Raw genomic sequence first — 72,089 nt, forward strand, 5'->3', positions numbered from 1 at the left:
ACTTTTGTAGTTAGATTTTTAATTCGTTTGACCTGCACTAAGACGTTTCATGTTAGAAAGGGAACTCGAGAGTCTTCATTTTGACCCATATTTGTGGCTAACGGTTATGGCTGAAAGCCGACCGCTTTTTCTCACCACAATCATCAAATCCACAAAAGTCACAACTTTCTTGCATTGTAATAGCCTTTCCATCTTCTGCATTTTCATCTCGTTCTTTTCGTTTTGCATTTGCACAACCACAACAACTTCATCTATGGCGGGAGCTATGGTTGGTGGTGCTTTTCTTTCTGCTTTTCTTCAGGTGGCTTTCGATCGGCTGGCTTCTCGGGATTTTCTAGATTTTTTCAAAAAGCAAAAATTGAATCAGACATTGCTCAGTAACTTGAAGATCGTGCTATTATCCATCGATGCTGTGGTTGATGATGCAGAGCAAAAGCAGATCACTAATCCCAAGGTGAAGGACTGGATTGATTTGGTCAAAGATGCTGTGTTCGATGCCGAGGATATCTTGGATGCGATTGATTATGAAATGTGCAAGGGCAAGCTGGAAGCTGAACAAAAGAGTCAAACCGGTGCTATTGGCAAGGTACGAAGCTTCTTTAGTGCTTCTGTTAGTTCATTTGAGAAGAAAATTGAATCCAGGATGAAAACTGTCCTTGAAAATCTAGAATATCTTGCATCTCAGAGGGACATATTAAGATTGAATGAACGTGATAGCGGTGCTGGATTGAGAAGTGCTATATCAAATAGATTGCCAACTGCATCTTTAGTGGATGAAAATGCAACATACGGCAGGGATGATGACAAAGAAACCATCATTGAATGGCTTCTGTCAGAAAAGTATAACAACCAACCATCTATGATTTCTATAGTGGGTATGGGTGGTCTGGGTAAAACTACTCTTGCCCAGCTCGTCTTTAATGATAGTAGGGTGATGGATGGGTTCAACCTCAAAGTTTGGGTGTGTGTCTCTGATGAATTCGATGTATTGAGGGTAACAAGAACAATTTATGAGGCAATCACTGGATATATGTATGACACCAATGATTTAAATACGCTTCAAATTAAATTGAAACAACAATTAACTCAAAAGAGATTTCTCCTTGTTTTAGACGACGTGTGGAATGAAAATTATATGCTATGGGAGGCCTTGCAATCACCATTTAATAATGGGGCTCTGGGAAGCAAAATTCTTCTAACTACTCGCAGCAAAAAAGTTGCTTCAACCATGCGTTCTGCTGATATACTTCAATTGAAGCCGTTATCGAAAGGAGATAGTTGGTCATTATTTAGTAGATATGCATTCCATGGTGGAAATGTTCTTTGTGCAAACACCGACCTTGAAGAAATTGGTAGAAAAATCAGTAAAAAATGCAAAGGGCTGCCTTTGGCTTTGAAAGCCATTGGGAGTCTCTTATACACAGAATCATCTCATGAGAATTGGAATGGCATTTTGAAATGCGAGATATGGGAGGAAAAAAGCGATAGCGAGATTCTTCCTGCTTTGAGATTGAGTTACTGCTACCTCCCCTCTCATCTCAAAAGATGCTTTGCTTATTGTTCAATATTTCCTAAAGATTATGCTTTTGATAAGGAGCAGTTAATTCAACTATGGATGGCAGAAAATTTTCTGACATGTGCTCATCAAAGCAAAGATGGGAGAGAACTAGGAGAACAATTCTTTAATGACCTATTGTTGAGGTCACTTTTTCAACGATCACCAGTAGATGACACTCGTTTCATCATGCATGATCTTACTAATGATATGGCAAAAGTTGAATATGGAAAGTTTTGCCATAGGTTGGAGTTAGATGATGTAAATAAATTGACAGAAATGACCCGACATATTTCATTTTTGAGAAATTATGTTAATACATCCAAACGATTTGAGGTTATATACAAGGCTAATAAATTGCGCACTTTCTTGCCTTTGCCGATGCAAGGTCATAGAAGTACAAGCTATAACTCCATTCTTCACTTTATATCTGGCAAGTTCACTCACAATTTGCCGTCCAAGTTCACTTGCATGCGAGTTTTATCTCTATCTGATCATTTCATCACACAGTTACCTGATTCAATAGGAAACCTCAAACATCTCGGTTATTTAGACTTATCAGGAACTAAAATAAGGAAACTGCCTGATTCAATATGTCAACTGCATCATTTGCAAACTCTAAAGTTGTGGCGTTGTTGTCTTTTGGAAAAGTTACCAATGGATTTTCATAAACTCATGAATCTACGTCACCTTGATTTTCGCGAAACTCAGGTGAGAGAGATGCCAGAGAAATTTGATAAGTTGAAAAACCTTCAAGTGTTGTCATCATTTATTATAGACAAATTTGGAGAGACTAACATCAAATATTTAGAAGGACTTAATCTTCATGGATCATTTTCCATCTCAGGACTACAGAATGTGGCTTCTCCCTCGGCTGCTTTAGGGGTCAATTTGAGAAGCAAGATACACCTAAAGGAGTTAACATTAGAATGGTGCACAGAGAACAAAAAATCACCACATGACAAGGATGTGCTGGACAACTTCCAACCGCATAAAAATTTAAAAAAGCTATCAATTGGCAACTATGGTGGTATCGAGTTTCCAAATTGGCTTGCAAATCATTCGTTGTCCAATTTAATGTCCCTAGAGCTAAGGCATTGCAAATACTGTATATCCTTGCCATCAATTGGCCTCTTTCCATCTCTCAAGTCATTGTCAATTATAGGGTTTGATAATATAGTAGTTATTGGTCCAGAATTTTGCGGAAGTAGCTCTAATGCTTCATCCCTAGAAATCTTGAGGTTTGGAGATATGAAGAGCTGGGAGGAATGGAAGTGTGAAATTTTGCCATTAACTTTCCCTCATCTTCAAGAGTTGAGTATAGAAAATTGTCCCAAATTGAAAGGGCAACTTCCTCAACAACTTCCTTCTCTAAGGATGCTAGTAATTTCCAATTGTGAGAAGCTTTTGTCTTCCATTCCACGGGATCCATCTCTGGATAAATTGGTTCTAAGAAATTGTGGAAATGAGCAGTTAGAAAGTCTTCCATCATCTCTAAAAGTCCTTGACATTTCTGGAGGCTTCAAAAATTTATTATCAGTTGACAAAATTAAGAGTGTCATTGCTAATTGTAAGCTTGAAGAGTTGAAGTTTTCTGATTGTCCCCACCTTGATTTGCCACCGTGCTATTTTCATAACTTCATTCTTGAGATGGAGATAAGGGGGAGTTGCGACTCTCTCAAGTCTTTTCCTCTGGATTTATTCCCGAAGCTTCAATCATTGAAGTTGATTGACTGTAATAATCTTGAAATGATATCTATTTCAGAGGGGAACCATTTTTCTCTAGTAGACTTGTACATACGAAAGTGTCCTAGATTTGTACGTTTTCCTAAAGGAGGGTTTTTAGCCCCCAAACTAATGTTGTGCTGCATTGAAGAATTGAAGAATTTGAAATCACTGCCAGAGAAGATGTGCATTTTCTTTCCCTCTCTCTTATATCTGGTAATAAGATGTTGCCCACAAGTGGAATCATTTTTAGAGGAAGGTCTCCCATCAAAACTCCAATATCTTGATGTCTTGGAATGCCCGAAACTTATAGCCTCTCGAAGGGGGTGGCATTTGAATAGCCTTACTTCATTGTATCACTTAGGGATTGGAGATGCAGATGACGAGTCTCTTCCTGATATTGGACTACTTCCGCCTACTATTACTAGTCTTTCATTCCATAACTGCCCAAATCTTAGATCATTGGAACACAAAGGTCTTTGCCACTTATCCTCTTTGGAAGGACTGGGATTTCGTGGCTGCCCTAAACTCCAACACTTTCCAAAGGAGGATTTGCTCAATTCCCTTTGTATGCTACGGGTTATTGGCTGTCCCTTACTCAAAAAGAAGATCCAAAAACAAAATGGAAAATATCGGGCAATTATTTCTCACATCCCTTTTAGTAGCACTGAAGATGATGTAGTAGGATTGATAGGCGAGCTCCTCACTCATGAAGGCGTCAGTTTTGCCACTATCCATTCTGCATACGCTCGTTAGGTATATATTCACTCCTTTTTTAAGGTTTCAAGTTGTGAATATAATTTTCTTTCTTTTGCCTATGTGCTTAAGATTGAACGATTTGCTAGATTAACTGAATTTCAGATCATAAAAACTCAGCTTTATTTGTTTGCTGAGCGAGTGCTGCACATCATGGTGGTTCCCAGCTTTCAATAGTCATGCTTATTTTGTTGGAATTTTAGGTTGTAAATATATATATCCTTATGTTTGCACTGCTTTATTCTTAGATTTGCTTGTTTATATGAAATTTTTATTTTTGTAGATATTAATGATAGCAAAGCTGCATAAAATGAACATAATTTCTTTCGGCAAGTAGCTCCTTTACGCTTCAAATTCTAATTAGGAATCATGAGTATTATTTTGTTGTTTATTGTTGTTTTTACTTCAAATTGTTAAACATGGCCAATGCTATATGTATTCTTATTAGGTGTCTATTCTGTTTCTCTTTTTATTTTTTGTTTTTTTTTTATTTTGGATGTTGAGTGATGGAAGAAGATCTCAACTTGCTTTTAACAAGTGAGAATTATCAAAGGATATAACTGTCAATATAAAATGCTTGTTTCTATTTTCAGTATGAAAACTTGTTAGAAATCGAGGAGGAAAAAAGTGATTGCAACGCGTTATTACTTTTATCATTTGTCTTATAAAATAGGGTAAGGAGTATTTCCACATCCCTTTCCCTTTATTTCGATCCACTTCTCCTCTCAATTGTAAGATTAAAATTTCAATAGTTTGATTTCATATTTATATAATTATAAATAATCTGTTAAATTTTCAATAAATAAATAAAATAAAATACAACTAATAAATCTTAGCCATAATAATTCAAAAAATACTAAAAATTATTTTCTAAAAAATAAAATCTGAACTATTAAACTTTCAATCTTAATAGTTGAGATGGAAATGGAGAGGAAGGAAAGTGGAGAGACTTTTTACCCAACATTTTTGCGATGAATTAAAGATTCCTTTACGTTAACTAAGAGTGATATCTGATTAATTTGGTACTCTATGGTTTAGTAGATGAACCAATATGGAATTGATGAGCTGGACAAATGGACTACGTATTGACTATTTTTATATTCAAATCTGCCCCAGGGGCGTCGATGTAATTAGCTTGGTCACGTGTGTGTGTGTTCATATTCTGAAAGGTGAAAACTTAGCATCTAAATTGTGGGTACTTTATGTCAGATGATACTTACTGTGGCGTTTCTATGGTCAATAGCGGCAGATTGACTTTTGCGATGAATGCAGATATGAATTTGATGCCAGAGTTGTCAGCAAAGTTGGGTGATCTTCCTATTAGGCCATGTTCTGCTGTAATGCTGGCATTTGCAGAGCCTGTAATCCCAGTATGATAGTAGCTATACACCTTTGAAGTTGTCATTAATAGTGAATGAAATCTGTATGGCTTCTTTGATTTCCTTATTCACTGCATGATTGGTTTTGGCTTGGCCATTTTCTATTTCCTTTTGTATACATGGCTTGCTATCGAAACTGAAAATTGAACTTGGTAGAGGAGACAGGAGGTGTCTGTCTAATTATTATAGTTAATCATAATAAAATAAAATAACAGCTTGATTTAGTCTTTTGAATGTATACTTAAAAATCTTCTGCGAAATAAATTCCATCTGGGGTTCAAATTTTTCAGATAGCCTTCAAAGGCTTCTTTATTAGGAATTCTAGCATCTTAAGGTGGGCTCATTGTGAGAGCAGCAAGCCAGGCCGTTCAACTCATAGGTATTTGTTTAATCTTCTGTCATTTTCCATTAATCTATAACTTATTGATTGCCAGTGGCATGTTTACTTTACTGTGAAAGATGGGTTCTTCATTCAACAGAAGAATATGCAGAGAACATAATTGCTCAAATTGGACCCAAGAAGCCATCAGACACAACGCTAAAAAAGGGGCTAATGAGCTTTTCCAAGAATTTCAAAGGACAGGACTCAACATATCTCAACCCCCCTTTTAAGAAAGCCCACAGATGGTCGGTATGTAAATAGGAGCCCTGCGTATACTAATAATTCTTACAACTTGGACATATACGTCACATGTCCAATATTTGGTAGGCTTGGGCTGGGGTGTCTTGAGAAAAGAATCATGAAAAGGGCATGTTTGGATTGAGGAGAATGGGAGAGAAAATTTGATTTAAATATTTTCCCAACTTCAAATCTAACTCAAATCTTTCTTTCATCTTCATTCTTCTTGACTCAAGCATACCATTAAGTTGATATTTGTACAAGTTCAAATCAACATAACATTTTTCTTACAAAATCCAGATCTGAAGCGCATCCTTGTGGGAATTTGTGTAGTTCTTGAGTATACGTGTTGGAAAAATAGAGGATGGTAATAATTTATTTTCGAAGACCATGGATTGGAAGCATGCAAAATGTGAGAAATTTTAATAACTTAAAGTTCACTTGTTAGTTATAAAAACATTATATAAAGAATCCATGGAATGAACTTACTGCATTTTAAATTCCTTGCATTGGGAAATCCCTATGAAAAAGTCCTGAGAGCATTATGTAAACAGATACTGATTCGCTTTTCTCTTTGACAGGCTCTTAATATCGTGTCCACTGAACAAGAGACTCTTCTCCTCATATTGTCCAATTGCTAAGGAAGGCCACCACTTTTTCCCTTTTACTCTTAACATCAGAAGCAAGATAGCACATCCAATTGCTCAATATTCATTCATAAGTACAACTCCCATGGAATTGATTGCCCAAAAGGTAGTGTGCTTTCAGTGCTGCTCAAAACCTATCTTCGTCATATTCTGAGATTTTGTTTGTCTTTTAAAAGTTGAGTTTTTCAGTAGATATTATAAGACAATAACTTCCCTTCTTTCTTGAGTAAAATTCTAGCTGTTTGGGATTGCACTAGGATATTTTGGCATCATTGTTGTAGATAGTTTACCAGTGTCATGGTTACAAATTATAAAAACTTGATTCCCTTCTTCATTAAACTATGGTTACTTGCCATGGATAGAGATTCTCTTGTTTTATACTTGAGAAATGAATACAAGACTTTGAAATTTGTGTCCAAATTTTTACATGGTGAGTGATTTTCTTACCTCATTAATAAGGCATTGCAAATACTGTGTATCCTTGCCATCAATTGGCCTCTTTCCATCTCTCAAGTCACTGTCAATTATAAGGTTTCATAATATAGTAGTTATTGGTCCAGAATTTTGCGGAAGTAGCTCTAATGCTTCATCCCTAGAAATCTTGAGGTTTGGAGATATGAAGAGCTGAGAGGAATGGAAGTGTAAAATTTTGTCACTAACTTTCCCTCATCTTCAATAGTTGAGTATAGAAAATTGTCCCAAATTGAAAGGGCAACTTCCTCAACAACTTCCTTCTCTAAGGATGCTAGTAATTTCCAATTGTGAGAAGCTTTTGTCTTCCATTCCTCGGGATCTATCTCTAGATAAATTGGTTCTAAGAAATTGCAGAAATGAGTAGTTGGAGAGTCTTCCATCAAGCACTACAAAAAAATAGTTGATTAGCGACGGAATTTGTGACGGAAACAAATTCCATCCCTAATTTCTGACGGAATTGCGACAGAAATTTCGTTGCTGAATTTTTCAACGGACTTGCGACGAAACTTAGTGAAGGAAATATTCCGTCATAAATTCTATCGGTAAATGACAAATACTGACAGAATTTGCAACGGAATATTTTTATTGCTAAATTCCAGTGTAAGTCCATCACAATTTTGTTAGAAAATTTAGCGACAGAATTTTGGTCGCAATTACGTTGGAAATTTGTCACAAAGCTGTCATAAATCCATGGGTAATTTGGAGAAAAGGTGAGGTTAACCTATTCCAATTTTACGACGAAATTTCTAACATAAAAAATTTCCGTGGCTAAATTCTGTCGGAAATCCGTCGTTAATTTTGTCACTAATGCAAAATTTATGAAAAAATTTTTTCTAGCAAAATTTATGAAAATTTTTTTTTTTTGCTAGAAGACTTAGTGATGGACTTAATTCCATCACTAATTCTATCGCTAATACATTTGCGACGAAATTTTGTTGCTAATTTCCGCCGCAAAGCCTTTTAGCAATGGAATTTCCATCACTAAATTCCATCAGTAATTGTCTATTTTTTTGTAGTGATCTCTAAAAGTCCTTGACATTTCTAGAGGCTTTAAAAATTTATTATTAGTTGACAAAATTGAGAATGTCATTGCTAATTGTAACGAAGAGTTGAAGTGTTCTGGTTCTCCCCACTTAGAATTCCTATTGTGCTATTTTCATAAGTTCATTCTTGAAATGGAGATAAGAGGGAGCTATGACTCTTTCAAGTCTTTTCCTCTGGATTTGTTCTCGATGCTTCAATCATTGAAGTTGGTTGACTGTAATAATCTTGAAATGATGTCTAGAGGAGAACCATTTTTCTCTTGCAAACTTATACATTTAAAAGTGTCCTAGATTTGTACGTTTTCCTGAAGGAGGGTTTTCGGACCCCAAACTAGTATTGTGTTGCATCAAAGAATTGAAGAATTTGAAATTAGTGCCAGAGAAGATGCATATTTTCTTTCCCTCCCTCATATATCTGGTAATAATATGTTGCCCACAAGTGGAATCATTTTCAGAAGAAGGTTTCCCATTAAGTCTCCAACATCTTGATGTCTTGGAATGCCCGAAACTTGTAGCCTCTCGAGTAGGGTGGCATCTGAGTAGACTTACTTTGCTGCATCACTTAGGGATTGGAGATGCACGAGTCTCTTCCTGATATTGGACTACTTCCGCCTACTATTACTTATCTTTCGTTCCATAACTGCCCAGATCTTAGATCATTGGGACACAAAGGTCTTTGCCACGTATCCTCTTTGGAAGCATTAGGATTTCGTGGCTGCCCTAAACTCCAGCACTTTCCAAAGGACGGTTTGCCCAATTCCCTTTGCATGCTATTGACTATGAGCTGTCCCTTGCTCAAAAAGAAGATCCAAAGACAAAATGGAAAATATTAGGCAATTATTTCTCACATCCCTTTTTGGAGCATTGATGATGATGGAGTAGCATTTTTAAGCGACCTTCTCACTCATGAAGGCATCAGTTTTCCCACTAATGCTATCCATTCCGCATTCACTCGTTAGGTATATATTCACTTCTTTTTTAAAGTTTCAAGTCATGAACATAATTTTCTTTCTTTTGCCTATGCGTTTAAGATTGAAAGATTTGCTAGATTATCTAAATTTCAAATCATAAAAACTCAGCTTTATTTGTTTGTTGCGCAAGTGCTGCACATGATGGTGGTTCCCAGCTTTATTTTGTTGGAATTCTAAATCATAAAATATATATATATATATATATATATCTCCTTATGTTTGCACTGACTCATTTATAGATTTGCTTGTTTATATGAAATTTTATTTTTGTAGATGTTAGATAGCAAAGCTACATAAAATGAACATAATTTCTTTAACCAAGAACCTTCGTTACACTTCAAATTCTAATTAGGAATCATGAGTATTGTTTTGCTGTTGGCTGTTTTTTTCACTTCACGTTGTTAAACATGGCCAATGCTTCGGGTACTTTTATTAGGTATCTTTTTTTTTTTCATGTTTCTTTTTTAAAATTTTGAACGTTGAATAATGGAAGAAGATCTCAACTTGCTCTCGAAAGGTTCTTAAAAACTGAGAATTTTCAAAGGAAATAACTATCAATATAAAATGCTTGTTTCTATTTTTAGTATGAAGTTTTATGAGAAATTGAAGAGGAGAAAAGTGATTGCAACACTTTATTGCTTTTATCATTTGTCTTATAAAATAGGGTAAGGGGTGTCTCCACTTCCCTTCCCCTCCACTTCTCATCTCGATCATAAGATTGAAATTTTGATGGTTTAGGTTTCATATTTATAAAATTATAAATAAAATGTTAAATTTTAAAAAGAAAGTAAAATAAAACTACTAAAGTTTAGCCAAAATAATTCAAAAAATACTAAAAATTATTTTCTAAAACATGAAATCTAAACAGTTAAACTTTCAATCTTAATAGTTGCGATGAGAAGTAGATGGAAATAGATAGGAAGGGAAGTGAAGAGACCCTTTAACCACATGTGATGAATTAAAGATTCCTTTATGTTAACTAATAATGATATCAGATTAATTTGATAGTTTATGGTGTAGTAGATGAACCAACATGAAATTGATGAGCTGGACAAATGGACTACGTTTTGACTATTTTATATTCAAATCTTCCCTAGGGGCATCGATGTAATTAGCTTGGTCATGTGTGTGTGTTTGTATTCTGAAAGGTGAAAACTTAGCATCTAAAATGTGGGTGTTTATGTAAAATGATACTTACTATGGCATTTCTATGGTCAATGGTGGCAGATTGACTTTTGCGATGAATGCAGATATGAATTTGATGCCGAAGTTGTCAGCAAAGTTGCGTGATCTTCCTGTTAGGCCATGTTTTGGTGTAATGCTGGCCTTTGTAGAGCCTCTAATCTCAGTATGATAGCAGCTATACACCTCTGAAGTTGTCATTAATAGTGAATGAAATTTGTATGGCTTGTTTGATTTCCTTATTCACTGCATGATTGGTTTTGGCTTGGCCATTTTCTATTTACTTTTGTATACGTGGCTTGCTATCGAAACTGAAAATTGAACTTGGTAGGGAAGACGGGACGTGTCTGTGTAATTATTGTAGTTAATGATACTAAAACAAAATAATGGCTTGACTGGGTCTTTTATATGTATACTAAAACATAGTCTTCTGTGAAACAAATTCAATTGATGGTTCAAATTTTTCAGATACCCTTCAAAGGCTTCTTCATTGAGAATTCTAGCACTTTAAGGTGGGCTCATTGCGAGAGCAGCAAGCCAGGCCGTTCTACTCATAGGTATTTGTTTAATCTTCCATCATTTTCCATTAATCTATAACTTATTGATTGCTAGTGGCATGTTTACTTTACAGTGAAAGGTGGGTTCTTCATTCAATAGAAGAATATGCAGAGAACATAATTGCTGAAACTGGACTCAAGAAGCAATCAGACACAACACTGAAAAAAAGTGGCTAATGAGCTTTTACAAGAATCTCAAAGCACATGACTCGACATATCTCAATCCCCCTTTAAGAAAGTCCATAGATGGTGAGTATGTAAATAGGAGTCCTGAGTGTACTGCTAATTCTTACATCTTGGACATATGCATCACATATCTAATATTTGGTAGGCTTGGACTGGAGTGTCTTAAGAAAAGAATCGTGAAAAGGGCATAATTGGATTGAGGAGAATGGGAGAGAAAATTTGATTTAAATATTTTCCCAACTTCAAATCTAACTCAAATATGACTTTCTCCTTCATTCGTCTTGATTCAAGCATACCATTAAGTCGATACTTGTACAAGTTCAAATCAACATAGCATTTTTCTTACGAAATCCAGATCTAAAGCATATCCCTGTGGGAATTTGTACAGTTCTTGAGTATGTGATATAGCCGCTGGTTTTAAACAGACCTATAAAAGGAAAGTCAAGGGGATAACCAGGTCAGATAAATGAAACATTAGAATGGCGGTGGACTTAGTCTAACTTCAGGGCTACTTTTGTCCTTTTATTAATGCTGCCTATATTTTGACTCGGCTGTGTTTTTTTTTTTTGGGGGGGGGGATTGTAATTTTGGAGAGTTTTGACTTTAGAAGGGGACTGGTCTCTCGAACACTAGTGAGGACCTTGCTGTAGCTTGGTTGTTTATTTTATATTTTGATTTGTAAGCTGATTAGGGGATTAGGATTTTGAGCGGAACCAGCATTCGATTCTTATTTTGTAATCTGGTTCATATTTTAGTACTGTATTAATAAAAATCTCAGGATTTCCCCTCACTTGCTTCGTTCGATTGTTATATTCTCTTGATTTATCAGCTTTTGTAGAATGGGCCCTATCAGTACATGTGTTGGAAAGATAGAGAATGGTAATAATTCATTTTTGAAGCCCATGGATTGGAAGCATGTAAAATGTGAAAAATTTTGATAACTTAAAGCTCACTTGTTAGTTATAAAAACATTATATAAAGAATCCATGGAATGAACTTACTGCATTTTAAATTCTTTGCATTGTGAAATCCCTATGAAAAAGTCCTGAGGGCATTATGCAAATAGAGACTGATTCGCTTTTCTTTTCTTTGACAGGCTCTTATATCGTGTCCACTGAACATGAGAGACTCTTCTCCTCATGTTGTCCAATTGCTAAGGAAGGCCACCACTTTTTCCCTTTTAACATCAGAAGCAAGGCAGCACATCTAACTGCTCAATGTTCATTCATAAGTACAACTCCCATGAAATTGATTGCCAAGAAGGTGGTGTGCTTTTAGTGATGCTCAAAACCTATCTTCCTCACATTCTGAGATTCTGTTAGTCTTTTAAAAGTTGAGTTTTTTAGCAGATATTGTAAGACAATAATTTCCCTTCTTTCTTTAGTAAAATTCTAGCTGTTTGGGGTTGCACTAGGATGTAATGGCAGCACTGCTGTAGATAGTTTGCTGGTGTCATGGTTACGGATTGTAAAAACTTGATTCCCTTCTTCATTAAACGGTGGTTACTTACCGTGGATAGAGATTCTCTTGTTTTATACTTGAGAAATGAATATAAGACTTTGAAATTTGTGTCCAAATTTTTTTATGGTGAGTGATTTTCTTACCTCATTAAGCAGTTTTCTTGTTTAAATCCTTTGTCAGAAGAACTTTATTTGGAAAACAATATTTAATCGATTTCAACTTCGCTGAGAAACTCTGATAGAAGTGCGATATTCACAGCATTCAACTTTGTATATAGACATGCGATTCTAGCAGAATTCTTGAAGACTATGGTATGAATAAACCAAGTGATTTATTCAAAGTAGAGTAAGTAGTTGTTTTAAACCATTTAGCTTTAAGAAACTTCACCCACCATCCGCCTAAATTCTCATTCAACTAAGTCAACCGATGGGTAAAAATCTATACTAGCATTTACTGATTCTGGTTTACAGCCATGACTGTGAGAATAATATTGTATTGTATTTGGGTATGCATTCCTCCTTGTTAGGAGCATTATCATACGTTCTTGGGAACAAGATGGGGGAGTTGTTAAACTTTGAAAAGTTTAAAAGGAAATAACAGTTTTGACAATGTGTAAGATGGAGACTTCAACTTATTTTATTTTCTGTGAAGTGATAAAATTCCAGCATAAGCCCCCAAAAAAAAAAAAATCAGATTTTGATTATTAGGAGTTTTCTGTTCTATTGTCCTTTTCCCATCTCATGATAGTCCTAGTGGATTTTAAAAAATTTTTTGTTATAATTAGGAATTTACTTGGGACCACAATGGCCTCCTTTTTTGAAAGTAATAATTAGGCGCTCTTTATTGTTTGCTTTTGGTTCGCAGTTTAAGATATCCAAATAAGAACAAGCCTTATTGGACCTGAATGGCTTGTCTAACTACCCTTCATTGAAATCTTTTTTCTTTTTTCCCCCCACAATGACTTTTTTTGCTTTGAAAATGAATTACAATTGCACTACTTCTTAACCACAATATCTTCATATTTGACGTTTATTTAATATAAGAAATATCAAATATTCATTTCATTAATATAAAATAAAACATTTTTTGCCAACCAAATAAAAAAATTTAATAACACATTTCAGTAAAATTTTCACTTAAAATTTTCAAATCACACATTTTAAATTAAAGACTAGTATGACACTATTTAACTGCAGAGTCATAATTTCAATTTGTTGATTAAATTTATTGAGTCAACATTTTTTAAACAAAACTAATCTTGTTAATATTAAGGAATTGAAAAATTATTTTTTAAAAAAATTTAAGAAATTAAAGTGAAACTTGATACAAATATAGATAACCAAACTTATATGTTCGCACGAAAATATATAATTTTAGCTTATAAGATGTTATGAATCTCCATTGAGTTGTCCATCACAATGCATGGTGGTTTAGGCGTTGAGCACAATAATAATTAATAAATAGTCTAAACACATAATGTCAACGAAATTAAAAAAATGAAATGAATAAATTTGGTAATTGGATGTTCCTTTTTTTTTTTTTTTGGCTGCAAGAAGTGAGATGTTGGAACTGGAACTTAAAAGTCTTCATTTTGATCGATAGTTTGCCGCAGTCTAAACGCAGTCTTCATTTTGATCGATTTTTTTCCACATAATAAAGTCTTCGTTTTGACCTTGAGCACAAAAATAATTAGTACACAGTCTAAATGCACAAAGTCATGAATTTGATTAACCAACTAATCACTGTATAGTCCTGCGGTGCTTAATGTGAATCCTAATTAACTAATTACAGTAGATTAGGGTTGTTAATTAAATTAATTAATATGATTTTTTTTCAAAATACTTTAAGAATGTTCCTTAATTTCTCCTTCCTTTCCTACTTGATTATTATTGGGAAGACATTAACAAGATTAATTTAGTAAAAAGATTGATAAACTTGTGAAGTAAGTCTTACATATAAGATCAGCATCAACTCTTCAATTTGTATCTACATTAAAGACCGGAGGAGTAATATTTATTCGAAATGACATTATACATAAGTTTAAAATATTATAATTTATTTTTCAAGCAAGAGGGATCTGTGTAACTCTTTTTTTCCCAAAAAATAAATATTTACGAATAATTCACGGAAAGATATATCAAATTGAATCATAATGTTTTTATGCATAAATTCATATATAAAAATAATGAGTAAAACTCCTATAAGCAGTTAGGGGAGCACATGAACAGGCCACGACCTTGGTTGATATCTACATCGAAAGATGAGTTGCAACCCTGTTCCCTGACCTAGTCCACGACAATGTCGCAAGTCTTTGAAATTAAACTCACCTAGAATTTTTAAAGTGAAAAATAACACTTTTATAAAAAAAAATTTATTTTCAGAACTACAATATCTCATATTTAACATTTATTTATATAAGAAGTAGAGTATCAACCACTCATTTCATCAATAAAAAGAAAATAAAGGTTAATATTCTTTTTAATCTTCAATGAAGTCAAAGTTCAAGATTAAAAGCTGTATTAGTTTTTGTTTACATAAATGTTTATAATAAAAATATATAATTTCAGCGCATGAAAGACGCGGAATCTCCATTGAATCGTAAAGCACAAGGCACGGTCGCTTTGAAGTCTGTGCTGTCATGGATATTTTCTTGCGTGGTTGACGGGATGAAGATGATAATGGAATGACTAATACGTAGTCCAAAACACTTCGTAATGTCAAAGAAATACAGTAATGGAATGAACTGGGAACTCGAAAGTCTTCATTTTGATCGATGTTTTCTAGCGTGGTTGATGGGATGATAAAAACTGAATGCATTTTGCCATTTTCTAGCCACTCACAAAACCTACAAAGTCACACACTCCTTGCACTGCAATAACCTTTCCCACTTTCGCATTTTGATCACGTTCTTTTTTGTTTTGCATTTGCACAAGCACAACATCCTCATCTTGGCGGGGGCTTTGGTTGGCGGTGCTTTTCTTTCTGCTTTTCTTCAGGTGGCTTTTGATAGGCTGGCTTCTCGTGATGTTCTCTGGACTTCTTCAACAAATGAAAACTGAACAGAAATTGCTCAATAAGTAGACTACAAACGAAGTCTTGTAATTAAGACTGGATATAGTAGTTCATAGTATAAACGCACAATGTCATGAATTTGATTAACCAACTAATCACTCTGTAGTCCTCTGATTCTTAATATAAGATCTAATTAATTAATTTAAGTAGATTAAGAATGTTAGTTAAATTAGTTAATATAATATATTTTTCTAAAATACCCTAAGCATCTCCTTTAATTTCCCTCCTTCTTTTCCTACTTGATTATTATTGGGAGAAAATTAATAGAATTAATTTAATAAAAAATTGAGAAACTTGTGAAATAAGTCTTACATATAAGACTAGCATCAACTCTCTAATTAGGATTGAGGAAAATGGGAGAGAAAATTTGATTTAAATATTTTTCCCAACTTCAAATCTAACTCAAATCTTTCTTTCTTCTTGACTCAAGCATACCATTAAGTCGATATTTGTACAAGCTTAAATCAACATAACATTTTTCTTACAAAATCCAGATCTGAAGCATATCCCTATGGGAATTTGTGCAGTTCTTGAGTATGTGTGTTGGAAAGATAGAGGATGGTAATAATTTATTTTTGAAGACTGTATTCACTTGTTAGTTATAAAAACATTATATAAAGAATCCATGGAATGAACTTGCTGCATTTTAAATTCCTTGCATTGTGAAATCCCTATGAAAAAGTCCTGAGGGCATTATGCAAACTCAGACTGATTCGCTTTTCTCTTTGACAGGCTCTTATATTATGTCCACTGAACATGAGAGACTCGTCTCCTCATATTGTCCAGCTGCTAAGGAAGGTCACCACTTTTTCCCTTTTACTCATAACATCCGGAGCGAGATAGCACATCCAACTGCTTAATGTTCATTCGTAAGTACAACTCTGATGAAATTGATTGCCAAGAAAGAGGTGTGCTTTCAGTGCTTCTTAAAGCCTATCTTCTTCTTTATTCCAAAAAAAAATAGCCTATATTCTTCACATCCTGAGTTTCTGTCTGTCTTTTAAAAGTTGAGTTTTTTAGTAGATATTGTGAGACAATAACTTCGCTTCTTTCTTGAGTGAAATTCTAGCTGTTTGGAGTTGCAGTAGGATGTAATGGCATCGCTGCTGTAGATAGTTTATTGGTGTCATGGTTACAGATTGTAAAAACTTGATTCCCTTCTTCATTAAACTGTGGTTACTTACCATGGATAGATATTCTCTTATTTTATGCTTGAGAAGTGAATATAAGAATCTGAAATTTGTGTCCAAATTTTTACGTGGTGGGTGATTTTCTTACCTCATTAAGCAGTTTTCTTCTTTAATTCTTTGACAGAAGAACTTTATTTCGAAAACAATATCTTATTGATTTCAACTTCGCAGAGAAACTCTGATAGAAATGAGATATTCACAGCATTCAACTATGTATATAGACATACGATTCTAGCTGAATTCTTCAAGCCTATGGTATTAATAAACGAAGTGATTCACTCAAAGTAGAGTAAGTAGTTGTTTTAAACGACTTACCTTTGGGAAACTTCAACCAGAATTTACCTAAATTCTCATTCAACTAAGTCAACCGATGGGTACGTGTCTATACTAGCATTTACTGATTCTGGTTTGTGGCCATGACTGTGAGAATTTCATTGCATTATATTTGGGTATGAATTCCTCCTTATTAGGAGCATTGTCAGGCTTCCTTGGAAACAAGAAGGGGGAGTTGTTAAACTTTGAAAAGGGTAAAATGAAATAGCAGTTTTGACAATGCGTGAGATGGAGACTTCAACTTATTTTATTTTCTGTGAAATGATAAAATTCTAATATAAGCCCTGAAAAGAAAAAAACAGAGATTTTGATTATTAAGTTTTCTGTTCTATTGCCTTGTCCCATCTCATGAAAGTCCTAGTGGATTTCAACAAAATGTTTGTCATAACTAGGAATTTATTTGAGACCACAATGGCCTCCTCATTTGAAAGTAATAATTAGGCGCTCTTCATTGTTTGCTCTTGGTTCATAGTTTAAGATATCCAAATAGGAACAAGCCTCATTGGACCTGAATGACTTGTCTGACTACCCTTCATTGAAATCTTTTTCTTTTTCCCCCCACAATGACTTGTCTTGCTTGGAAAATGAATTACAATTGCACTACTTCTTCACCACAATATCTTCATATTTGACATTTATTTAATATAAGAAATATCAAATATTCATTTCATTAGTATAAAATAAAACATTTTTGCCAACCAAAAAAAAATTTAATAACATATTTCAGTAAAATTTTAACTTAAAATTTTCAAATCACACATTTTAAATTAAAGATTAGTATGACAGTATTTAATTGCAAAGTCATAATTTCAATTTGTTGATTAAATTTATTGAGTCAACATTTTTTTTTAACAAAACTAATCATGTTAATATTAAGGAATTGAAAAAATATTTGTAAAAAAATTTTAAGAAATTAAACGGAAACTTGATACAAATACAGATAACCAAACTTACATTTTCCCATGAAAATACATAATTTTAGCTTATAAGATGTTATGAATCTCCATTGTGTTGTCCATCACAATGCACGGTGGTTTAGGCCTTGAGCACATTAATAATTAATACCCAGTCTAAACACATAATGTTGAAAAATTAAACAATGAAATGAATAAAATTGGTAATCAGATGTTCCCTTTTTCTTTTGCTACCAGAAGGACGATGTTAGAATTGAAACTTAAAAGTCTTCATTTTGATTGATATTTCGTCGCAGTCTAAATATAGTCTTTATTTTGATCCATTTTTTCCTCCATAAAGTCTTCGTTTTGACCTTCAGCACAAAAATAATTAGTACACAGTATAAACGGACAATGTCATGAATTTGATTAACCAACTAATCACTCTATAGTCCTCTGATTCTTAATATAAGATCTAATTAACTAATTTGAGTAGATTAAGATGTTAGTTAAATTAGTTAATATAACATGTTTTTCTAAAATATCCTAAGCATCTCCCTTAATTTCCTCCCTTTCTTTCCTACTTAATTATTGTTTGGGGGACATTAATAGGATTAGTTTAATAAAAAGTTGATAAACTTATGAAATAAGTCTTACATATAAGACCAGCATCAACTCTTCAATTATGTCTTACATTAAGGACTGGAAGAATAATATTTATTCAAAGTGACATTATACATACGTTAAAAATATTAAATTTATTTTGAAGCAAGCGAGATCACATACCTGTGTAACTCTTCTTCTTCTTTTTTTAAATAAATATTTATGAATAATTTATGGAAAGATATATCAAATTGAATCATAATGTTTTTATACATAAATCCATAGATAAAAGTAACATGTAACACTCTTATGGACAGTTAGGGTTGTACATGGATAAGCCAGGGCTTTGTCCAATACCTAACTTGGAGGATAAGTTGCAGCCCTCTTTCCCTAACCTTGCCCATAACAACGTAGTGAATTTTCATAATTCAACTTACCTCGAAATTTTTTTGAGTGAAAAATTACACTCTTATGAAAAATACATATTTTCTATTTTAACTATTTATAATCCTTTTTTTATTTGTGAAAAAAAACAAAAGACTCACACACTAATATCTCTTGCTATAAAAAATGAATCACAATTCCACTATTTCTTAACCACATTTCCACGATGCACAGTTGCCTTGACCTTGAGAACAATAATAATTAATACACAGTCTAAACACACTTCAAAATGTCAAGGAAATAAAATAATGGAACGACTTTTGTAGTTAGATTTTTAATCCTCTTGACCTGAAGTTAGATGTTAGAACTGGGAACTTGAAAGTCTTCATTTTGATCCATATTTTCTAGCGTGGCTGACAGTTATGGCTGAAAGCCGACTGCATTTTCCCGCCACACTCACCAAACCCACAAAGTCACAAATTCCTTGCATTGCAATAGCCTTTCCAACTACTGCATTTTCATCTTGTTCTTTTCGTTTTGCATTTGCACAAGCTCAACATCTTCATCTATGGCGGGAACTTTGGTTGGCAGTACTTTTCTTTCTGCTTTTCTTCAGGTGGCTTTCGATCGGCTGGCTTCTCGGGAATTTCTGGACTTCTTCAAAAAACAAAAATTGAACCAGACGTTGCTCAATAGGTTGAAGATCGTACTGTTATCCATCAATGCTGTGGTTGACGATGCAGAGCAAAAGCAGATCACTAATCTGAAGGTGAAGGACTGGATTGATTTGGTCAAAGATGCCGTGTTCGATGCTGAGGATGTCTTGGATGAGATTGATTATGAAATGTGCAAGCGCAAGCTGGAAGCTGAACAAAAGAGTCGAAACAGTGCTATGGGCAAGGTACGAAACTTCTTTAGCGCTTCTGTTAGTTCATTTGAGAAGGAAATTGAATACAGGATGAAAAACGTCCTTGAAAATCTGGAATGTCTTGCATCTCAAAGGGACATATTAAGATTGAATGAACGTACTAGTCGAGCTAGATTGGAAACTGCTATACCAGATAGATTGCCAACTACATCTTTAGTGGATGAAGCCGGAACGTATGGTAGAGATGATGACAGAGAAACCATCATTGAATGGCTTCTATCAGAAAAGTATAACAACCAACTATCTGTGATTTCTATAGTGGGTATGGGTGGTCTGGGTAAAACTACTCTTGCCCAGCTCGTATATAATGATAGAAGGGTGATGGATGGATTCAACCTCAAAGTTTGGGTGTGTGTCTCGGATGAGTTTGATGTGTTGAGGGTAACAAAAACAGTTTATGAGGCAATCACTGGATCTAAGGATGATACCAATGATTTAAATATGCTTCAAATTAAATTGAAACAACAACTAACTCAAAAGAGATTTCTCCTTGTTTTAGACGACGTGTGGAATGAAAATTTTATGCTATGGGAGGCCTTGCAATCACCATTTAATCATGGGGCTATAGGAAGCAAAATTCTTCTAACCACCCGCAATCAAAAAGTTGCTTCAACCATGCGTTCTGCTAATATACTTCAATTGAAGCCGTTATCGAAAGGAGATAGTTGGTCATTATTTAGCAAATATGCATTCCATGATGGAAATGTTCTTTGTGCAAACTCTGACCTTGAAGAAATTGGTAGAAAAATCAGTAAAAAATGCAAAGGACTGCCTTTGGCTTTGAAAGCCATTGGGAGTCTCTTATACACAGAATCATCTCATGAGCAATGGAATGAAATTTTGGAAAGTGAGATATGGGAGGAGAAAAGCGATAGCAAGATTCTCCCTGCTTTGAGATTGAGTTATTACTACCTCCCCTCTCATCTCAAAAGATGCTTTGCTTATTGTTCAATATTTCCTAAAGACTATGATTTTGATAAGGAGCATTTGATTCAGCTGTGGATGGCAGAAAATTTTCTAACATGTGCTCATCAAAGCAAAGATGGGAGAGAAGTAGGAGAACAATTCTTTCATGACCTGTTATTGAGGTCACTTTTTGAACGATCACCAGTGGATGACACTCGTTTCATCATGCATGATCTTATTAATGATATGGCAAAAGTTGAATATGGAAAGTTTTGCCATAGGTTGGAGTTAGATGATGTAAATAAGTTAACAGAAATAACTCGCCATATTTCATTTCTGAGAAATAATGTTAATACATTCGAACGATTTGAGGTTATACACAGGGCTAATAAATTGCGCACTTTCTTGCCTCTATCTATGCAAGGTCATAGAAGCACAAGCTGTAACTCCATTCTTCACTTTATATCTGGCAAGTTTACTCACAATTTGCCATCCAAGTTCACTTGCATGCGAGTTTTATCTTTGTCTGATCATTTCATCAAGCAGTTACCTGATTCAATAGGAAACCTCAAACATCTCCGTTATTTGGACTTATCAGGAACTAAAATAAGGAAACTGCCTGATTCAATATGTGAACTTCATCATTTGCAAACGCTAAAGTTGTGGCGTTGTCGTCTTTTGGAAAAGTTGCCCATAGATTTTCATAAACTCATGAATCTATGTCACCTTGACTTTCGTGAAACTCAAGTCAGAGAGATGCCAAGGCAATTGGATAAATTGAAAAATCTTCAAGTGTTGTCATCATTTATTATAGACAAATCTGGAGAGACCAGCATCAAATATTTAGAAGGACTTAATCTTCATGGATCATTTTCTATCTCGGGATTGCAGAATGTGGTTTCTTCCTCAGCTGCTTTAGCAGTCAATTTGAGAAGCAAGATTCACCTAAAGGAGTTAACATTAGAATGGTGCATAAACAACAAAAAATCACCACATGACAAGGATGTGCTGGAAAACTTCCAACCGCATGAAAATTTAAAAAAGCTATCAATTGGCAACTATGGTGGTATCGACTTTCCAAATTGGCTTGCAAATCCTTCATTGTCTAATTTAATGTCTCTGGAGCTAAGGCATTGCAAATACTGTATATCCTTGCCATCAATTGGCCTCTTTCCATCTCTCAAGTCGTTGTCAATTATAGGGTTTGATAATATAGTGGCTATCGGTCCAGAATTTTGTGGAAGTAGCTCTAATGCTTCATCCCTAGAAATCTTGAGGTTTGGAGATATGGAGAGTTGGGAGGAATGGAATTGTGAAATTTTGTCACTAACTTTTCCTTATCTTCAAGAGTTGAGTATAGTAAATTGTCCCAAATTGAAAGGGCAACTTCCTCAACAACTCCCTTGTCTAAAGATGCTAGTAACTTCCAACTGTGAGAAGCTCTTGTCTTCCATTCCACAGGATCCATCTCTAGATAAATTGATTCTAAGAAATTGTGGAAATGAGCAGTTGGAAAGTCTTCCATCATCTTTAAAAGTCCTTAGCATTTATGGAGGCTTCAAAAATTTATTATCAGTTGACAAAATTGAGAATGTCATTGCTAATTGTAACCTCAAAGAGTTGAAGTTTTCTGATTGTCCCCACCTAGAATTCCCATTGGGCTATTTTCATAACTTCATTCTTGAGATGGAGATAAGAGGGAGCTGTGACTCTCTCAAGTCTTTTCCTTTGGATTTCTTCCCGATGCTTCAATCATTGAAGTTGATTGACTGTAATAATCTTGAAACAATATCTATTTCAGAGGGGAACCATTTTTCTCTAGCAAATTTGTACATACGAAAGTGTGCTAGATTTGCACGTTTTCCTGAAGGAGGGTTTTCGGCCCCCAAACTAGTATTGTGTTGCATCGAAGAATTGAAGAATTTGAAATCATTGCCAGAGAAGATGCGCATTTTCTTTCCCTCCCTCATATATCTGGTAATAAGATGTTGCCCACAAGTGGAATCATTTTCAGAGGAAGGTTTCCCATCAAATCTCCAATATCTTGATGTCTTGGAATGCCCGAAACTTGTAGCCTCTCGAATGGGGTGGCGTCTGAATAGCCTTACTTCGCTGCGTCACTTAGGGATTGGAGATGCAGATGACGAGTCTCTTCTTGATATTGGACTACTTCCACCAACTATTACATGTCTTTCGTTCCATAACTGCCCAAATCTTAGATCATTGGAACACAAAGGTCTTTGCCACTTATCCTCTTTAGAAGGATTGGCATTTCGTGACTGCCCTAAACTCCAGCACTTTCCAAAGGAGGGTTTGCCCAATTCCCTTTGTATACTACAGATTATTGGTTGTCCCTTGCTAAAAAAGAAGATCCAAAAACAAAATGGAAAATATCAGGCAATTATTTCTCACATCCCTTTTAGTAGCATTGAAGATGATGGAATAGCATTGTTAGGCGAGCTTCTCACTCATGAAGGCATCAGTTTTCCCACTATCCATTCCGCATTCACTCGTTAGGTATATATTCACTCCTTTTTTAAAGTTTCAAGTAATGAACATAATTAGAAATTTCTCTCCATGTTATGCACAAACTAGAATATTTGATTAAATTTTAGATTTCAATAAATTATATTATCTTAGGGAGCTTAAGATTCACTTCTTATAGAAGTGTAATTTTTTTTATTCATTCAAATGAGATTTGAATTAGAAATTTGGAAATTAGGAGGAACATATAAAAATTTAAAATTAATTATTTTATTTCTTTAGTTAAGCCCCAATTGATGTACTATTTAATTATGATGTTCTTATTTAATTCAATATATTCAAATCCAAAGTAGGATATTATTTAAACTCAAAATTAATTATTAATTTCTTCATTTGAGCCTCCAATTGAAATCCCATTTAATAATGATGCTCCTCATTTAATTCAATATATCCAAATTCCAAGCAAAATATTATTCAAATTTTATTAATTAATTGAATATATTTGGATGTCACAATGTCATACCCGATCCGTTTTTAAATTTACTGGGTATTACAAGTTTTTAAGAATATAGTTGATAGTTGATAGTTGATGATAGTTGATTAATAGTTAATACTACCTCCGATCTTCAATTTAAGACCTCGTTTGATTTTTATTTTGGTCCCAAATATAAGGCCCCAATCCACTTTGTCTCTCATATTTATGCAATTTTTTCCTAGATAGTCCTTCTAATAATTGTAGTTTTAGTCAACACACTTGATTAGCAAGGATATTTTAGGAAAGACAACACCTATTTATTACAAATAACTAACTTAACTTATTTCTTTAATTTTCTCAAATTAGTCAACTAACTCTTATAATTAGGAGCGGAGGTAGTAGTTGATTTTCTTTCTTTTGCCATGTGTTTAAGATTGAAAGATTTGCTAGATTATATGAATTTCAAATCATAGAACCTCAGCTTTATTTGTTTGTTGCACAAGTGCTGTACATCATGGTGGTTCCTAGCTTTCAATAGTCATGCTTTTTTTATTGGAATTTTAAATCATAAATATATATCCTTATGTTTGCACTGATTTATTCATAGATTTTCTTGTTTATATGAAATTTTTATTTTTGTAGATATTAATGATAGCACAGCTGCATAACACAAACATAATTTCTTTAAGCAAGAAGCTCCTTTACACTTCAAATTCTAATTGGGAATCATGAGTATTATTTTGCTGTTACACTTCAAATTCTAATTAGGATTCATGAGTATTATTTTGTTGTTTGCTGTGTTGTTTTTACTTCAAATTGCTAAGCATGGCCAATGCCACGGCTATTCTTATTAGGTGTCTATTCTGTTTCTCTTCTTTTTTTCTTTTGTCTTTTGTTTTTAAATTTTGAATGTTGAGTAATGGAAGAAGATCTCAGCTTGTTTTTGAAAGGTTCTTAAAAAAAATGAGATTTGTCAAAGGAAATAACTATCAATATAAAATGCTTGTTTCTATTTTCAGTATGAAGCCTTTTTAGTAATTGAAGAGGAGAAAAGTGATTGCAAAGCGTTATTACTTTTATCGTCTGTCTTATAAAATAGGGCAAGGAGTATTTTCACTTCCTTTCCCCTTCATTTCCATCCACTTCTTATCTCAATTGTAAGATTAAAATTTCAATATTTTGATTTCACATTTATAAAATTATAAATAAACTGTTAAATTTTCAACAAATAAATAAAATAAAATAAAGCTAATAAATTTTAGCCAGAATAATTCAAAAAAATACTAAAAATTATTTTCTAAAAAATGAAATCTGGACTATTAAACTTTCAATCTTAATGGTTGAGATGGGAAGTGAATGAAAATGGAGAGAAAGGAAAGTGGAGAGACTCTTTACCCAACATTTTTGTGATGAATTAAAGATTCGTTTACATTAACTAATAGTAATATCAGATTAATTTGGTAGTTTATGGTTTAGTAGGTGAACCAACATGAAATTGATGAGCTGGACAAATGGACTACGTATTGACTATTTTTATATTCAAATCTACCGGAGGGGCGTCCATGTAATTAGTTTGGTCATGTGTGTGTGTTTGTATTCTGAAAGGTGAAAACCTAGCATCTAAACTGCGGCTACTTTATGTCAAATGATACTTACTGTGGCATTTCTATGGTCTATAGCGGCAGATTGACTTTTGCGATGAATGCAGATATGAATTTGATGCCAAAGTTGTCAGCAAAGTTGCGTGATACTCCTGTTAGGCCATGTTTTGCTGTAATGCTGGCATTTGCAGCCAGTATGATAGTAGCTATACACCTTTGAAGTTGTCATTAATAGTGAATGAAATCTGTTTGGGTTGTTTGATTTCCTTATTCACTGCATGATTTGTTTTGGCTTGGCCATTTTCTATTTCCTTCTGTATACGTGGCTTGCTATCAAAACTGAAAATGGAACCTGGTAGAGAAGATAGGAGGTGTCCGTCTAATTATTATAGTTAATCATACTAAAATAAAATGAGGGCTTGATTTAGTCTTTTGAATGTATACTTAAAGATAATCTTCTAAGAAATAAATTCAATTTGCAGTTCAAATTTTTCAGATACCCTCCAAAGGCTTCTTCATCAAGAATTCTGGCATTTTAAGGTGGGTTCATTGCGACAGCAATAAGCCAGGTCGTTCTACTCATAGATATTTGTTTAATCTTCTATCATTTTCCATTAATCTATCACTTATTGATTGCCAATGGCATGTTTACTTTACAGTGAAAGATGGGTTCTTCATTCAACAGAAGAGTATGCAGAGAACATAATTGCTCAAACTGGACTCAAGAAGCCATCAGACACAACACTGAAAAAAGTGGCTAATGAGCTTTTCTAAGAATTTCCAAGCACAAGAGTCGACATTTCTTAATCCCCTTTTAAGAAAGCCCACAGATGGTCAGGATCTAAATAGAGCCCCAAGTGTACTGCTAATTCTTACAACTTGGACATATATGTCACATGTCCAATATTTGGTAGGCGTGGACTGGAGTGTCTTGAAAAAAGAATTGTGAAAAGGGTATGTTTGGATTGAGAAGAACGGGAGAGAATTTGATTTAAATATTTTCCCAACTTCAAATCTAACTCAAATCTTTCTTTCTGCTTTATTCTTCTTGACTCAAGCATGCCATTAAGTCATTTTTTCCCCTGTTTTATTTCAAATCTTTTAGTCATGCATTTTCTACTGTTTTTTATAATTCTTTTGGGTGACGCCAAAGGGATAAGTCCAATAAATAAACATGATACTATTAGTGTCGAAGCATAGGATTTTTCTTGCATGTCCCTGCATCCCAGATCTTTCAAAAAGTCATATTTACTTGTTAGTTATAAAAACAAAATATGTCATGAATCCATGAGTTCCATGCATTTTGAAATCCCAATGAAAAAAATCTTAAGGGCATTGTGCAAACAGAAACTGATTCATTTTTCTTTTCTCTGACAGGCTCTCATATTTTGTCCAGTGAACATAAGTCACTATTCTCCTCATATTGTCCAATTTCTAATGAAGGCCCCCTCCTTTTCCCTTAACATCAGGAGCAAGATAGCACATCCCTTGCTTAAAGATATATCATGCTAGAGCAAGACAGCACTCCAACTGATCAGTGGTCATTCAGAAATACAACTCCCGTGAAATAGATTGCCAAGAAGATGATGTGCTTTCAATGCTGCTGAAAACCTATATTCTTTACATTCTAAGTTTCTATTGGTCTTGCAGTATATGTTCTTTTAAAAGATGAGTTTTTGAGTAGATACTGTAAGCAATAACTTCCCTTCTTTCCTGAGTAAAATTCTAGCTGTTTGGGATTGCATTAGGGTGTCAAGGCCTTCAATGGCATCGTTGCTGTAGATAGCTTACTGGTGTCATCGTTACGGATAGTAAAAACCTGATTGCCTTCTTCATTAAACTTTCAATTTGTGTCCAGATTTTTATGTGCTGTGTCATCTTCTTACTTCATCTGCTCTTCATCTTTAAGCACTTTTCTTGCATAAATCGTTTGCCGGAAGAACTTTATTTTAAAAATAATATTTTATTGATTCCAGCTTCGCTATGAAACTCTGTTACAAATGAGATACTCAAAGCATTCAACTAAGTATATATATACTCGCAATTCTAGCAGAATTCAAGACTATAGTATTAATAATGAAGTGATTCATTCAAAGCAGAGTAATTAGTTGTTTAAAACGATTTAGCAACTCCTGTTATATATTATTTTTCATTTATAGCTTTGAGAAAATTCATTCAGAATTTGCCCAATTTCTCATTCATCTAAGTCAACCAGTGGGTACATGTCTATACTAGCATTTATTGATTCTGGTTTTCCACCATGACTCTGAGAATTACATTTTATTTGGGCATGAATTCCTCTTCTTATTAGAAGCACCCTCAAGCTTCCTTGGGAGCACGAATATTAGAAAAAGGCATAAAACAATGACTTGGCTGGTGATCCTAATACTGATTATGTTACCGTTGGTTTAAGCAAGATTTCGCAAGGCCTTGATGGATTTCATTCAAACAATACTCTAATCTTTACCATCAAAGAGATATAATCTAAGCCGTGGGAAGTGGAACAAGATGGTGGAGTTGTTAAATTTGACAAGTTTAAAATGAAATAGCAGTTTTTATCACAACATATCAGATGGGGAATTCAATTGATTTTCTTTTTGTACAGTGGTAAAATCCTAATTTAAGGTGAATAAAGCTACAGATTTTGAGCCTATTTGGCTCTCCATAAGTTACTTATTTTCAACTGAAGCCTTTTTAAAAAAATTAGAGTCTATTTGGATGAGTTTTTAGCCCATCTGACTTATGAGCCAAAAGTGGTATTGAAAGCACGATTTTCTTTAAGTTTTTGAGATGCTTTTTGAACTTAAATTATGCTTATGGTTGGTGGACCGTCAGAATAATAATTACTTGTCACATCATTTTTCTCTCACTCGTCCCTCGTTATTCTCTCATTATTCACTCAAAGCTCTCGTTCTCTCCCACGCTCATTCTTCTCTGCCGTTAGACATCACAACTCCGTTGTGTCCTCGCCATTAGCTTCGTTGCATCTTGGCCATCAGTTCTATTCCCTCTCCGTCATGAGCTTTGTCTCGCGTTGTGTCTAGTGTAGGGTCATCTCCTTCTGTTACTCCTTCATCGCCACTCCAAACCTTTTCCCTTGTCTGATCTCTAGTCACTGTCTCCCAGCTGATACCTGCTATCTGACCTTTGCATGTAAGTTGTGCTTGGAGATCTTGGCCTCCCAGTGGAATACACTCTTCGATCTACTGTTGTCAACCTTCATTGTCGCCAATCTGGTATAGGTTGGCAGAAAAATTTTTTCTCTTGCTTTTTCTGTTGGAGTCCCTAAAGTTTCAATGCGATCTAATTGTTCCTTCCATGCGGAGTTGTTTGTGTTGTTCATCTGTGCCTTTGCTAATTTGTTTAATGTTTTTGGTCCTCTGTTCTTGGCTGATCTCTGTCGTTGGTATTGTTCATCTGTGACATCTTTGGTTTCAAAAGTTTAACCAATACATATGATGTTGGTCTGATTTACTTTTTTTTTTTTTAATTAAAGAAAAGAGTTTCATTGTAGAACTTCACGCAATTAATTGAGAGTCTAAAACTTGTGTCAATACCATTTTTCTTACCTATTTGAACTATTAGGCAAAGACTGTTGTTTTGGATGTTATGATGAGTGCTCTGATGAAAGGGGAGGAGAAAGTGGGATTTAAAAAAACAAGCATTCCCTGTCCTCATTCTTTTCAGCTGTTTATGTCCTCTAACATTGCTCTTTTCATCGTTTCCCAAACCATTACAAGGACAAGAAACGCTTTGTATAGTTAATGAAGCTATTGCCTTAACTCATTATACTGTTTTTGTTAATGAAAGGTTTGGTCACCTAGATACAGGTTGAATCTCACTTTTGGTTTCCCGACTTCTTCTAATTCTTTTGGTCTTTTGAAGCTTGTACATATCTTTTGAGTAATAAGAAACTCCTTTTCATTGAACCAAACAAAAAGAACTACACAACCGTCTAGTGGTTTGTGAATTTGGCTTATACCAATGATTTCAAGCTTGTCACATTACCATGAATTTTAATTTAAAAATATTTTATCCATTGAAATTATGTTTCACTTTACATTTACAATAATTTTTTTATGATATCTCTAATGTTTTAAAATATATTTCAGTTATGAAAGTTCGATTCTTCATATTAAAATAATTTAAATTTATTGTATTATGTAAATTCATTTTTTAGTCATTTTTCATTATTTAATAAACTCATACTCATTTTGGTAATTTTACAAACTCCACTTTCTAATTCAAGTTTATTGTATTATGTAAATTCATTTTTTTATTATCTAATAAAACTCATACTTATTTTGGTAATTTTACGAACTAAACTTACTTTTATTCAATCATAATCCAAATAACCTTTTATCCAATCTAATTTTTACAACTAACTTTTATAAAATTCAATCCAAACACAATTCGTATCACCTAATTTAATTTTTACCCAATCTAACTTTTTCAAAAGTCAAATTGATAATAAGCTGTTTTTTCTATTGCTAGTCCAAATGGACCCTTATATATTAAGAATTAATTAATAACTAAATGCTAATGATGTATACCAGAAATCTGCAAGTACTTGTGATAGCATAATATCACATAATTATCTACTGAATATGAGTTTCCTGTTCTCTTGTGTTTTCCCATCTCATGATAATCCTAATGTCTGTTTGGATTAGCTGTAGAAAAAGTAACTTATTTTCAATTTGACTTTTAGAAAAGTTAGATTGGGTAATGTGATTTATATTTGGATTGACTTTGATGAAAGTTAGTTTGTAAAGTAAAAAAGTTATTTAGATTATGATCAAAAAGTAAGTTTAGTTTGTATGATGATCAATTAAATAATATAAAATGATTAAAAATGAATTTATAAAATATAATAATTTTAAATTATTGTAATTGGGAAAAGTTATAGTTGATGAATAAATTATATTTAAATTAGAAATCATAGTAATGTGAAAATTTTTAAACCAAATAATATTACATAATTAATTGGATGATATACACTACATAATTTATGTAAATATATAATAAAAATAATATTAAAAATTTTAAATATTATAAAAATTATTAAAAATTATTTTTACTTAAGAGAATATTAAAAATAAAAAGTAAAATTGATTGGGAAGCATAAAAATATATAAAAAGAAGCATAAGAATAACATAAGTCACAATAAGTTTTAGGCGTTTTTGCAATCGTGCTTAAAAAAAACAGCTTTTCACACATAAGTCAGATTGGTCAAAAACTGTGTTCTCAAATTTACAAACCAAACTATTACACCTATAAGTTACTCCCGCCAACGCCTTACCAAACAGGCTGCTAGTAGATTTTAACTGTCTGTCATAACTGGGAATTTAGTGGACCACAATGACCAAGAAAATCCTGTAAAGTAGCTCTGCTTGCACTGAGAACTACCCGTTGTTCAACTTTGAAGAACTCTCTGTTTCCTAAATGCCCCATGCCTAATCCGCTGGTTACTGAGTCAAAGAGAAATTCAGTTAAGGTTTGCCTAGATACATTTTGCTCTCTTAGTGGTCTTCCGCGTGCTCCTTTGCCTCGACTGAAGAGCTTCTAGTCGGGAAGGAGAAGTATTTTTAGGGCCCAGAAGAACATGAACATGAAACAAGAAGATCTTAAAACCTGGCGGGCTAGGGAAACGAAGGTAACAACAGGATCTCCTTTTTCATTGAACATAGGGTACCGGAATTATTTTGATGCTTTTATAGAAAACAAGTCTAACTACCCTTTACAGGAAGACCTCAATGGGCAAGAAAGGGCACTGGATCAAGTCTGCCCTATCTTCCCTTTCTTATTTCTCCTATCTTCATGGTAACACTTGTTGCCTTGCGGAAGAGAATTTAAACAAATTTTTTTGTATATAAATATAGACATCTGTTCACTCTCACACCTCGTCTTCTTTCATAGCTGTGAGGTTCCAGAGAAAGTGAAATCGGTGTGTTATTCATTTGTGTCACTGTCACATAGATACACTTAATAATAAATAGTGTTAACCCTCATCTGTGCAAAAGCTACAGCTGATACTTGAAACTACTCATAACCATACATAACTACTTCTGTCATCTACTCCCTATAGTGGTTTTGGTGCTGTTGTGTAAGTAAAGTAATATCTTCTAAATTACATGGAATTTAAGAAATAAGTCTCAGTGGTCTAATGTGACTGTGTAATCTACCCCAGTCAATAAATAAACTTGTTATTGTTGCTCGCAACTTGTGAACAACGTAGCTTACTATAAATTTTTATTTGATGTTGATGATGACTGATGACTCATCTTATTAACACAGAGAAGAGTAGAAACTTGCTACCACCACACTTGGTTCTTGAAAAATGATAGTGTTATGAATATGGTTCATTTGGAACTTGCAAAAAGCCTGTTAGGACTGTTAGTTTCACACTTCAAATCCATAGAAGGTTTTAAGAGATGTGTGTGTTTTGGAAGATCAAAGTTTGCCCCTAAAGACAAATGTATAGCCTTCTATTTGGATGGCAGTATTTAAGAGTAAGACCATCTACTCGCAAACTCTTGGTCCCAATAAGAAGAAGAAACATGGCTTGCATTTGTTTGAAGCTTAATTGAAGGCTTGTAATTTTGTGCTTCATAAAAACGACATAACATTTAAAGAAACGCTGTATTTTGGTAGCGCTCATGCCTTTAAGGTGACATAAATTTGATTAACCATCCAATAAAGAAAAACTGAAAATTACTAAATTTTAAGTAAGAAATTATAACAAAAAAATGTTGTTATTTACAAGTCTAGTATTATCAAAAATTATTAAGACGTTTTTATCAAATCTGATTTGGGATTTAGTAATTTCAAATTTCTTTTTATAGGATTCTCCCTTATTCATAAGTTAAAAATACTATAATTTATTTTTCAAGCAAGAGAGATCAAATAACTGTGTAACCTTTTTTTTTAATATTTATGAATAATTTATGGAAAGATATAATTAATTGAATCATAATGTATCAATACATAAATTCATTTATAAAAGTAACGTATTACACTCTTATAGTCAATAAAGATTAGTTTAATTAGTAAAGATATATCTCTTATCTTATGAGGATGTAGTCATTGTAGTGAGTCTCCAGAATTCAATCAAAAACAGAAATAAAACAATGTTTGGCCAAAAAAAAAACCAATGGAATGATTTTTTTTTTTTTTTTGAGCAAAACAATGGAATGAATTTGATAGTTAGATTTTTTTATTTTTTTGTGACCCGACGTTAGAAGTCAGAACTGGGAACTTGAAAGTCAAATCTTTTCTGGCGTGGTTGACGGTTATGGCGGAAAGCTGAACGCATTTTCTTGCTTCACTCACCAAAACCACAAAGTCACACCTTCCTTGCATTGCAATAACCTTTCCCACTTCTGCATTTTCATCTCGTTCTTTTCGTTTTGCATTTGTACAAGCAGAACAACTTCATCTATGGCGGGAGCTTTGGTTGGTGGTGCTTTTCTTTCTGCTTTTCTTCAGGTGGCTTTCGATCGGCTGGCTTCTCGGGATGTTCTGGACTTCTTCAAAAAACCAAAATTGAACCAGACATTGCTCAATAAGCTGAAGATCGTGCTGTTATCCATCGACGCTGTGGTTGACGATGCAGAGCAAAAGCAGATCACCAATCCGAAGGTGGAGGAGTGGATCGATTTGGTCAAAGATGCTGTGTTCGATGCTGAGGATGTCTTGGATGAGATAGATTCTGAAATGTCCAAGCGCAAGCTGGCAGCTGAACAAGAGAGTCAAACCAGTGTTATTGGCAAGGTACGAAACTTCTTTGATACTCCCGGTTGTTCATTTGAGAAGGAAATTGAATCCAAGGCCAAAAATGTCCTTGAAAATCTAGAATATCTTGCATCTCAAAGGGATATATTAAGATTGAATGAACGTGATAGTGGTGCTGGATTAGAAGTGCTATAGCAGATAGATTGCCAACTACATCTTTAGTGGATGAACATGGAACATATGGCAGAGATGATGAAAAAAATACCATCATTGAATGGCTGCTGTCAGAAAAGTATAAGAACCAATATCTGTTATTTCTATCGTGGGTATGGGTGGTCTGGGTAAAACTACTCTTGCCCAGCTGGCATACAATGATAGTAGGGTGATGGATAGATTCAACCTCAAAGTATGGGTATGTGTCTCTGATGAGTTCAATATGTTAAGGGTAACAAGGACAATTTATGAGGCAATCACTGGATCAAAAGATGATACCAATGATTTTAATATGCTTCAAATTAAATTGAAACAACAACTAACTCAAAAGAGATTTCTCCTTGTTTTAGACGATGTATGGAATGAAGATTATCTGCGATGGGAGGCCTTGCAGTCACCATTCAATCATGGGGCTCAAGGAAGCAAAATTCTTCTAACCACTCGCAGTGGAAAAGTTGCTTCGACCATGCGTTCTGCTAAGATACTTTCATTGAAGCCATTATCGGAAGGAGATAGTTGGTCATTGTTTAGCAAATATGCCTTCCATGATGAAAATGTTCTTTGTTCAAACTTTGACCTTGAAGAAATTGGTAGAAAAATAAGTAAAAAATGCAAAGGACTGCCTTTAGCTTTGAAAGCCATTGGGAGCCTCTTGTACACAGAATCATCTCATGAGAGGTGGAATGGTATTTTGAAAAGTGAGATTTGGGAGGAAAAAAGCGATAGCAAGATTCTCCCTGCTTTGAGATTGAGTTATTGCTACCTGCCCTCTCATCTGAAAAGATGCTTTGCTTATTGTTCAATATTTCCCAAAGATTATGATTTTGATAAGGAGCATTTAATTCAATTGTGGATGGCAGAAAATTTTTTGACATGTGCTCATCAAAGCAAAGATGGGAGAGAAGTAGGAGAACAATTCTTTTATGACCTGTTGTTGAGGTCACTTTTTCAACGATCAACAATAGATGAAACCCGTTTTGTCATGCATGACCTTATTAATGATATGGCAAAAGTTGAATATGGAAAGTTTAGCCACAAGTTTGAGGTAGATGATGTAAATAATTTGACAAAAATGACCCGGCATATTTCATTTTTGAGAAACGATGTTGATCCATCCAAACGATTTGAGGTTACATACCAGGCTAATAAGTTGCGCACATTCTTGCCTCTATCCATGCAGGGTCATAGAAGTATAGGCTATACCTCTATTAGTCACTTTATATCTCACAAGGTTATTAACGATTTGCCATCCAAGTTTATTTGCATGCGAGTTTTATCTTTGTGTGATCATATCGTCTTAGAGATTCCTGAATCAGTAGGAAATATGAAACATCTACGTTATTTGGACTTATCAGGAACTAGAATAAGGAAGTTGCCTGATTCAATATGTCAACTTCATCGTTTGCAAACATTAAAGTTGTGGCGTTGTCGTCTTTTGGAAAAATTGCCAACGGATTTTCATAAACTCATGAATCTGCGTCACCTTGATTTTCGTGAAACTCAGGTGAGAGAGATGCCGAAGCAATTGGATACATTGAAAAATCTTCAAGTTCTGTCACCATTTATTATAGACAAATCTGGAGAGACCAACATCAAACATTTAGAAGGACTTAATCTTCATGGATCAGTTTCCATCTTGGAATTGCAGAATGTGGTTTCTCCCTCACACGCTTTAGCAGTCAATTTGAGAAGCAAGATACACCTTAAGGAGTTAACATTGGAATGGTGCATAGACAATAGAAAATCACACCATGACAAGGATGTGCTGGAGAACTTCCAACCTCATCAAAATTTGAAAAAGCTATCAATTGGCAACTATGGTGCTATCGAGTTTCCAAATTGGCTTGCTAATCATTTGTTGTCCAATTTAGTGTCCCTAGAGCTAAGGCATTGCAAATACTGTAGATCCCTGCCATCAATTGGCCTCTTTCCATCTCTCAAGTCATTGTCAATTATAGGGTTTCATAGCATAGTAGCTATTGGTCCAGAATTTTGTGGAAATAGCTCTAATGCTTCATCTCTAGAAATTCTAAGGTTTGGAGATATGAAGGCCTGGGAAGAATGGAAATGTGAAATTTTGTCTCTTACTTTCCCTCATCTTCAAGAGTTGAGTGTAGAAAATTGTCCCAAATTGAAAGGGGAACTTCCTCAACAACTTCCTTCTTTAAGGATGCTAGTAATTTCCAATTGTGAGAAGCTTTTGTCTTCAATTCCATGGGTTTCATCTCTTGATAAACTGGTTCTAAAAGATTGCAGAAATGAGCAATTGGAAAGTCTTCCATCAGCTCTAAGAGTCCTTGAGATTTCTGGATGCTTCGAAAAATTATTATCAGTCGACAAAATTGAAAATATCATTGCCAATTATAGCCTTGAAGAGTTGAAGTTTTCTGATTGTCCTCACCTAGAATTCCCATTGAGATCTTGTCATAACTTTGTCCTTGAAATGGATATAAGAGGAAGCTGTGACTCTCTTAAGTCGTTTCCACTAGATTTATTCCCAAAGCTTCAATCATTGAAGTTGATTGACTGTAATAATCTTGAAATGATATCTGTTTTAGAGGGGCACCATTATTCTCTTACAAGCTTGTACATACGAAAGTGTCCTAAATTTGTATTTTTCCCTAAAGGAGGGTTTTTGGCTCCCAAACTAGAATTTTGTTGCATTGAAGAATTGAAGAATTTGAAATCGCTCCCAGAGAACATGCACATTCTCTTTCGCTCCCTCACATATCTGTTAATAAAATGCTGCCCGCTAGTGGAATCATTTGCAGGAGGAGGTTTCCCATCAAATCTCAAATATCTTGAGGTCTTAGAGTGCCCGAAACTCATAGCCTTTCGAATGGGATGGCATCTAAGTAGCTGTACATCACTACATTTCATACATATTGGAGATGCAGATGATGAGTCTCTTCCTGATATTGGACTACTTCCACCTACTCTTATTTGCCTTCTGTTCCATAACTGCCCCAATCTTAGATCATTGGAACACAAAGGTCTTTGCCACTTAACCTCTTTGGAACTCTTGGGATTTTGTGGCTGTCCTAAACTCCAATACTTTCCAAAGGAGGGTTTGCCTAGTTCCCTTTGTCAACTAAGGATTAGGGGCTGTCCCTTGCTCAAAAAGCGGATCCAAAGGCAGAAAGGAAAATATTGGGCAAAGATTTCTCGCATTCCTTTTGTTAGCACTGAAGATGATGTAGTAGCAACTTTAAGTGAGCTTCTCACTAATGATGGCATCAGTTCTACTGCTATCCATTCACTCATTAGGTATATATTTAGTCCCTTTTTAAATGTCAAATCATGAACATATTTTCCTTTCTTTTGGCCATTTGTTTTAGATTGAAAGATTCATGTATTTGAATGTTATCCAAAGAATGTGCCAAATGATTCATAATTCGTAAATAATTCACTTGTTATAGATTTCAAATCATATATTATTCATAGAAATATGCCTCTATTTTTGCACCGATTTATTTATAGATTTACTTGATTATTTGAATTTTTATTTTCCTTTTTGTAGATATCAAAGATAGCAGCACTGCGCAGAATGAACATGATTTTCTTTAAATAATAAGCTCTTTTTTCTCCTGTCATACGCTTCAAATTCTAATTAGGAAACAATTGGTCCTATATCATGTATTAGAGAACAACTTCGGTTTAAAATTGAACAAAAAGAAATAATATGATTTACTTATCAAGCATATTATCTTGCTGTGTCCAAATATGACATTTTTTTTTTAATTTTACTAAAAGCAGATGAAAAGATGCAATTCTAGTTCTAGTTTCAATCTAAGAACAATTTAGTATTTTTAAAAGGGATTTAGTCCTTAAATATTATGAACTCTTTTTAACCAAACTCAATTTAACTCAACTGTTTAATAAAAAGAGTGATTGTGATGTGGTTCATGAGCTTTGGTTGGTGAAATTCGCCCAAATTAACTTGGTTTCCGTTGCTGTTGAATTTGACAGTTGGGAGAAGCGAGTTTAATGGTGCAACAAGTCCAAACTCCAGAGCCTGTTCAGACTAAACTCTAGTGTGTAGAGCTGTTCTTATTCAGGCTACATTGATCTTTTTGTCACTAATTACCAATTGTACTTCAGACATACTATCTATCATAAAGATTGCCTAACACAGGTTTTTAGATGGTCATATCGACAGAACATCGTCTGAAAGTGAGCACTTGATGATTGTATCAACCACAAATTGTACCAGCTTCACAAAGGTACACGGCAACTGTTATACTTCTTTAATATTGGAAGTATGAGAAAGAGGGAAGGAGTGGAAAAGAAGGAAGATAAAAGAGAGAACAAAGGGACGAGATAGACTGAGATTTGCATTTCTACTCAATAATAGGAGTACACATATTTGATGTTTGTATATTGGGGTACATTTATAGGCAGGGGAATAAGGAATTAATAATGGCTAGTTTGTTAACTAACTGACGGCATTGCACCTAACTTATCTACCCTTGTGTTAGAATTTAGAAACACATAACATACATTTATAGTCATGTATTTTGTACTAGTTTTTATTATTCTTTTGGGTGATGCCAAAGGGATAAGTCCAATACATAAACATGATACTATTAGAGTGTCAAAGCATAATATTTTTCTTGCATGTCCCTGCATCCCAGATCTTTCAAATAGTTATGTTTACTTGTTAGTTATAAAAACAAAATATATCATGAGTCCGTGGAATGAGTTCCATGCATTTTGAAATCCCAATGAAAAAAATCTTAAGGGCATTATGCAAACAGAAACTGATTCACTTTTCTTTTGTTTGACAGGCTCTCATATTGTGTCTACTGAACATAAGAGACTCTTCTCCTCATATAGTCCAATTTCTAATGAAGGTCCCCTCCTTTTCCCTTAACATGAGGAGCAAGATAGCACATCCCTTGCTTAAAGATATATCATGATAGAGCAAGACAACCCTTCAATTACTCAGTGTTCATTCAGAAATACAACTCCCATGAAATAGATTGCCAAGAAGATGGTGTGCTTTCAATGCTGCTGAAAGCCTATATTCTTCACATTCTAAGTTTCTATTGGTCTTGCAGTATATGTTCTTTTGAAGTTGAGTTTTTGAGTAGATATTGTAAGCAATAACTTCCCTTCTTTCCTGAGTAAAATTCTAGCTGTTTGGCATTGCATTAGGGTGTCAAGGCCTTAAAGGGCATCGCTGCTGTAGATAGCTCACTGGTGTCATCCTTGCGGATAGTAAAAACTTGATTACCTTCTTAATTAAACTTCAAATTTGTGTCCAGATTTTTATATGCTGTTTGATTTTCTTACCTCATCTCCTCTGCATCTTCAATCACTTCTCTTGTATAAATCATTTGGCCAGAAGAACTTTATTTTAAAAATAACTTTTTATTGGTTTCAACTTCGCTATGAAACTGTTACAAATGAGATATTCACAGCATTTTACTAAGTATATAAATACACCCACACGCACGTGATTCTAGCATAATGCAAGACTATAGTATTAATAATGAAGTGATTCATTCAAATCAGAGTAATTAGTTGTTTAAAACGACTTAGCAACTCCTCTTATATATTTATTTTTAATTTATAGCTTTAAGAAAATTCATTCAGAATTTGCCTAAATTCTCATTCACCTAAGTCAACCGGTGGGTGCATGTCTATACAAGCATTTATTGATTCTGGTTTTCGGCCACGACTGTGACAAATATTTTATTTGGGCATGAATTCCTCTTCGTATTAGTAGCACTCTCGAGCTTCCTTCGGAGCATGAACATTGGAAAAAGGCATAAAACAATGACTTGGCAGGTGACCCTAATACAGGTTATGTTACCTGTGGTTTAAGGAAGATTTCTCAAGGCCTTGATGGATTTCGTTCAAATAATAAAATCTTTACCATCAAAGAGATATAATCTAAGCCATGGGAAGTGGAACAAGTTGGGGGAGTTGTTAAAATTTAAGAAGTTTAAAATGAAATAGCAGTTTTGACAATGTGTGAGATGAGCGCTTCAATTGATTTTTATTTTTGGTACAGTGATAAAATTCTAATATAAGGCCAATAAAACTAGAGAGTTTGAATATTAAGAAGTACATGATCACTAAATGCTGATGCTGTATACCAAAAATCTACAAGTACTTGTGTTAGCATAATATCACATAATTATCTGTTGAATATGAATTTCTTGTTATATTGCGTTTTCCTATCTCATGGTAATCCTAGTAGATTTCAACTATCTGTCATAACTAGGAATTTAGTTGAGATTACAATGACCAAGAAATCCTGCAAAGTAGCCCTGCTTGCACCGAGAACTACCCGCGCGTTTTTCAAGTTTGAAGAACTCTGTCGCCCAAATGCCCCATGCCTAATCTGCCGGTTACTAAGTCAGAGAGAACTTCAATTAAGGTTTGCCCGTATACACTTTGCTCTCTTAATGGTTATCAGCATGGTCCTTTGCCTCCACTGAAGAGCTTCTTGTGGGAAAGGAGAAGTAATTTTTAAGACCCAGAAGAGCATGAACATGAAGCAAGAAGAACTAAGCCTTCAAAGATTAAAGGTGCCCCCTTCAAAACAGAATTTCTGGTATTGAGCAAATTGTCAATGACGACAATTCTGCATGTGATGATGCGCGAGTAGATTTTATCGAAATCTACGCCAATGTAGAGGAACATGAAGCAAAACCAACAGCAACAGGTCATGGACATGAAATGAGAAAAGTAGAATCCTCTGAAGAGCTTTAGAATCAATAAGTTGAGAATAGCTAGGCTTCAAGAGAGGATCTATGTGTGATGAGTCCACTGAGCTTGATTCAAATTCCAAGAAAGGTTATAATTAAATAATATTTGACAATGCGCATATTAACATGCTCTGACTTCTCTGCCTGAGCCTGGCACAAAAACAGGGGACCATTTATTTTCATATACTTGTTGCCATGCATGATGGGTTAAATCTTAAAACCTGGCAGGCTAGGGAAATGAAGGATACAACAGGATCTCCATTTTCATTGAACACATGCTACCAGAATTATTTTGATGCTTTTATAGAAAACAAGTCTAACTACCCTTTATTATTTCTCCTATCTTCATGGTAATACTTGTTGCCTTGCAGAAGATCATATAAACAGATTTTTTTTTTTTGGGGTTGATGACGACTGATGACTCATCTTATTCGCAAAGAATGGCAAATTGCTGTTGCCGCACTTGATTTTTGGAAAAGATAGTCTTATGAATATGGTTCATTTGAAACTTGCAAAAATCTTTTAGGCCTGTCAAGTTCACACTTCAAATCCATAGAAGATTTTGAGATACATATGTATACATATACTAGAAGATCAAAGTTTGCCCTAAGACAAATGTACAGCCATCTATTTGGATTGCAATTTTTTTCCCTTTAAATAAAAGGCAAAATGAAAATATATTAACTCATAAGAAGAAAACTGAATTGAAACTAAAATTAGTAAACTGTGATAAGAAAAATTGATTGGCAACATATATGTCCACTTTATAGAATATAGAAGCTTGGGCTATGCATCCTCTAAAGTGGACATTATGAAGAAGAAGAATGGCTTGCATTCTTGTTTAAAATGGCTTAAAATGTAATTTACAGAATATAAAGTAAGTATGTGAAGAAGTATCTTGATTTACATAAACATACTTATAAGTGCTTATAAATTATAGCTTTAAACAAGCACATAATATTTGTTTTAAACTTGTTGAACCTTGATGACATGACATACCAACTAAATCCCATAAGAATGTAACCAGTCTCTAAAATTTAACTTATCTGATTTTTTAAAAAGATAAATTACATCCTTATTAAAAAAAATACATATTTTTCTATTTAAAATAATTATAATCCATTTCTATTTTTGCAAATATATATACCAATATCTCTTGTTATAAAAATGAATTACACAATTCCACTATTGTAGAATTACCATGTGTCATATTTAACATCTATTTAATATGAAAATGGATAATGAGATATCAAATCTTAATAAAACATTTTTAAATTTTAACATGTCAAGTTTAATTTTTAAATCTGGTAAAAAAAAGTTTAATTTTTAAAATAACCAAGATTGTTACAAAAAATAATCATTTAAAGCAAATGATTTTCAAGTTAAAGGACAAAAAATATATTTAAGTTAAGGAACTATAACTGAAATCTTGTATAAAATTAACTGACTTAAAATATACTTTATCCACATAAGGAGTATCAAATATTCATTTCATTAACAAAAAATAAAACAAGCTTATTTTTGGCTCACCAAATAAAAAAAATTAAAAAAAAAATACTTCAGCGTATAAGAGGCGACGAATCTCCCTTGAGCTGTAAAGCACAATGCACCATCGTTTTGGTGTTAAGCGCAATCTCCACAAGACTTTACAATATCAAAGAAATAGAATAACAGACCCTCCCGTTTTTAATGTCAGATTTATTTAATTAATTTAATTTAATTAAAAAAATTAGATAAGTTAGTTAATTATAAAAAATATGATATGTTTTTCATAAAATATCATAATTATTTTTCTCGATGTCTTCCCTCTCTCTCCTATTTAATTATGATTTAAAAAGTATCAGTATGGATAATTTAAAAAAATTGATAAATATAAAAAATAAGTCTTATATTATATTTGTAACAAAAAAACTAAAATCAACTTAATAATTAGATGCTGTAAAGAGTATAATAATGCCAGTATGATAAAAATAAACCATTTTCCAACCACCATCGCCAACCCACTAGGCCTTTGCCATAAACATTCCCACTACTGCTTCTAAATCTTAGTCACACACTGCCAATGCTTGCATTGCAATAAACTTTCCCACTTCTGCTTTTTTTTTTCGTTTTGCATTTGCAGAAGCTCAACAACTTCATCTATGGCGGAAGCTTTCGTTGGTGGTGCTTTTCTTTCTGCTTTTATTCAGGTGGCTTTCGATCGGCTGGCTTCTCGGGATGTTTTGGACTTCTTCAAGAAACCAAAATTAAACCAGACACTGCTCAATAAGTGGAAGATGGTGCTGTTATCCATCGATGCTGTGGTTGACAATGCAGAGCAAAAGCAGAGCACTAATCTAAAAGTGAAGGACTGGATTGATATGGCTAGAGATGCGGTTTTCGATTCTGAGGATGCCTTGGATGAGATTGATTATGAAATGTCCAAGCGCAAGCTGGAAGCTGAACAAAAGAGTCAAACCATTGATATGGGCAAGGTACCAAACTTCCTTAGTGATTCTGTTAGTTCATTTGAGAAGGAAATTGAATCCAGGATGAAAAATGTCCTTGAAAATCTAGAATATCTTGCATGTCAAAGGGATATATTAAGATTCAATGAACGTGATGGTGGTGCAGGATTGAGAAGTATTGTGCCAGATAGATTGCCAACTGCATCTTTAATGGACGAAAATGGAACATACGCTAGAGATGATGACAAAGAAACCATCATTGAATGGCTTGTTAGAAAAGTATAACAACAAACTATCTGTGATTTTTATAGTGGGTATGGACGGGTGAGACTACTTTTGCCCAGCTTGTTTATAATGATAGAAGGATGGTGGATGGATTCAACCATAAAGTATGAGTCGATGAGTTTGATGTGTGAGGGTAACAATAACAATTTATGAGGCAATCACTGGATCTAAAGATGATACCAATGATTTAAATATGTTTCAAATTAACATGAAACAACAACTAACTCAAAAGAGATTTCTCATTTAAGGGTTAATACAACGATTTGTCCTCATAATTTACCTCTGTTTTGCTTTTGATCCCTGAAGTTTCAAATCGGAGCTCTTAGTTCCTCAAGTTTGCTCCATTTAAAACTGTTAGTTCTTCTAGTTTAAAAAGGACTTGGTGTTTGTGTTAATGATGTTAATTATGCTGACGTGTCTTTTAACACCGTTTAATTTGCTGGCGTGGCATGCCATATGGACTTATGACCTGGAAATCCTTTTTTTAAAAATAAATTTGTGATTATATGGGTGGGTGACCTGGACCTGAAAATTGTTTATTAAAAAAAAAAACAAATGTGAATGTAAAACACACACAGGGCACGAAGGAAAAGGGAAGGCTAAGGCATCAGGAGAGATCTTGGTTGAGGTTAAGGGGAAAAAGGAAAAGGGAAACTTGGGCATCGATGCTGGGCAGAGTGTTAGAGAAGACAGAGAAGATTCAGCAAAGGTCAGAGAATATTCGGTGAATGCAAAGGAGGTCCAATGAAGGTTAATGAGCATTCGAGACTTTCATTGAAAGGTAAATCGTTTTCATTTTCTCCCAATTTACAGCCTTTGATTTTGTCTGCACTCTCGTCTTCTTCTCTATCTTCAACCTTGTATATAATTTTATTTTATGTGCAGTGAAATTTCATGGCTTCTACTAGAAGTTCCTCATCGAACATCATGGGTAGAAGGGTAGCCCAGAGGGGTGGTGAACGATGTAAATGTGGAGATGAGGTTATAATTTTGACTTCATGGACAGAGCAAAATTATGGTAGGAGGTTTGTGAAGTGCCCAAATTATAAGGTTTGTAGATTATATCTTCATGTAATAATTTGAGTTAGCAACTGGGGTAAAGAATTTATGTTATTGTGTATTGTTTGACATACAGGAGCGTTGGGGGTGCAACTACTTTGATTGGTTTGACGGACCAATTGACAATTCAATTTTAGATGAGCTGAAGAAGATGAAGCAAGAGAATATTGATTGTAGAAGGAGATTGAAGTTCGTGGAACAAATCACATGTGTTATGGCTGTTATGAATGTGTTCTTAGTTTGGAAAGTACTCAATCTGAATTTGTAAACTTAGAAGCTAAAGTTGTATTTTAGTTGAAGTTGTGCAGTAATCTGTGTAACTGTGTAAGAGATGTTTTGAAAGGATTGATGTTGATATGGTTAGTAGGGAAATTGAAGAGAATTTGTAATGAGAATTGCGCACTTGTTAAAAAAAAACCTGAATAGAGATTAAACATATACATATGGCTAAATGCAAAGAAAAATTTAACTTGATTGAATGAGTTATCTATATTGATCAATGTTTCATAAATCGTTACAATGAGATTCATATGGGAGTTATAAAATTCTAGTAAACTTTACTGAACATAAAAAGAGTATGTTATTGAACATAAAAAGAATCTGTCTTCTTCTTCTCCAAATGGAAGAGGGAAAAGGAAGAGTATGTGTTACTGGTGGTACTAGCTTTTATTTGTTCCTGAATCATCAAGAGACTTCTTGAGGATGATTACTATGTTAATGCCATCGTTAGATCTCACCCTGGTCCTCTATTATATTATGCTTATATTTCAAGCAAATCATATGTCATATATATATATATATATATATATATCAACATTTAACTTTATGTTCTGCAATAATCATTACAGTTAGAATTTCCCTGGGAGTACAGTTTGCGTCGTGAAAGATGGATTATTTAAGATCCAAAACTTGTTTTGTTCTTCCTCAAGGGTCCAGCTATAATACGGAACCTTTAGCTGAATTGAACATTAATATTTGACTGATTTAAGAAGTATTATCTTCCTTAAGGGTCTTTGTGTAGGATTTGACAGTGTTGCCATGATTTAAGAAGATTTGCACATTTCAAGGTTGTCTGTGAAATATGATTGTTCATCTATGGAACTTCTGATACAAATGTATTTTTTCTATATATTTTGAATGATAAATATGAATTTATCATTTATCAATCTACCAGAAAAATAAGTACTCCCCTACTGTCAAAATTCCAGATATATTCCCAGTGCAACTACAGACAAATGTATTAATGATTAAAAAAACATATTCATAAAAACAAGTAACACAAGAACCAGTGAGTATGGGATTGCACAACAAATAGTGATCCAACTTATAAAGGTTAGGATAATCAAAAGGTCCATACAATCACTTATAATCCATGTGAGGTTTCATTACATCCAAGTAACCAAAATATATCACTAAAGTATTACATCCAAAATATTTTCACTAAAGTATTGCATCTAAAATATTTTCACTAAAATATTAGATCTTAGCTCAAAGCTGACTGCTTCCTGGAGGAGTAACATTAATAAACTCTTGTGTGCAAGAAGGTTGGCACATAGTTGTTGGATTTTGTTTGATTTGAATCTTCGGACGGTGTGTCTTCTTTGGAGGTTTCTTCTTACTACCATTGCTTGTGAATGGTTCCTTGCATGACCTTTTATTGTGTCCATGCTTCCTACAATTAGAACATTTAAGGGTTATATTTTGGCGTCTCTCCTTCTTTATACCAGTTGTGACCTCATCTGCTCCTTTTTTCCATTTTTTTGTTGGTCTCCCAGGACGCTTATGATATATTGGGGGCTCAATCGATTCATTGTCTGCTTTCTCCCACATGTTCTCACCATTGATAGGCTCAATTACAGGAGAGTAATAGGCAACAGAAGATTGTAAACTCAAGTATTTATCCACATAATAATGTGGATCTTCCCTCTGGACATATATGCAAGCAATTGCATGCCTGTAACACAAGACACGTAACATTCAAGCATTTATTATTTATTGTTTCTAATGTTAAGACACATAACATTCAGCCATTTATTATATTCACTTTGGCGGCAAGATTATCAACATATATAAATTGTGTGCGGTTTTTTTGTTTTACATTGAATATATAAGGAGTCAGTCATGGCTATAAATGACATTAGCTTTTATAAATTAAACATATGGAAAAGAAGTTACCTGTAAGGAATTCCATTCAATTGCCACCAATAACAAGAGCAGTTTCTAGTAGTAAGATCAACCTGAAACTTATGTCTCTTTAGTGAGACTTCATATTTATTGTTGCCCGCATATCTAACCATCCACTTTCAACTTTCTTCAACTTCCTTATCCAATCTTTTGCGAGGTCGTGGACAAACTATTCCCTTTTCACGGTACTTCTCAGCCTTCACACAATTTTCAGTAAATCGAGTCATAAGATAGGTTCGGATCTAGTCAAGCATGCTTATAATTGGAAGTTCTCTCACCTCCAACAATCTTCCATTGAATGACTTTGTAATATTATTGGTGATCATGTCAAATTTACAAGCCTTGTGAAAATGAGCCTTGGACCAACAAGTTGGAGGGATTCCCATCAAATGATCATGAGTTCCATTTGACACTGCTTTCAATTCATTCATTCGTTCCCTCCATTCGGCCTTAGTAGTGGCTTTCGCAACACGAAGGACTAAATCATGAACTATAGTTCCTCCTCCATATTTGATCTTGATATTTGCATACAAATAACGCACACAAAATCGATGTTTAGCACCTTCAAGTAACTCTTCAACTGCTTGAACAAGCACCTGCAAGTTATTTAAACAATCAGTTATGTAATCACAAATTAATATACTTGAAATAAAAGCATAAATTGTAGTAAAATACCTTTTGCTGGTCAGATATGAAGACCCATCTTCTTTCTTTCATACTACCGATATCATCAAGTAGATTTTGTAAAAACCATATCCATGAATCTCTATTTTCTCCCTCAACCACAGCCCAAGCTAATGTAAAATATTAGTCATTAGGATCACGTCCAACGGCCACAAGTAGTATTCCTCCATACGGCCTTTTTAGAAAACACCCATCTAACTCAATAATAGCCCTATCTCTCGCTAAAAAACCCTGCTTCATAGTGCCTATACATTCATATAACCTCTTGAAGATAGGGGAGCGGTCTATGTATGGTTGGTCAGTAACTAAAGCAAAAGTTGTCTCTGAGTTGTGCTTTCTCACTTCATTGCAATAATCTCTCAACTTATGGTATTGCTCCTTAAAATCATCATCAATAATTGCCTTTGCACTTTTCCTTGCCTTATATGCCTTCCACACTAACACTTCAACCATATAGTGCTCCCTTAATGAACCAATTATATCAACCAACTTCATGTTTTTATTTGTCTTCATATAATGCACTATCTTTTCTAAAATCCACTTGTAAGTGGCATTCTTCCCTTTTATGGAGACACCACATGTGTGCTTAGATTGTAATGTCTTCACCCTATATGTCAATTCATCTCTTATTTTACTCACAAAAATTAACCATTTGCATTCCGCTTGTGCACACCTTACTCGACACCTCGCCTTATCATTTTTCATGAACTTCACTTCATATCCATTGAGTAGGGCATACTCTCTTACTGCATTCTTAAATTGTTGAAGTGAAATGAACTCTATCCCCAACTTAAATTGAAACTCTTTGCACATCTCCAAGGGATTATATTTGGGGTGTTTCACTTTCACCACTAGACCATCCTCATCATCACTTAATCTATCAACTTCATCAATATCCTCTAATTCATAATCAAATAACAAAACCAAGATGTCCTCCTCTCTCTCTTCAACCAAGTTTCTTTGCTCTGCTTCATTAGGTTCAACTATCATCAATTGTGAACTACTAATAACTTCATCTAACACATCACCCACACCAACATCAACATATTCCCTAAAATAGTCATCATCCACATGTTCTTCTTCACTATCTTCAAAATCACACAAAGACGCCTCTGCACCATCATCACTCTCCTCCACCCCACTGTTGTCACTAGTGTCACTACCATCACCAATGTAATCAGTCTCTTTCTCTGACTCCATTTGCACCTAGCAACATAAGTGTCTCGTTACAATATTCTTCTCCACAGTAATACACAAAGAATAATATGATGAGACAACAAATATTAATATTTAATTAAGAGATTGCTTACTTTTTTTTTTCACATGATGATCACTTGAGTGTAAAAAGCAAGAAAATCCCGGGTAAGGCAAGCCATTGTCACAAATTTCAAAATAGCATCACCCACGATTTCAGTCCAAAACATTTACTAAATGGAAAAGAATGATAGTGACTCAACAAAAACCCAAAGTCTATGCTACAAAGTATAGACTAAATTTGTCATTAACATGTAATTTCAGTCCGGAACACGTACGTGTCACACCTTACTATAATATTGACTTAGGTTCCTTTCAAAATCATTTTTGACCACATTGGATGGTCTTGGGCTCACTTTTTACTATAAAAACGCTAATTTTCAGATTTTTACTGTTCATTAGGTAAAAATCCAGTTTTTCTGACCCAACTTCAAAAATTCATAACTTATTCTACAAAAATCCAATTGGGGTGATTCAAAATTCTACTTAAAGCTATTTAAGTCCTATTTCAAGGAAAATTAATCTCATTGTCCAATTCTTTATGAGAAAGTGTCAGGTTTTTAAGAAAACAACACTGTCCATTTGCCAAAAACCCTGATGTCCAGATTCTGACCATTAACTTTGAAAAATCATTATAAATCGTATACTAGTCCATTTTTAATGTATTAGCTATCAATTTGAAGCTCAGGATGTCATCTTTCATCATACCAAATTTCACGATTTAAAGCATTCGGTAACATAATCAAAAAGTCACATGAACCGGTCAGGGTCAGTGTGCTTCCAGCACTGTTAGTTTAATATTTACATAACCAAAATAAGCTCACGAATTTTGTGGCTAAACTCCACAAATCAACCTTCAATCTGCAGCTTCCCTTTTGAAGATTCAGGCCCTAAAATGTTACATGATTCTTGGAGGATGAGATTTTTGGAAATCCCAGTAGTAAATTAACCAATTATATCACCAAGCAAGCATCATTATTATGCATGATCACATTAGCTACTATGGATGAACTAACATGCTTATCATTTGGCAAACTCAACCATGCAAAGGCCAAAGCAAGATACTATAAAGAGCAGTCACATAACAATCAAGAGAGCTCAATCACAATAATAGCAATTAACCATACAATAATCAACAATGCTAGTTAGTGGTAGTGGCTAGGTTTAACTTACTACCTTGCTTCAAAAGTCTTAGCTTTTCTTCCTTCTCCTCTTTCCCTTGGCAAATATCAAATCCTAACCATGTGATCCAACAAAAATGGCAACAAGAATCATTATCCAACCATGAAAAAGCAAGAGCATACATCAAAATGATTCTTGAACCATAAAGTTCCCTCTTTTGTTCACTAGTTTTAGATTTGGTTCTCTTTAACCCTAAAAATCACTCCTTGACTTGTTCCTACATGGATTTTCATGTAGATTCCAAAAATGGGCTTAGATTTGTGAAAATAAAACTGATTCTTCCAGTCACAAACTGACCAAACCACTAGAGGTTTTGACCCAAAATTTTCAGCTTTGCTTTTAGACTTCCAACACTTGTTTCTTTTAGTCTACCCTACACCATTCCTCATTTTAAGCATCATGGAAGCCTTAAAACAATGAAAAGCTCATCCTAGGGTCCAGTTCTTCACTTGGCCAAAAATAACTCTCACAACAACAACCATGAAAAATGCTTTAAAAATCACTTAAACTCACTTGCTAACACTAGGATCTAGCTTGTGTTGTTGTGTCTTAGCAAGTGTTATGATCAAAACTTCTTTCCCCTTTTTATTAATCAGTTTAGTCCACATTAAGAGAGGGAAGAGACAGATTTTAAACCATAAAAATGAAAGAAACCAAAGCAAGAACACTTCTAGGACCAAGATCTAGCCTTGAAACCTTGCTAGGATGATCAAAAGTGCTCCCTTTCTCCTTGTTTCCTCTCAAACTCTCTCTTTTTCTCTATTTTTCTCCCTTGCACGAAATGAGCATCTAAAAATGGGGAGAGAAGAGCTTGATTAAGGCTTCAAAATATCCCAACCACCTTCTTTAATGATAGTCCAAGTGTCATTACCCTACTAAATCTTGATTCCTCTCTCTTAATTAACATAATTCCAAATGAAATTATTTACTAAAGTCAAAATCCTCTCCATTCATGGAATGACACTTGGCTAATTCAAATCTTCTCCTTCAAAAGCTTGACACATGGCTCAATAGGATCCCTTGGATTTGCAAGACACCAATCTTGCTTTATCGGTATACTTTAGGCTCTGAGTTTAACTTCTTTTTTATAATTACAGTAACTTAGTCTCTGTAATTATTTTATGTCAGATCCTTAATTTATTCTCCTCATTATTATCTTCCCAAATTGTCCTCTTTGTCTCAAAATTAATTTCCTAATATTTAAATAAAAAGGAAAATTAATTTCCTTCTCTTTAGGGATTTTTTCACTTTTCACATTTATTTGGAAAAATCTTGGACACTTGAGGGTCTCCATTTAATTCCATAATTCCTTATAATTCCTTGGGATCTCATGGGAATTTTCTTGGGATTTTATTCCTCTTAAAATATTTATTTGGAATTTTCCAAATAAAATCCCTCAATTAGCCTAAATCACCCTTAAATTCTCTTATAATTTCTCTAAGGGTAATTTGGTCATAAAACCAACTTTATAATTTCATATAACTCTCAAAGGATATTATCCCCATTTTTCCTTAATTTTCCATGGCTCGAAACTATTTTTCCTTATTTACATTTGACCAATTTTCTTTAATTAGTCAATTTCCTATAATTGGCTTGGAAAATTACTGTAATTTTTTCCATCAAAATTCTTTGACTTTTCCTTATTATTTTTAATCCTCAATAATTTGAGAATATTTCTTATCTCTAATTATTATAATACTGGATGTGGCATACGCATAACAAACCCATGATTTTTTTTTTTTTAAAAAAAGACAAAGCATATACTATAACCAAAGAATCGAATCATGACTTTGGCTATTGTCATTTACTAAAACAGAGCACATTTTATCGTTGTACAAGATATGGAAGAACCACAAAAATCAGTCATCTCTTTACTTTCTATATGCCATCTACAATATAAAACTAATAAGAAAAACTAATCATCAAAGAACAAACTACAAATAAACATAGCACCAAAGCTCTATTGATTATAGAACCAATAATAATAAAAATAGAGCATTCAAAGAGCACACCACCACAGACCATTGCTCGTGCTCTTTTCGAATAGACTAACAAGAAGAATCCTTACCTTTCAACAAAATGAAATGCAGATGACAATGCTTCTGTGACCTTCACTGACCTTCTCCCACAGTCGCTAGCGTAAATTGCACCAGTGACGGCCATGTAAGGCTTCTTTGACTGTGGGTCCAACTTGACCTAGCACTTTCTTGTTTTTTCCTTCAGCCTTTAACTGTCTTTGTTTTTTTCCCACTCAATCATGCGTGTGCATTTTGTTTCAAGTGTGGGTATTGTTTTGTGTTTTCTTGTTCTTTTAAAATCACAAATCCAGGTTGGCAAACTAATCACTAAGCCTTGTTGCCCAGTCAACATGCCATGTCAACGAATTAAATGGTGTCAAAAGACACGTCAGCATAATTAACACCGTTAACACAAACACCAAGTCCTTTTTAAATTAAAGGGACTAACGGATTTAAACGAAGCAAACTTGAGGGGCCAAAAGCTCTAGTTTGAAACTTCAAGGACCAAAAGCAAAATGAAGGTAAACTATGAGGACCAATCATTATATTTTCACTTTAAAACAAAAGAGTTGAAAATATGTTGTATCTCACTGAAAAGAGTTGCATCTATTTTCACCTATGATTTAAACAAATTTCAATTATAAATTTTTAATCACTAATTTTTCAGCAATTTCTCCATCCTAAGTAATAGGCAGAATAAGTTGCTAAAAAAACGAGGTAAAAATAAAAACAAAATTATGTTTAGACGGTCACCTATAAACGGTCTGCATGTGCCCAATAATCCAAATGGCGGGAGGGAGAACCGCCCGTTACTGCCTGATCTAACCAGAAGGCGGTGAGCAATCGCTCTTTCTTACAGTTATTCCATCTTCCCGATGGCTTCTTCCTTTTCTTACCTTTCAAACACCCTCTCAAACCTCTGTTAGTTCTCTTACCATCCTCAAAATGATGGCTTCTTTACAGCCTTCATGATTCTCTTCATTGAAACTCATCTCCCCTGCAAAACCCTCTCTTCTCCTCTCCTCCCCCTTTAAGCCCATAAAAGTTTTCTGTGCTCTCAACCCTGAAAATGCTGAATCTTCCGAAACCACGCCCGAATCTCAGCCCGAACCGGTTGACCCTGTGAAGCTCGCTTTCAGCAAAGCCAAGGCGTACAGAGAATCGCTGAAATCGAACTCTGATTTGAAAGTTGAGCAAAACATTGCTGCAAGTTCGGTTGAAAAATCAAATGGGAATGACGGGTTGAGTTCGGGTCAAAATGTTGTTGATTATGTTGGGCAGAAGGAAGTGCCACCGTCTCTGAAGATCGCAATGGAGAAAGCCAAGAAGTACAGGGAGAATAGAGGGGGCGTGGTTGATGAAACGGGTCAAGGTAACTCTACAGGCGTATCTTGTGCTAAGCAGAAATTTCTTGCATTGATGTATTTAATTCAGTATATGGTTAAAAATGGAAAGCTATGTGTTCCCCTGTTTGTAGTTTGCGCTGAAATGTGTATTTGAAAATTGAATTGGTTCTTAGGATTGCAGGGAGAGAATGGAGGGTCTTCAAGAAGTAATATTGTGGATAATAGTGTTGGTAAGAAGGGACAACTGTCAGTTTCGAAAATGGATTTCATGGGACTTGAATTTGCGGATAAGAAAAATACGAGGGGACTGCCACCTGGATTGGTTCCAATTTCTGACTCTTTCTCAAGAAGTGATATGCCTGAGGTGGAGCTGATTGTTGGGGACACGAGCAAGTTTGATGCTGCAACAACAGCTCCCAGGCCTGAGCAAACTGAGGAAGATGAATCAGCTCTTTACAAGCCAAAAGTTTCTACACGGGGTGTCTTTCCTCGAACCAGCAATATTTCAAAAACAGTATATAATATTTGATACTGAGCCCTGCAATTTTGCAATTTCCTTAATTTGCTCACATTCAGTTCGCTTGTTCAGGAATTGTTATATTTCTCAATTTGCCCTCCGTTTTCCCCTCAAATATCTTGTGTTTAATTATTTCTTTGGGTGCTTTCAGTACGGTGGAGGAAGAGTGATACGTCCTGGGGATGCGCTAGAGACTGAAGAAGAAAAATCTGCTAAAGAAGAACGAACAAGACAATTACTTGCTGCTTACAAGAAGAAAATTGGGTTAAATATTGATCCAAAGATAAAATCTGAGTGTGAGGAGGTAAGTTTATATAATGCCATCTCAAGTATTTCAACTGGAATTGGATTCCCTCCACTACTCTTCCCATCCTCTTCCCCTCCACTACCCTCCTTTCTTCTTCGCTATCACTGGCTAAATGGATTTAATTTTCTTGGTTGACTTACAAAAATAAGATGTAGACTTCTTTGTTAAATAGTTTGAAGAAATTCATGTCAATATGATTTCACACATCCATAAAAGATATGTTCTTATGTATTCATGAAAATCAGAATCAAAAGGATATCTTATGACATCCAAATTTTGCATTGCAACAAACTTCTACGGACTCAGTCTCTATTCTTGTTTTATGGATTTATTTGTCCAAATCTTGAGCTGGTTATTATGACTTTGGAGCATAATTATGCCAAGTAACATAATGCTTGCAGGAATTGAAGGAAGCTGACTCATTAATGAATGCTGGAAAGCTGAGAGAAGCATTGCCGTTCTATGAAAAGGTTATGGAGAAATTAACTTTTAAGGTAACTGCTACTTGCTAAAGCTGAAAGAAGTGCAAGCTGTCTTTTTGCTTAGTAAGTTTGTTAATCTCCCTCTCGAGTTCACTAAATATACTGAAAAAGAAAACTTCTTATATTAATCATGTCTCTGCAGAGTGAGCTGCATGGATTGGCTGCTTTGCAGTGGTCAATTTGTCAAGACTCCCTCAGCAGGTATATATAAACCTCCCACTGAGTTTGAATTCCAAAAAAAAAAAAAAAATTGAATTTACTGGATCGGCGTTATTCAAATCTTTGTGTTTTATGTGTTTAATCCAACATCTTTTATTTCTTCATTCGAGAATTAAATTGCCACGTTATCACTGGGGACCACCTCCACGTGTCTCTGCCACCTTACCTCTGCCTGTCACGTGTCGCCACCATATAATTTTCTCTTCAAAGTGACTTCTCCATGGCTCGAACCCAGGACCTCCTCTGTGCACGCGTGCGGCTTTACCAGTTGAGCTACAATAAACCTGTTGACTTATTATGTAAAATTAAATATATATATATATAATATTATTTTACACAAACAATTATATATATTATTAAAAACTAAAAATATACTATATGATAATTTTAATCATAATTATTTTAATGAAAAAATAATTTTTTAATATTTTTTAAATAATTTTTTATTCTTAAAAAATATTTTTAATATAATTTTAATTTCTAACCGCACTAATCTTGAATTTTAAATCATAAATAATTTTTTATAAATATTTTTTAAATTTATTTTTTAATTAACATTGATAAGATATACAATTCAATGATATATGTATTATATTACATTATATTATATTATCTATATGTGTTTTATATATTTGAAGAAAATAATTTATAATTAGTCAAAAAATCTTGTTATTCAAAAAATAACTACTGTAATAAAATCTAATAAATTATTCTACATAAAAAATTAAATAATTTGAATAGATTATGATAAACAGTATTCTCCTGCTTGTATATATATCCTATGTAATTTATTTTCTTAAAATTTTTTATATATACCATTTGTTTTTGTATTAAGATCAAAATCAATCTATCATGGGTATTAATTATATCGTGATTAAATTTTATTGTTTAATGATTGAAATTCAAAATTCACTTCAATATTAATTTGCATTCATATAAATTTATTAAATTGTTTTGAATTTCTATCACATATTATATATTTCAATATATTTTACATATGATAAAATTATTTCTTTCTTATATCATTTTGTATAAAAAAGTTATTAATAATCTTATTGTATTTTTTAATTATTATTAATAATCAAGAGGAATTTATTTTAACAAAATATAAATAAGTTTTCTAAGAAATTATTTTTCTATTTTTAGTATATACACAATGATGACATGAATGATGACGATATCTTCATTAACACCAACTCCATAAGTATATCAATTTATTTTATAATTAAAAATGTTTTTAAATCATTATATTCTTAATTGTTATAATATAATTTTTGTAAGATTATAATTTAAAATAACGAAATTTAAAATTAGTGACGGATTAGCAACGAAATTGTGACGGAATAGAATTAGCAACGGAATTAGTGACAAAAACTTCTGTGACAAACAATTTAGTGACAGAAATTTCTGACGGAAAAAATTTCGTCGCTAATTCCGTCGCTAAATATTTACTGACGGATTTTCAGATAGATTAGCGACGGAATTTAGCGACGAACAGAAATTCCGTCGCTAATCCGTCGCTAATATTAGCAACGGAAAAATTATGTCGCTAATCCGTCGAAAAAATTAGCGACGGAATTTCTGTCGCAATTCCGTCAGAAATTAGCGACGGAATTTGTTTCTGTCGCTAATCAGCTGTTTTTTTGTAATGTATGTTTCATGTTCTTTTGCATGGAAAGACAAAATGCAAGCACCAAATTCTTTTATTTAGATACAAAATGTTTCAATGTGACAAAGGATATATACCTCCAACGCATGCTCATAATCCCAGAAAAAAAGAACCTAAACAGAGCCTCTTACATCATATTTGAAATTCAATTTAGGTGTAACACATTGGTTTTGAAGAAATCTCTGGATATTTTCATTATAGAGAGAACCGGGGCTGTCTCTTGGTGGAGGAGTCTTTTATTCAAAAGGAAAATTTTAACTACGAGACCTCCTTATGCCAAAAAAACATAGTAATTGCATTGGGAATACAGAGATCTGACCCAGAATTCAAACCCAACCAGGCATTGATACCTTGGGGTTAAGTAAGGTTTCTCAAAAGCCTTCATGTGTGTCATTCCAGAAATAAAATCTTTCCCATCAAGCGATGTAATTTAAGCCTCAGCGAGGGAGATAATGCCATTTCCCAGGATTTTCTACCTGATGAGAGGAACAATATATGGCCAGAGAAAAGCTCGAGATATTGAATATTAAGGATGTTGCTGATTCTGTATACCAAAAGTCTCCTAGCTATGATCATTATATCACATACCATCTATTGAATAAGAGTTGCCTTTTTTTTTTTTTTTTTTTGCCTTTGACTCTTTTTCATAACTAGGATCTGCGTTATTCAAATCTTATTTTGGGGCCGTAATAGCCTCTTGATTTGAAAGGCTAGGTGGATGCTCTTTACTTTTTTCTCTTGCCTCGTGTAACAACTTGATCAATCCAATGAAGCTCGACTTATGTATGAGAAACTCCAATCCCACCCAAATCCTAAAGTGAGCAAGAAAGCAAGACAGTTCGTGTTCAGATTTCAGGTAATTTTTTTTTTTTTGGTGACAATCAGGTAATTATTTTGTTCCACATGAAAATATTGCTGCTGTTTTTTTTTTTTTTTGGGGGGGGTGGGAGGACAGGATAGCCCCATATTTGTGAGATCATATTGACAGAAATGGGACTCAACCTTCTCCCTCTCTCTTTTTATTTCAGTAACAATATATATCAGGACTTCTTAAAGTAATTAGATCTAGGGAAAAGTATAATCAAGTCCCAAAGAAGAAAAATGATTACTGAAAAATCCTAATAACAACCTAAGCAACATGTAATGACAAATTTCAGAAGGGAAAATGAGAACTTCTGGGATTTATTTTGTAATTATTTTTCTTCTTTGGGATCTTATTATAATTCTCCCTGAGATCTATTTATTTTACCTCTAAATCTCATAATGCATAGTAATACTTTCATATATTGAAAATTAATAATAATTAACTGGTTATAATTAAATAGTATTTGACAATGCACATATTAGCATGCGCTGACTTCTCCACCTAAGCCCGTCACAAAAATAGGAATACTTTTGTTTTATATACTTGTTGCCATGCATGATGGTTTAAATCTTAAAACCTGGCAGGCTATGGAAATGATGAAGGGGACAACAGGATCTCCATTTTCATGGAACACAGGCTACCAGAACTATTTTGATGCTTTCATAGAAAGCAAGTCTAACTACCCTTTGCAAGAAGACCTCAATGTGCAAGAAAGGGCACTTAATCAAGTTCTGCCCTATCTTCTCTTTCTCATTTCTCCTATCTTCATGGTAATATTTGTTGCCTTGCAGAAGAGAATATAAACATTTTTTTGGTATATAGACAACTTCTCTATTGTATATATATGTCACACGCACGCCATGTCTTGTTTCATAGTTGTGAGGTTCCAGGGAAAGGAGAATCAGTGTACTGTTCATTTGTATCACTGCCTTATAGATACGCTTAATAAATACTGTTAACCCACATCTGTACAGAAAAATACAGCTGATGCTTGCAGCTACTCATTACTATACATAACTACCTCTGTCACCTACTCCCTATTATAGTTTTGGTGCTGTTATGGAAGTGGAGAAGTTAGATCTTCTACATTTCATGGAGTTTACGAAACAAGTCTCAGCGGTGTAGTGTGAATGTTGATCTACCCCAGTTAGTAGAACAAGACTTGTTATTATGACTTGCAACTCTTGAACAATGTAGCTTACCTTACGTTTTTATTTGATACTGATGACGAATGATGATTCATCTTATTAGCACAGAGAAGAATGGAAAATTGCTGCTGCCACATTTGGTTCTTGAAAAAGATAGTGTTATGAATATGGTTTATTTGGAACTTGCAAAAGCCTGTTGCTTAAGTTTACACTTCGAATCCATATAAGGTTTTGATATATATATATATATATATATATTTGTGTATATATAGGAAGATCCAAGTTTGCCCTAAGGCAAATGTATAGCCTCCTATTTGGACTGCAGTATTTTTTTTCCTCTTTTTGAAAAAAAAAAGGGAAAATAAAAATATATTAACTCATGAAATGTTTACAAATGATAGAAGAAAACTGAAATAAAACTGAAATTAATAAACTGCGATAAGAAAAACTGATTGGCATTTGGTAACATATGTGTCAACTTTAGAGAATGACGAGGCCATGAGCTATATATTCTCTAAAGTGGACGTTAATGAGAAGAAACATGGTTTGCATTTGTTTGAAGCTTAATAGATGGCCTGAATTTGGTGCTTTGTAAACATATTTTGATGTTCCTCATCTCTTAAATGAGTTTGAAATTTGTAGACATTTTCATGAATATGATTAACTAACTAACCGGTAAAGATGGATCTCAAATCCCACAAAGATATAGAGAGTATCCGAAATTTAACTTATCTCATTTTTTTAATAAAATAAATTACATTCTTACCAAAAAAAAAAATATAGGAAGCATCAAACACTCATTTCATTTTATAAAAAAAAATATAAAGGTTAATATTCTTTTTAATCTTTAATGAAGTCAAATTTCGAGATTAAAAACTGCATTAAATTTTTTTTTACATAAATGTATATAATAAAGATATATAATTTCGGCGTATGAGGCAAGGAATCTCCATTGAATCGTAAAGCACAATGCAAGGTCGCTTTAAAGTCTGTGTTGTGATGGATATTTTCTTGCGTGGTTGACGGGATGAAGATGATAATGGAATGACTAATACGCAGTCCAAAACACTTTGTAATGTCAAAGAAATACAGTAATGGAATGAACTGGCAACTCGAAAGTCTTCATTTTGATCGATATTTTGTAGCGTGGTTGACAGGATGATAAAAACTGAACGCATTTTGCCATTTTCTAGCCACACTCACAAGACCCGCAAAGTCACAATCCTTGCATTGCATAACCTTTCCCACTTTCGCATTTTCATCACTTTCTTTTTTGTTTTGCATTTGCACGAGCACAACATCTTCATCTATGGCGGGGGCTTTGGTTGGCGGTGCTTTTCTTTCTGCTTTTCTTCAGGTGGCTTTTGATAGGCTGGCTTCTCGGGATGTTCTGGACTTCTTCAACAAACCAAAATTGAACCAGGCATTGCTCAATAAGTTGAAGTTCGTACAGTTATCCATCGATGCTGTGGTTGACGATGCAGAGCAAAAGCAGATCACTAATCCGAAGGTGAAGGACTGGATTGATTTGGTTAAAGATGCCGTGTTCGATGCTGAGGATGTCTTGGATGAGATTGATTATGAATTGTGCAAGCGCAAGCTGGAAGCTGAACAAAAGAGTCGAACCAGTGCTATTGGCAAGGTATGAAACTTCTTTAGTACTCCCGTTAGTTCATTTGAGAAGGAAATTGAATCCAGGACGAAAAATGTCCTTGAAAATCTGGAATATCTTGCATCTCAGACGGACATATTAAGATTGAATGAACGTGATAGTCGTGGTGGATTGAGAACTGCTATACCAGATAGATTGCCAACTACATCTTTAGTGGATGAAGCTGGAACATATGGCAGAGATGATGACAAAGAAACCATCATTGAATGGCTTCTGTCAGAAGAGTATAACAACCAACTATCTGTGATTTCTATAGTGGGTATGGGTGGTCTGGGTAAAACTACTCTTGCCCAGCTCGTATATAATGATAGAAGGCTGATGGATGGATTCAACCTCAAAGTTTGGGTGTGTGTCTCTAATGAGTTCAATGTGTTGAGGGTAGCAAAAACAGTTTATGAGGCAATCACTGGATCTAAGGATGATACCAATGATTTAAATATGCTTCAAATTAAATTAAAACAACAACTAACTCAAAAGAGATTTCTCCTTGTTTTAGACGACGTGTGGAATGAAAATTATGTGCTATGGGAGGGCTTACAATCACCATTTAATCATGGAGCACTAGGAAGTAAATTTCTTCTAACCACCCGTAGTGGAAAAGTTGCTTCAACCATGCGTTTTGCTAATATACTTCAATTGAAGCCGTTATCGGAAGGAGATAGTTGGTCATTATTTAGTAGATATGGATTCCATGATGGAAACGTTCTTTGTGCAAACTCCGACCTTGAAGAAATTAGTAGAAAAATCAGTAAAAAATACAAAGGGCTGCCTTTGGCTTTGAAAGCCATTGGGAGTCTCTTATACACAGAATCATCTCGTGAGCAATGAAATGAAATTTTGGAAAGTGAGATATGGAAGGACAAAAGCAATAGCAAGATTCTCCCTGCTTTGAGATTGAGTTATTGCTACCTCCCCTCTCATCTGAAAAGATGCTTTGCTTATTGTTCAATATTTCCCAAAGATTATGATTTTGATAAGGAGCATTTAATTCAGCTATGGATGGCAGAAAATTGCCTAACATGTGCTCATCAAAGCAAAGATGGGAGAGAAGTAGGAGAACAATTTTTTCATGACCTATTATTGAGGTCACTTTTTCAACGCTCACCCGTAGATGACACTCGTTTTGTCATGCATGATCTTATTAATGATATGGCAAAAGTTGAATATGGAAAGTTTTGCCATAGGTTGGAGTTAGATGATGCAAATAAGTTGACAGAAATGACCCGTCATATTTCATATTTGAGAAATACTATTAATACATTCGAACGATTCAAGGTTATACACAGGGCTAATAAATTGCGCACTTTGTTAACTCTATCTATGCAAGGTCATAGAAGTACAAGCTGTAACTCCATTCCTCACTTTATATCTGGCAAGTTTACTCACAATTTGCCATCCAAGTTCACTTGCATGCGAGTTTTATCTTTGTCTGATCATTTTATCACTCAGTTGCCTGATTCAATAGGAAACCTCAAACATCTCCGTTATTTGGACTTATCAGGAACTAAAATAAGGAAACTACCTAACTCAATATGCCAACTTCATCATTTGCAAACACTAAAGTTGTGGCGTTGTTGTCTTTTGGAAAAGTTGCCAATGGATTTTCATAAACTCATGAACCTACGTCACCTTGATTTTCGTGAAACTCAAGTCAGAGAGATGCCAAAGCAATTGGATAAATTGAAAAATCTTCAAGTGCTATCATCATTTATTGTAGACAAATCTGGAGAGACCAACATCAAATATTTAGAGGGACTTGATCTACATGGAGCATTTTCCATCTCGGGATTGCAGAATGTGGTTTCTTCCTCAACTGCTTTAGTAGTCAATTTGAGAAGCAAGATACACCTAAAGGAGCTAACATTAGAATAGTGCAAAGACAATGAAAAATCACCACATGACAAGGCTGTGTTGGAGAACTTTCAGCCGCATAAAAATTTAAAAAAGCTATCAATTGTCAACTATGGTGCTATCAAGTTTCCAAATTGGCTTGCAGATCACTCGTTGTCCGATTTAGTGTCCCTAGAGTTAAGGCATTGCAAATACTGTATATCCTTGCCATCAATTGGCCTCTTTCCATCTCTCAAGTCGCTGTCAATTATAGGGTTTCATAATATAGTAGCTGTTGGTCCAGAATTTTGCGGAGGTAGCTCTAATGTGTCATCCTTAGAAATCTTGAGGTTTGGAGATATGAAGAGTTGGGAGGAATGGAAGTGTGAAATTTTGTCACTAACTTTCCCTCATCTTCAAGAGTTGAGTATAGAAAATTGTCCCAAATTGAAAGGGCAACTTCCTCAACAACTTCCTTCTCTAAGGATGCTAGTAATTTCCAATTGTGAGAAGCTTTTGTCTTCCATTCCCCGGGATCCATCTCTAGATAAATTGGTTCTAAGAAATTGCGGAAATGAGCAGTTGGAAAGTCTTCCATCATCTCTAAGAGTCCTTGACATTTCTGGAGGCTTCAAAAATTTATTATCAGCTGATAAAATTGAGAATATCGTTGCCAATTGTAACCTTGAAGAGTTTAAGTGTTCTGATTCTCCCCAGTTAGAATTCCCATTGCGCTATTTTCATAACTTCATTCTTGAAATGGAGATAAGAGGGAGCTGTGACTCTCTCAAGTCTTTTCCTCCGGATTTATTGCCAATGCTTCATTCGTTGAAGTTGATTGACTGTAATAATCTTGAAACGATGTCTGTTTTAGAGGGGAACCATTTTTCTCTAGCAAACTTGTACATTCGAAAGTGTCCTAGATTTGTACGTTTTCCTGAAGGAAGGTTTTCGGCCCCTAAACTAGTATTGTGTTGCATCGAAGAATTGAAGAATTTGAAATCACCGCGAGAGAGGATGCGCATTTTCTTTCCCTCTCTCATGTATCTGATGATAAGATGTTGCCCACAAGTGGAATCATTTTCAGAGGAAGGTTTCCCATCAAATCTCCATTATCTTGATGTCTTCGAATGCCCGAATCTTGTAGCCTCTCGAAGGGGGTGGCATCTGAGCAGCCTTACTTCATTGTGTCACTTAGGGATTGGAGATGCAAACCAGATATTGGACTACTTCCGCCTACTATTACTTGTCTTTTGTTTCATAACTGCCCAAATCTTAGATCATTGGAACACAAAGGTCTTTGTCACTTATCCTCTTTGAAACTATTGGGATTTCGTGGTTGCCCTAGACTCCAGCACTTTCCAAAGGAGGTTTTGCCCAATTCCTTTTGCATGCTACAGATTATGGGATGTCCCTTGCTCGAAAAGAAGATCCAAAAACAAAATGGAAAATATCGGGCAATTATTTCTAACATCCCTTTTAGTAGCAGTGAAGATGATGGAGCAGCATTGTTAGGCGAGGTTCTCACTCAGGAAGGCGTCAGTTTTGCCACTATCCATTCTGCATACACTCGTTAGGTGTATATTCACTCCTTTTTTAAAGTTTCAAGTCATGAATATAATTTTCCTTTCTTTTGGCCATTTGTTTTAGATTGAAAGATTCATGCATTTGAATGTGATCCAAAGAATGTGCCAAATGATTCATAATTCGTAAATAATTCACTTGTTATAGATTTCAAATCATATATTATTTTGACCAGGTTTAATGTAATATATTGTTTCCCATATTTGTAGATACCAATAATAGCTTCTTTTTTTTTTGGTGTCTGTCATACAAAAGTCTGACACCATGCCCTAAGAGGAAAAAATTCATCGTAAAATTTGATGCACAAGAAATAATATCATTTGTTTATTCTGTATATAATCTTGTTATGATATCAAATCTTTTTAGTCATCACATATTATGAATTGTTGTCAGCCAAACTCAGTTTTACTCAACTTTTCAATAATCATGTTGATTTTGTTCGAACTTCAAATCATAGAAATATGCCTCCATTTTTGCACCGATTTATTTATTGATTTACTTGATTATTTGAATTCTTATTTTCCTTTTTGTAGATATCAAAGATGGCAGCACTGTGCAGAATGAACATGATTTTCTTTAAATAATAAGCTCTTTTTTCTCCTGTCATACACTTCAAATTCTAACTAGGAAACAGTGGGTCCTATATCAGGCATTAGAGAAGAACTTCGGTTTAAAATTGAACCAAAAAAAAATGATTTACTTATCATGTATATTATCTTGCTGTGTCAAAATATGATTTTTTTTTTTTTAATTTTGCTAAAAGCTGACGAAAAAAATGCAATTCTGGTTCTAGTTTCAATCTAAGAACAATTTAGTATTTGTAAAAGGGACTTAGTCCTTAAATATTATGAGCCCTTTTTAACCAAACTCAATTTAACTCAACTGTTTAGTAAAAAGAGTGATTTTGATGTGGTCCATGAGCTTTGGTTGGTGAAACTCGCCCAAATTAACTTAGTTTCCGTTGCTGTTGAATTTGACAGTTGGGAGGAGAGAGTTTAATGGTGCAACAAGTCCAAACTCCAGAGCCTGTTCAGACTAAACTCTAGTGTGTAGAGCTGTACTTATTCAGGTTACATTGATCTTTTACTCGCCGACTACCAATTGTACTTCTATCTATGATAAAGATTGCCTAACACAGGTTTTGAGATGGTCATATCGACAGAACATCGTCTGAAAGTGAGCACATGATGATTGTATCAACCACAAATTGTACCAGCTTCACAAAGGTACACTGTAACTGTTATACTTCTGAAATATTGGAAGTATGAGAAAGAGGGAAAGAGTGGAAATGAAGGAGGATAAAAGAGAGAACAAAGGGACGAGATAGGGACTGAGAATCGCATTTCCATTGATGTTTGTATATTGGGGTACATTTATAGGCAGGGGAATAAGGAATTAATAATGGCTAGCTTGTTAACTAACTGACGGCATTGCACCTAACTTATCTACCCTAATGTCAGAATTTACAAACACATAACATACATTTATAGTCATGTATTTTGTACTGTTTTTTATAATTCTTTTGGGTGATGCCAAAGTGATAAGTCCAACATATAAACATGATATTATTAGAGTGTCAAAGCATAAGATTTTTCTTGCATGTCCCTGCATCGCAAATCTTTCAAATAGTTATGTTTACTTGTTAGTTATAAAAACAAAATATATCATGAGTCCATGGAATGAATTCCTTGGATTTTGAAATCCCAACGAAAGAATCTTAAGGGCATTATGCAAACAGAAACTGATCATTTTTCTCTTGTTTGACAGGCTCTCATATTGTGTCTACTGGACATAAGAAACTCTTCTCCTCATATAGTCCAATTTCTAATGAAGATCCCCTCCTTTTCCCTTAACATCAGGAGCAAGATAGCACATCCCTTGCTTAAAGATATATCATGATAGAGCAGGACAGCCCTTCATTTACTCAGTGTTCATTCAGAAATACAACTCCCATGAAATAGACTGCCAAGAAGATGGTGTGCTTTCAATGCTGCTGAAAACCTATATTATTCACATTCTAAGTTTCTATTGGTCTTGCAGTATATGTTCTTTTAAAAGTTGAGTTTTTCAGTAGAAATTGTAAGCAATAACTTCCCTTCTTTCTTGAGTAAATTTCTAGTTGTTTGGGATTGCATTAGGGTGTCAAGGCCTTAAAGGGCATCGCTGCTGTAGATAGCTTACTGGTGTCATCCTTGCGGATGGTAAAAACTTGATTACCTTCTTAATTAAACTTCAAATTTGTGTCCACATTTTTATATGCTGTGTGATTTTCTTACCTCATCTCCTCTTCATCTTCAAGCACTTCTCTTGTATAAATCATTTTGCCAGAAGGACTTTATTTCAAAAATAATATTTTATTGATTTCAACTTCGCTATGAAACTGTTACAAATGAGATATTCACAGCATTTTACGAAGTATATAAACACACGCGCGCGATTCTAGCAGAATGCAAGACTATGGTATTAATAATGAATTGATTCATTCAAAGCAGAGTAATTAGTTGTTTAAAATGACTTAGCAACTCCTCTTGTATATTTATTTTTAATTTATAGCTTTAAGAAAATTCATTCAGAATTTGCCTAAATTCTCATTCACCTAAGTCAACTGGTGGGTACGTGTCTATACTAGCATTTATTGATTCTGGTTTTCGACCACAACTGTGACAAATATTTTATTTGGGCATGAATTCCTCTTCCCACTAGTAGCACTCTCTCAAGCTTCCTTGGGAACATGAACATTGGAAAAAGGCATAAAACAATGACTTGGCAGTTGGCCCTAATACAGATTATGTTACCTATAGTTCAAGTAAGATTTCTCAATGCCTTGATGGATTTCATTTAGACGATAAAATCTTTACCATCAAAGAGATATGATCTAAGCAGTGGAAAGTGGAACAAGTTGGTGGAGTTTGTTAAAATTTGACAAATTTAAAATAAAATAGCAGTTTTGACGATGTATCAGATGGGAATTTTAATTGATTTTTATTTTTTTATACAGTGGTAAAATTCCAATATAAAGCCGATAAAGTTTGAGATTTTGAATATTTAGAATTACATGATCACTAAATGCTGATGCTGTGTACCAGAAATCTTCAAGCACTTGTGATAGCATAATATCACATAATTATCTATTGAATATGAATTTGTGGTAGCATAATATCACATAACTAGATTTTACTTGCCCGTGCGATGCACGGGAAATGTATAATTACATTTTATAGCATTGATGACAATCAATAATTTACTACAGACTAAATATTTGTACTATTTACATTTGTAAATATTTCTTTGTACACAACATTTGTTGTAGTTCTCTTCAAACAACCATCTTTATCATCAACAACAATCCTTAAACCATCCATGCTCTTTACTCTGGATAACGCAACATATAGCTGTCCATGACTGAAAACAGGCTTAGGCAAATATAGACCAACATGCGTTAATGATTGGCCTTGACTTTTGTTGATTGTCATTGCAAATGATAACATTATCGGGAACTGCCTCCTTTGCATTTTAAACGGCCAACGACTTTCAGAAGGATTCATATCCATTCGATGAATTAGAACTTTTTGGTTGGGTTTTGACCCATTCAATGTTATGGCTTCAATCACGCTTTGTCCCAGATGAGATATTAGAAGTCGTGTCCCATTACACAGACCTGAAGCTTGATCTATGTTTCGCAATAGCATAATTGGTGCTCCTACTTTCAAGTGTAACTTGTGTGGTGGCATTCCAGAGCATGTAATACTATTTAAGAATTCTGTGGTATAGAGGTTGTCCATTGTATCACTTTCTTGACCAGATCTGCACACATAATCACAGCTGAGGAACTCAAATGATTCTCCTGGTAACAAAGAACAGATGTAGTGATTTATTCGATCAACCATTTCAATTGTTGGGGCCAAGATTGCTCTATCATTGAAGTATTCACCAGAAGCTAAATTATGAAGGAGATTTGTGTATATACTATCCACAATCGCATGAAGTGGGTTGTTATAATTTGTGAGCAACAACTCTTTAGGGATTTCAACTTCTGCAACACCATCACTTGATTCACCTAATTTTCCATCACCAATATGTAGCAACCAATTTGAAAACCATTCTAACTTTTCTTTATGACTGGGAATAGCAGTTGAAGTCAGTCGCATGTTCTTTGTTAACTTCAAAATTCTACAATGATTCCATAAGTATGAGGAATTAATTGAAGCATTAACAATTGTAGCTCTTGTACCTTTTGGTATGACTGGAAGAATTTGACGAAAATCACCACCCATGACAATGCATTTACCACCAAATGGTGCATTAGAATGCATAATATCCTTCAACGTTCTATCAAATGCTTCAATACAATACCTCTGAACCATCGGTGCTTCATCCCAAATGATTAACTTTGTGGACTTAATCAGATTTGCTAGTGCTGAGTTTTGCTTTATCCCACATACAGAAGACTCTGTGATTTGAATGGGGATTGCAAACCTTGAATGTGCTGTTCTGCCAGATGGTAATAATGTTGCAGCTATTCCACTTGATGCAACTGGAAGTACAATTTCACCTTTTGCACGTAATGTTGTTATCAATGCATTCCAAAGAAATGTTTTGCCTGTTCCACCATACCCATACACAAAGAAAAACCCACCGTCAGATAGATTAACTGCGGACAATATGATATTATATATGAGTAGTTGCTCATCATTCAAACTCTGGGAAAGTGTATTAGCTTCCTCTGATAAGGCTTGTCTATCATAACTCAATTCTTGCAGTATGAGATGGTTGTGTAGATCAACTGTTGCAGTTTCTGTTGGTAACGGTAATGAAGGAAATTCATGTAGACTTTTCCCATTTGCATGAAGTAGATTATCAATCTCTTTCAAAGCAGCATTCTCTTTTTTAGATAGAGAGATATAGATATCTACAAAAGATAACCAACCAGTAATAGAAACGTGAATATTCTCCATAGATAAACATACTTTGTATAAAATATAAATTAAAGTTATCGAACCTGATGAGACTGGATCATTATAAGATATGTAAAATAGATCTTCTGAGAGTAGCTTTGAGGTTTCCTTCCATACAATGTCAGGTTGTTGTAAAGAACAACATAATAACATGCTTACAAAGAGCCTCCTTAATTGAATTCCAGATGCCCATATGGCTGCTTCCTTGATTGCAGTAATGTATTCATTATCATCTTGTAAGAGTCCCAGAGCAAAACATGCAGATTTGAAAGTATCATGAACCATACCATCAACAGTTTTGATATCATCAAATGAGGTGGGACCCCTTACAGTAGTTAGTAACAATCTAAGATAATATAATTCTCCAGATGATGGTGACACATGTGTGATCCTACCAACGGCAAAACCTCTTTCTCGCTGTTTCCATTGACGTTTATCTTTTTGGTAGACGTAATAATTAGGAAATTCAGCATATGTAAGAGTTGAAGCCAACCCGCCATCTTTATTGATTTTCATCCAAGCCAAGAATTGTGATTCACAAATTCTTGGTTTTTCTAATAACTCCGCAACATCATCAGTATTAGAATAAATCACATATTGTTGATTTGGTAGATGAAAACTCAATCTTTCAACAGGAGGAAAATGATGGTGGACATCAAATCCAAACATGCGCCATGATGCTTCACATGCAGAGATATACCTACAATTGTAATATTGTTTTATTTCATCAATCACTTCTTCTTGATTGTTGTCCTTATCAAATATAGTAGCAACAACTCTATCATTGCCTTTGCTAATATATTTAAATAAGTATTTAATTGAAGTAGATTGATTGCATTTCTCAACATTTATATGTCCTTGAAACATGCACAATAATGTAGCATTATATGGAACAACATAACGATTATCTAAAGGAACACCTTTAACTTCAATTGTTCTTCCATCATTCTTTCTTCTATATGTTGGATAACCATCATCATCAATTGTGGTATTATCATTGAATTTTTTTGGGAAATACTTGCCACATTTCTTGTCTTTCATGCATGGTGATTTTGGGTTAACAGCTCCACATGGACCATGAATCATGTATTTTTTAACCAAATCATATAAGAGAGGTGAAGAATGCTTATCTGGAATCTCTGCTGAAATAACTTTGTCAATGGCATCCGGATCATTGATCTTATCATTTGGATCAAGAAATAATAATATATGTGCATGTGGCAACCCTCGTTTCTGGAATTCAATAGTATATACCTCTGTAAAAATTAAGATTGGTTAAAACAAATTATAATAAATAAATTTTAAATTTATATAAATATTTTACATGTTTGACGACATTACAAAAATAATAAACACTAACCTGCACGTATTGTTCCAAAAATCTTCTTTTCCCTTAATGTTTTCATCAATGACCGTAACTTCATTTTGAAAACTCTAGTCAATATATCCGGACGATCTGAAGGATTTACTTTATCTTGTTGACAAAGCCTTGTGATTTCTGGCCATGCTGGATTGCAAGTGAATGTTATAAATATATCTGGATAGCCTGCCCATCTACATAATGCCATAGCATCTTGATAATTTTGCAACATATATCTTGCTCCACCAGTAAATGATGAGGGTAATATAATACGTTTCCCAGTAAGTGAAGCATTCCTCTCACCACTTAAAACAGCATCAGATAATCCTTGGTACAAATCAGCTCTAAGTTCTTTTTGATGAGTTCTAACCCAAAGCAATCTTTGTGACTCAATCATAGTGTAACCATCCACAATGAATTGTTGAAGTAATCTTGATGCATGTAACAATATTGACATCTCGTTTTCTCTTCTCATAAGTCTGTATGTGAAAAATTCTCGTATGCTTAACCTTTTTCTTGACTTTGTAACTGGAAGAGTTTCTTCTCTGTGTTCAATATCATCTCTGTATCCATCTTCACCATAAGGAAACAGCAGAGGATATTGTAGAGGTAAATATGCTGGATGTAATTCATTAATTCGCTGTGGTGTCCCTGATTGCTCTTCTATGATAATGTCCCTGACATTGAACATAATATCTATGTCACCGACAATCAATGCTGCAACTTCAGAAGCACAGGGAAGATTGTAGGTTCGCCCATCATTTGCCCTTGAACTCATCAAGCATAATCTCAAATTTTGACGGTGTTCTGTACTTAAAAATTGTGAAGCAAAACGATATTGTTGTACAAATGGATTAACTTCATCCAATTGAGTCTTTATTTGTGCAACAATTCTTCTATCAATTGTTGATTCCCTTTGGTGTTTACTGGAAAAAAGATAAATATGAAGTTCATAAATTTAAATTTATGAATAATAAAAATTCAAATGATAAAATAATAAAAATGTAGTAGCAAGTAATACCTGACAGCAGCAACTCTGTTTGAGATCTCATTGTCAGTATCAAATATGTATAGTTGTGAGTACACTGGTTGTGAACCTTCAATTGGTAATAAGCTGCCAATATTATGATAATTTTGTCCAGACAATATGAATGAGTAAGGACCTCCACCGGAATTTTTAGAATGATCAATCTTTCCTCCCATAGACGTGAAAGAGAACATGTTATTGTACTGCCTTATATTTGTATGAAAATTCTTTGAGTCTGCGGTATCCTTTTCTAGAAATAACTGTTGGAAGAGAACAGGCGGTGCCTTCAAAGGGGGTAGTACTATTTTGCCTTTCATACAACACATTGAAAATGTATTAACCACCCTTTTTTTATTATCTTTCTTCACTCTTTCATTATACCAAAGTAGGGCTCCACAGAATTTGCATTTATGTATTGGATCTCCCTCATCAATGTATTCTAATAAAAGATAAGAAGTGAATTAGTTTTATATGAGGAATAAATTATGGCGTGAAGATTCAAATTTAAAGGAAATAAGATTACCTTCATAATTAATATCATTCTGGAAACATGTTCTTCTGGTACTATGATCTAAATCAGAATTACTACCTGAGTGGCACGTATCAAAATATGGTCATATTTAACAAAACTATCATATATACTATAATCCATACATGTACACACACACATATATGTGAAAATATGAAATAATAACAAATATAACAGCAAAATTACACGTAGTAACCTGCAACATTTTCAGTGTTTGGAAAATAATCTTCACAATCATCTCTATCGCTAGCATCAATCATCAGATGAATGTCCTTGTAATATTTTTCTTGTGGTGTGAAATCTACAAGAAAAAAGGAAATTACCATGTATGTACAAAACTCCCATCATCACTTTTGTAAATTGAATTAATTATAGGGAGAATGAAAAAGAACAACCAAGAGGAACTGATATTTATGGAAAGAGATGATAACAATTAAATTTATTTAAAAGAACCAAATATTGAAGTATAAATTTAAAAGCACTATATTGTCCTTATCCAAACGTTCTACACTTTCTCCTATATTTTCTCCTACATTTTATTTTTAAAACTAATATCAATTAATAAAATTCACTAAATTAAACGGACTTTCTTTCACAATTTACAACATGTGTAAAAATCAATGAAAAGATATGCAAAAAAATTTTAGTCAAGTAAAAATCAAAGTTTTCTATTGTTTAAAAGAAATTTATTTTTTAAACCATTGTAGATTTTAATTAAAATTAAAATATTACATAAAAAATGGAAACTTTAAATTTTATATCACCGAACAATATTTATATATTTTTAATTGATTTTTACATAACTTGTAAACTTTAAAGGAAATGAGGTTGAGTTTAGTGAAATTTATTAATTTGTACGTTAATGATATTTATTCAAGTTATCTGTTATCAAATATACTTTATTGGAGAATAAACATCTGTTACATCTAAACCCATGTGCTTTATGTAATTGTTAATATTCAAACCAATAATACCTTGCTCTGTTACATACATTAGATACGAATGTGACTCTTAACTATGTTGTTTGAAATTAATTTCATTGACTAACCTTGCTGTAGATTACTTGTCTTTCTTCTTCTACATGGAGGTTTGTTGACATCATTATTTCCCAGACCTCTATTCCTAGCACTTTTTCGGGTTAGAGGTTGCACTCCAAAATGTGGTCTTTTATGGTTGACAAATTGAAAGTTGCAAATGCCTGTGTCATACAAATATAGGATTAAATAGAATTATTGGTAATAGATATTGAAACATAACACATACCTGTGAGCATATTCCTTTGAAATCTGTCTGTTAGATTGGAAGATACGTTTGTTATATCTTGCAGCATAATAGGTTTTTTTCTTTCTTTGTGTAGAACATCAGTGGATGATTGAGT

The 72,089-nt window shown here is 34.1% G+C and overlaps 6 protein-coding genes across 6 annotated transcripts in view; 5 read left to right on the forward strand and 1 right to left on the reverse strand.

The window, feature by feature from the left end:
* Positions 1 to 253: 253 nt before the first annotated feature.
* LOC114716433 (putative disease resistance RPP13-like protein 1) lies at positions 254 to 4,036 on the forward strand. Its single transcript, XM_028901443.1, has one exon. It carries the CDS (start codon positions 254 to 256, stop codon positions 4,034 to 4,036), a length of 3,783 nt encoding a protein of 1,260 aa, XP_028757276.1.
* A 16,155-nt stretch (positions 4,037 to 20,191) lies between these two features.
* LOC114716443 (putative disease resistance RPP13-like protein 1) lies at positions 20,192 to 23,381 on the forward strand. Its single transcript, XM_028901453.1, has one exon. The coding sequence runs from the start codon at positions 20,223 to 20,225 to the stop codon at positions 23,379 to 23,381; it is 3,159 nt and encodes a 1,052-aa protein (XP_028757286.1). The 5' UTR covers positions 20,192 to 20,222.
* A 10,103-nt stretch (positions 23,382 to 33,484) lies between these two features.
* On the forward strand, positions 33,485 to 36,902 carry LOC114716450 (putative disease resistance protein At3g14460). Its single transcript, XM_028901459.1, has 2 exons — positions 33,485 to 36,636; positions 36,890 to 36,902. Exons 1-2 carry the CDS (start codon positions 33,485 to 33,487, stop codon positions 36,900 to 36,902), a joined length of 3,165 nt encoding a protein of 1,054 aa, XP_028757292.1.
* Positions 36,903 to 43,747: 6,845 nt separating this feature from the next.
* Positions 43,748 to 44,147, forward strand: LOC114716460 (uncharacterized protein At4g04775-like). The gene is made up of 2 exons (XM_028901469.1): positions 43,748 to 43,870; positions 43,956 to 44,147. Exons 1-2 carry the CDS (start codon positions 43,748 to 43,750, stop codon positions 44,145 to 44,147), a joined length of 315 nt encoding a protein of 104 aa, XP_028757302.1.
* A 7,569-nt stretch (positions 44,148 to 51,716) lies between these two features.
* On the forward strand, positions 51,717 to 56,530 carry LOC114716469 (uncharacterized). The gene is made up of 7 exons (XM_028901478.1): positions 51,717 to 51,722; positions 52,237 to 52,573; positions 52,721 to 53,061; positions 53,216 to 53,368; positions 53,773 to 53,865; positions 53,996 to 54,054; positions 56,515 to 56,530. The coding sequence occupies exons 1-7, from the start codon at positions 51,717 to 51,719 to the stop codon at positions 56,528 to 56,530; spliced, it is 1,005 nt and encodes a 334-aa protein (XP_028757311.1).
* A 9,561-nt stretch (positions 56,531 to 66,091) lies between these two features.
* Positions 66,092 to 72,089, reverse strand: part of LOC114716481 (uncharacterized) — a 6,372-nt gene continuing 374 nt past the window's right edge. Inside the window, exons 2-7 of the mRNA XM_028901483.1 lie at positions 71,975 to 72,089; positions 70,908 to 71,012; positions 70,177 to 70,252; positions 69,156 to 70,081; positions 67,840 to 69,051; positions 66,092 to 67,749 (exon numbers count right to left, since the gene is read on the reverse strand). The exon at positions 71,975 to 72,089 is cut by the window's right edge and continues 128 nt beyond it. Coding sequence (XP_028757316.1) covers positions 66,092 to 67,749; positions 67,840 to 69,051; positions 69,156 to 70,081; positions 70,177 to 70,252; positions 70,908 to 71,012; positions 71,975 to 72,089 — 4,092 coding nt within the window. The remainder of the gene's footprint in view (positions 67,750 to 67,839; positions 69,052 to 69,155; positions 70,082 to 70,176; positions 70,253 to 70,907; positions 71,013 to 71,974) is intronic.

Source organism: Neltuma alba, unplaced genomic scaffold, assembly GCF_004799145.2.
Source record: "Neltuma alba isolate B1F8T4 unplaced genomic scaffold, ASM479914v2 tig00002069_pilon, whole genome shotgun sequence".
NCBI lineage: Eukaryota > Viridiplantae > Streptophyta > Magnoliopsida > Fabales > Fabaceae > Neltuma > Neltuma alba.

Excerpts from the sequence above, each read along its gene's own strand:
- LOC114716433 (XM_028901443.1), top strand. The coding sequence starts at position 254 with ATGGCGGGAGCTATGGTTGGTGGTGCTTTTCTTTCTGCTTTTCTTCAG.
- LOC114716443 (XM_028901453.1), top strand. The coding sequence starts at position 20,223 with ATGGGTGGTCTGGGTAAAACTACTCTTGCCCAGCTCGTATATAATGAT.
- LOC114716450 (XM_028901459.1), top strand. The coding sequence starts at position 33,485 with ATGGGTGGTCTGGGTAAAACTACTCTTGCCCAGCTGGCATACAATGAT.
- LOC114716460 (XM_028901469.1), top strand. The coding sequence starts at position 43,748 with ATGGGTAGAAGGGTAGCCCAGAGGGGTGGTGAACGATGTAAATGTGGA. Across the intron at positions 43,871-43,955 it reads TGAAGTGCCCAAATTATAAG|GAGCGTTGGGGGTGCAACTA; the intron begins GTTTGTAGATTA and ends TTTGACATACAG.
- LOC114716469 (XM_028901478.1), top strand. Across the intron at positions 53,062-53,215 it reads CCAGCAATATTTCAAAAACA|TACGGTGGAGGAAGAGTGAT; the intron begins GTATATAATATT and ends GGGTGCTTTCAG. Across the intron at positions 53,369-53,772 it reads TAAAATCTGAGTGTGAGGAG|GAATTGAAGGAAGCTGACTC; the intron begins GTAAGTTTATAT and ends TAATGCTTGCAG.